Source organism: Oryctolagus cuniculus, chromosome 18, assembly GCF_964237555.1.
Source record: "Oryctolagus cuniculus chromosome 18, mOryCun1.1, whole genome shotgun sequence".
In the NCBI taxonomy this organism is placed as follows: domain Eukaryota; kingdom Metazoa; phylum Chordata; class Mammalia; order Lagomorpha; family Leporidae; genus Oryctolagus; species Oryctolagus cuniculus.
In genome coordinates this window covers 14,186,191-14,258,279 of record NC_091449.1, presented here as the reverse complement: position 1 = coordinate 14,258,279, position 72,089 = coordinate 14,186,191, and the positions used below count along the sequence as shown (strand labels likewise).

Below are 72,089 nucleotides of genomic sequence, written 5' to 3'. Positions count from 1 at the left end.
GGCGGCCCTTGGCTGGCTCCCGCGCTGGGGCTGGGCGGAGCCATCCACCAGGCATAGTCCTGGCCACCTGCTCACACTTGAACTCTTCTGCCCCAAGGCAGCCGCGAGCGCCAGGGGCAGTCTATCTTGTCAAGGGCCCACCCGCAGGGACTTCGGGACCAGCCCCGCGCCAGCCTCTGCCTGCCAGCTTCGCAGGGACTGCAAAGCGCGTGCATTGGCGACTGCCCTGAGCGGCCAGCACAGCGGTGACCGCAAGCGAGTGAGTGCATGGCACGGAGGGCATAGGGCTCGGGACATACCTTGATCACACACTCATCCAAACATAGCTTTGCCGCTAACTCTTGTATCTTCTCCCAGTCAGGACAGGGGGTCGTTTCGAAAACAGCTTTCAACATCCCCAACTGGTCGGGGGTAAAGTCTGTGCGGCTGCGGCGAGCACACCTGGGCGCTGCAGAGGGAACAGGAACAAAGGGCTTTGGTTTGCTTTCAGAAAGAATCCATTGGCCATCCTGATGCCGGCTTTGGCTCCAGCAGCCACTGCATGCATTTCGGGAGCGAGCCGGTAGACAGCAGCGCTCTCGGGGTCTCTCCTCTTTGCCTGGGTCTCCCAAAGGAATTTTGGAAAATGCACCGAGGAAGGCAGAGCCTGATCTCATGGTCATGCATTTTCGCCGTGAGCTTGAGCTTCACGAGGGGAAGATGTCCTGCTGCCACACACACACACACACACACACACATACATACATACATACAAACCCACACACACAGTAAGACACAGACACAGAAAGTCACACACACATACATACTCATACATACACACCCACACACCCACGACATACATACATACATACATACATACATACACACACATACATAAGAACCCACACACTAACACAAAGACAGACACATACAGACACACACAGAAAGATACACACATGTACATACACACATATGCAAACATATATACAAACCCACACACAAACACAAACAAGACACACACAGACAAACACACACATACATACACATACATACATTCATACACACCCACACCCACAGCCTGTGAAGGCAAGTGCCAAGCTCGCAGTTTTCTCCCAGCTCATGGGAAAGACAGAGAGAGAGTCAGAGAGAGAGAAAAACTGCATAGGGCTTTGGAGGAAGCCCTCAGCCATGGAGGGGTTGGAAAGAGATGGAGAAAGAGCCGCAGGCAGAGGAGAAGGAGGCCAGAAGCACATGTGCGTGGTTAGAGTGCAGCCACTGGGGCCGGCCCCTGGGAGGCCTTGCAATGCTGGGTTCCTATCCCAGAGTCCCAGTTGGAGTCCCGGCTGCTCCACTTCCCACCCAGCTCCCTGCAAGTGCACCTGGGAAAGCAGTAGAAGATGGCCCAAGTACTCAGGCCCCCACACCCACATGGGAGACCCAGATGGAGCTCCCGGCTCCTGACTTTGGATTGCACCAGCCCTTGGCCATTGCAGCTACCCAAGCAAATACACATACAAAGGAAATGTTTTTTCATTTTCAGAAGGCGCCTGGCATTGTGGCAGAGTGGGTAAAACCCACCACTGGCAACACTGGCGTCCCATATGGACACTGGGACAAGGCCCAGCTGCTCCGCTGCCTATGCAGCTCCCTGCTCATGTGCCTAGGGAAGCAGCAGACAACAGCCAAAAGATAGCACCCCTGCACCCATGTGGGAGAGCTTATTTTTATTATAAAACTTGCATTCAAGGATATACTTTCTTTTTTTTTAAAAGAAAAAAAAGGTCTATTCATTTATTTGATGGTCAGAGTTACACAGAGAAAGAAGGAGAGACAGAGAGAGAGAGAGAGAGAGACAGAGAGAGAGAGAGTGTTCCATCCACTGGTTCACTCCCCAACTGGCCACAATGACATGAACTGTGCCAATCCAAAGGCAGGAGCCAGGAGCTTCTTCCCGGTCTCCCATGTGGGTGCAGGGGCCCATCTTTTCCTGCTTTCCCAGGCCATGCCAGAGAGCGGGATCAGAAGAGGAGCAGCCTGGACTTGAACCGGAGCCCATATGGGATGCCTGCACTTCCAGCCAGGGCTTTAACCCACTGCACCACAGCGCCGGCCCCATCAACCAACACTTTAAACAAAACTTTTTAAAAGAGAAAGATTGTATCTGTGTCTCCAGACAAGAAAGGCACTCTACACTAGGTTGTTCCAATGCAAAGGAAAACATGAGAAAATACAGAGAGACTAAGAAATGCATGGAAAAAATGAGTCAAAAAATGGGTTCATTCTGGTGCAAAAAACAATTTTTTGAAAGCCATGCATAACTTTTTCTTTTCTTTTTATATTTAGACGGGCAGAGTTGGACAGTGAGAGAGAAACAGAGAGAAAGGTCTTCCTTCCGTTGGTTCACCCCCGCTCCCCTAATGACCAATACAGCCGGCCTTCGCGCTGTGCCGATCTGAAGCCAGGAGCCAGGTGCTTCCTCCTGGTCTCCCATGCGGGTGCAGGGCCCAAGCACCTGGGCCATCTTCCACTGCCTTCCTGGGCCACAGCAGAGAGCTGGACTGGAAGAGGAGCAACCAGGACTAGGACCCAGCACCTATATGGGATGCCAGCGCCACAGGCAGAAGATTCACTGAGTGAGCCACGGCCACTGTCCCCATCACTTTTGCTTCACCCCTAGTTTCCCACACACTTTGTGAAGACCTCTTATCTGCTTAGGTTTCCAAACAGTTGTTCCCCAATCAAATGGTTTAAAATCAATTTCCACCCTGTGTCACATAAACATTTAAAAGATCTGAACAGTGAAACTGCTAAGCAAATGGAAAACACAGTTTTCAAGACTGGAAGGTTTTCTGTGCAACCAACATCAGAGTTTCTGGGAGACAACAAAGATACTCTACAAAACAACCAAAAACGAAACGCACAGTTCTTTAAAATGAGACAGGTCAGAAACAGGCAATGAGCATTCAAGAGGAAGCAGAATGGTGTCTAAAACAGTGATGCAGCCCTGTCCCCTCGATGGCCTGGGAAGTGCGTCACAGACCAGAGATTATGGGAGACCCAACTGGCTGCCGTGTTAACTGTATGCCAGTCACGGGCATCCAAAAGGATGGGAGAGACGACGGACACTCACTCACTGCTGGCGGGAGCCCAGTAGCAAACTGTGCTCCTGTTTGCTCCATTGCTATAAGCCAGCGATCCCGCCAACGGCCAACCTGGTGCCGGCATGGCTTGGCCTACCACCAAGCAAGCCCTGCACAGCCAACCTCTCGCCCACCCGCCTCGGCCACTTGCTCACTCGACATCACGACTCGGACCGGCAGTATTTCCGAAGCTGCTTCTTCTCCAGCGTCTGTGTTTGTCTGCCCCCTGCCACCCGGACGGCTCCTTTCTAGAACAGAGCCAACTCCTGACGGTATTAAGTCACACCCTAGACCAGATTGACAGATTAGCACTTGAAGAGCTTATCAGATACATGGGATTAACAGATGCCAATTTACCTCGGAATCAGCCCTTAAGATGTTCGGATCCGGCTGAAGAGCCCATGAGAGTATTTTAGGCATGGAAAGCCAAGACACTCTGGAAAAAAAAAAAAAAAAAAAAAAACCTAAATGAAAGATCTCTGCGAGTGAGAGAGATCCCAGTGGAAAGAACATGCCATCAAAGGAGGAGGTACCCTTCTCTGAAGGGAATTTCCACTTTGACTATGACCTCGTCTAAATAAGATGGGAGTTGGCAAACTCAAAAGGCTTCCCTAACCTAGGCAACTCAATAGCCTAGGGTGATTACTGACCCCAGAAACAAGAGTGTCAATTTCTTAGTCAACAACAGGAGTCACTGTGCACTTCCTCCTCATGTAGGATCTCTGCCCTTAACGTGTTGTAAAATGTGAATTCTTCCTATAACTAGTACTCAAACAGTACTTGACGCTTTGTGTTTCTGTGTGGGTGCAAACAGTTGAAATCTTTACTTACTATATACTATATTGATCTTCTGTATATAAAGATAATTGAAAATGAATCTTGATGTGAATGGAATGGGAGAGGGAGCGGGAGATGGGAGGATTGGATTGCGGGAAGTAGGCAAGTTATGGGGGGAAAAAGCCACGGTAATCTAGAAGCTGTACTTTGGAAATTTAGATTTGTTAAATAAAAGTTAAAAAAAGAAAGAAAGAAAGATCAGTGCCCATATGGGCTGTTGGCGATGCAGGCTGGGGCTTTAACCCGCTGTGCGAAAGAGCCGTCCCCAATAAATAAAATCTTTAAACACGAAAATACAATCAACTTTCTAAAAAAAAAAAATCCGAAGAAAGCGAGGAGGTGGTATGTTAATTAGCGTGACTGTGGTGGTAACAAGAAAATCAATCCTTTTAAAAAACACTTTTTATTACAGATATGTTGATTGATTTGAAAGGCAGAGTTCCAGAGAGGGAGAGAGAGGTCTTGCACTCGCTGTTTCACTCCCCAAATGGCCACAACAGCCAGAGCTGAGCTGTTCCGAAGCCTGGATCCGGAGCTTCTTCTGGGTCTGGGTCTGGGTCTCCCACACACACAGGCCCAGGGCCCTGCCCGAGGACTTGGGCAAATCCTCTACTGCTTCCCAGCCATAGCAGAAAGCTGGATCGGAAGACCGGGGCCCCTACGGGATGCAGGCACTGCAGGCCTCTCTCTCTCTCTCTCTCTCTCTCTCTCTCTCTCTCTATCACTATGTATCTCTCTCTACCTCTCTATCCCTATCTCTATCTCTCTGTATCTCTCTCTACCTCTATCTCATCACTAACTCTACCGCTCTGAACTCTGCCTTCAAACAAAGAAAAAAGAAAAAAATATCCCTGCCCTGCTGGAGCCCGAAGGAATCCCTCCCTCGCTCCTGATTGGACAGTAAGAGCAAGGGGGCGGGCCTGAGGCGCCTAGCGACCTGCGGGAAGCAGAGGCGAGAACTCTGGGAGAACTTGACCACTGGAAAGCGGGTCCGGGCGCCCGAGTCTCAGGCCCGTCCCCTCGTGCGTGGCCCGGGGAGGCCCGCTGCCCACCCACCGCCCGAGAGCACGCGGAGGACGGCAGCCCACGAACGTGGCCACCACGCCCTTGCGGCCCTGGATTTCGCGTTGTCTACGATGGCGCCCCCTGGCGCTCCACGGTGGCGGCGACCCCGGACTCTGGTGGCGGCTGGGGGCCAAGGCCGCGGCGAGGTCGCCAGGCCCGCCTGACTGCCCTCAGGAACCCCATAAATCGTCTTCTTGTGGCACTTCACAAGTATCTAAGTTCACCATTACAAAACGTCCACACACTACAGAAAACCAGCCTCCAGGCTGTGATGCCTCGGACCAGCCCAGAGAGCCCCCCAAACTCCCAGCACATTTGCTTTTGTAAAGAACAAGGCAGAGGAGTGGTCCCTCCAGGGCTGTCTCCAGGTCGCCGGCAGGGGCTCCTACAGACTGCTTCGTCCTTTTTCTTTTTTCTAGGACTGGAAAAAATTCGGCCCTTGAAGTCTGGGGGTTCAGATATCTGCTAGTCGTCTGGCTCGTCGTCATGGAACAAGCGGTACATGCGCACGAGCTCCCCGATGTCATGAGGCAGCGAAGCCCAGGGCGCAGAGGAGTCCAGATGGCTGTTGTGCAGATCGGCGGGCAGCGGGTCCTCGGCAGCCTCGGGGCCCTGCGCCTGGGAGCCCCCGGGGCCCTGCTCTTCCTCCGCAGGCGCGCTGAGCTCCGAGCATGTTGGCGGCGGCGGCGGCGGCGGCGGCTGCGGCGGCAGTGGCAGCAGCAGCGGTGGTGGCAGCGGAGGCGGAGGAGGAGGCTGAGGTGGCGTGGGCACGCTGGGCTCAAGCCTCTTTCTCAAACGCTGTGCCGGGCCTGGGAGGGAGCCGCAGGCATCAGGTAAAGGGGAGGGGGCCGGACAGCCTCTGCCCTGCTCCCAAGCGATCCTCCGCAGCAGAACCTAGAACTTTGCGCACTAGGCTTTGCACCACAAAGGCTCACGTTCTGGGAGCTCGGTCTCTAAGGACACAGTACTGAGAGGTGCGGAGACCCTCGGAGGGGAGGCCTGGTGGGGTCATTCGGCCATGGGGTCGCGCGCAGCCGCCGTGGGCCCTGGGGGCAGTGAACCGGCCGATGGAAGACACCTCTCTCTGCCTCGAACTCGTTCAAAGAGATAAATACATCTTAAAAAAAAAGTCGGTCTCATTGCGTCTCATCCAATACATTTAAACGCGCACCCTGCACACACGTGTTGGCTCAGCCTGCGCGGGCGGCTCTCGGCTGGCTCCCCGCGCTGGGGCTGGGCGGCGCCATCCACCAGGCGCGGTCCTGGCCGCCACCGCCGGCCGGCTCAGACTTGAACTCTTGCGCCCACAACCGCAACCGCAATGCAGCCGCGAGCGCCCCGTCCGCCCGCCCGGGGGAGTCTTTCTTGTCCAGTGCCCACGCGCAGGAAGTTCGGGACAAGTCCCGGGGCAGCCTCTGCCTGCCAGCCTCGCGGGGACTGCGAAGCGCAGCGCGCGCATTGGCCATTGCCCTGAGCAGCCAGCGCAGCGGTGACCACAGCAAGTGAGTGCACGGCGCGGAGGGCGCGGGGCTCAGGACATACCTTGATCACATACACATCCAGATGAAGCTCGGGCGCTAACTCTTGGACTCGGCTCCAATCTGGGCAGCGGCTGGTTTCTAAAACAGCTTGCAGCATCCCCAGCTGGTCGGGGGTAAAGGCCGTGCGGCTGCGGCGAGAGGACCTGGGCACTGCAGAGGGAACAGCAACACAGGCCTTTGGTTTGCTTTAAGCAAGAATCCATTGGAGTTCCTGATGCAGACATTTGGGGCGTGACCTGGTCCCCGGTTGCTCTGGAGACACCAGCGCTCTCTCTCGGGGTCTCTTCCTCTTTGCCAAGGTCTCGCAAAGGAATTTTGGAAAATGCACCCTGGAAGGCAGAGCCTGATCTCATGGTCATGCATTTTCGACGTGAGCTTGAACTTCACGAGGGGAAGATGTCCTGCTGCCACACACACACACACACACACACACACACACAGACACACAGAAACACACACATACATACACAAACACACACACACATCCACCCACACACACACGCATACATACCTAAATGCACATACATGCATACATACACACCCACACACTCACACCCACACCCACACCCACACCCACACCCACACCTGCACCCACACCCTGTGAAGGCATGTGCCAAGCTCCCAGTTTTCTCCCAGCTCATGGGAAAGACAGAGAGAGAGACAGAGAGAGAGAAAAACTGCATAGGGCTTTGGAGGAAGCCCTCAGCCATGGAGGGGTTGGAAAGAGATGGAGAAAGAGCCGCAGGCAGAGGAGAAGGAGGCCAGAAGCACATGTGCGTGGTTAGAGTGCAGCCACTGGGGCCGGCCCCTGGGAGGCCTTGCAATGCTGGGTTCCTATCCCAGAGTCCCAGTTGGTGTCCCAGCTGCTCCACTTCCCACCCAGCTCCCTACAAATGCACCTGGGAAAGCAGTAGAAGATGGCCCAAGTACTCAGGCCCCCAAACCCACATGGGAGACCCAGATGGAGCTCCCGGCTCCTGGCTTTGGATTGCACCAGCCCTTGGCCATTGCAGCTACCCATGCAAATACACATGCAAAGGAAATGTTTTTTCATTTTCAGAAGGCGCCTGGCATTGTGGCAGAGTGGGTAAAACCCACCACTGGCAACACTGGTGTCCCATATGCACACTGGGGCAAGGCCCAGCTGCTCCACTGCCTATGCAGCTCCCTGCTCATGTGCCTAGGGAAGCAGCAGAGGACGGCGCAAGTGATGGGACCCCTGCACCCATGTGGGAGAGCTCATTTTTATTATAAAACTCACATTCGAGGATAGACTTTCTTTCTTTCTTTGTTCTTTTTTGAAAAAAAAAAAAAAAGATCGATTCATTTCTTTGAAGGTCAGAGTTACTCCCCAACTGGCCACAATGGCTCGAGCTGTGCCAATGCAAAGGCAGGAGCCAGGAGCTTCTTCCGGGTCTGCCATGCAGGTGCAGGGGCCCAAGGACTTGGGCTGGGTTCTACTGCTTTCCCAGGCCATAGCAGAGGGCTGGATCAGAAAAGGAGCAGCCGGGACTCGAAGCGGCGCCCGGACTCGAAGCGGCGCCCGTATGGGATGCCTGCCCTTCAGGCCGGGGCTTTAAGCCGCTGCACCACAGCGCCGGCCCCATCAACTCACTCTTTCAACACATGAATTTCAAAGAGAAAGATTGTGTCTGTGTCTCCAAACAAGAAATGCACTCTACACTAGGGTTTTCCAAGGCAAAGGAAAATAGGAGAAAATACAGAGAGACTAAGAAATGCATGGAAATAGGAGTCAAAAACTGAGCTCATTCTGGGGCAAAAAGAATGTTTTGGAACGCCATGCATAACTTTTTCTTCCTACCTATTTTCCCAGGAACTTTCTGAAGACCTCTCATCTGCATAGGTGGATTGCAAACAGTTTTTGCCCAAGTCAATGTTTTAAAATCCATTTCCATGAACTTTTCTAGTACCCTTGTGTCACATGGACATTTAAAATATCTGAACAGTGCAACTCGGAAGCAAGTGGAAAACACAAGCCAAAGACTGCAAGGTTTTCTGTGCCAGCAACACCAGAGTTTCCGGGAGACCCCACTGGCTGCCGTGTTAACTGTATGACAGTCACGGGCATCCAAAAGGATGGGAGAGACGACGGACACTCGCTCACTGCTGGTGGGAGCCCTGCAGCAAACTGTGCTCCTGTTTGCTCCATTGCCAGAAGCCAGAGATCCCGCAAACGGCCAACCTGGTGCCGGCATGGCTTGGCCTACCACCAAGCAAGCCCTGCACAGCCAGCCTCTCGCCCACCCGCCTCGGCCACTTGCTCACTCGACATCAGGACGCGGACCGGCAGTATTTCCGAAGCTGCTGCTTCTCCAGCGTCTGCGCTTGTCTGCCCCTTGCCGCCCGCCTGCCCGCCGGCCCGCCCGCCCGCCTGGCTAAAGGATGGCTCCTTTAGAGAAGGAAGCCAACTTGGCATGGTATGAAGTCTTTGATGGACCCTCCCTAAGTCACACCCTAGACCTGATTGACAGATGTGCCGCTTGAAGAGGTGAACCCCAGCCCCTGGCTCCCGGCTCCCCATTGGCACAGCTCTGACCCTTGTGGCCATTTGGGGCGTGAAGCAACGGAAGGCAGACCTTTCTCCCTGTCTCTTCTTCTCACTGTCTGCAGCTCTACCTCTCCAAGAATTCAATAACAACATCCTCAAACAACGATTTATGTTATTTTATTTTACTTTATTTTATTGGAAAGACCAGTGCCCATATGGGCTGTTGGCGCTGCAGGCTGGAGGTTGAACCCGCTGTGCTACAGCGCCGGCCCCAATCAATCCAATCTTTAAAAATGAAAAGACAATCATCATTCTGCAAAAACATCCTAAGAAAGCGAGGAGGTGGTATGTTAATTAGCGTGACTGTGGTGGTCACAAGAAAATCAATCTTTTCAAAAAACACTTTTTGGTACAGAGGTGTTGATGGATTGGAAAGGCAGAGTTCCAGCCGCGGCCCTGGCTTGCGCGTTGTCTACGATGGCGCCCCCTGGCGCTCCACGGTGGCGGCGACCCCGGACTCTCTGGTGGCAGCTGGGGGCCAAGGTCGCGGCCAGGTCACCAGGCCCACCTGACTGCCCTCAGGAACCCCATAAATCCTCTTCTTTAAGCACTTCAAAAACATCTAAGTTCACCACTACAAAATGTCCACAATCTACAGAAAACCAACCTCCAGGCTGTGATGCCTCCGACCAGCCCAGAGATCTCCCCAAAATCCCAACACGTTTAGTTTTGCAAAGAATGAGGCAGAGGAGTGGTCCCTTCAGGGCTGTCTCCAGGTCGCCGGCAGGGGCTCCTACATGCTTCATTCTTTTTTTCTTCTTTCTTTTTTCTAGGACTGGGAAAATTTGGCCCTTGAAGTCTGGGGGTTCAGATATCTGCTAGTCGTCGGGCTCGTCGTCATGGAACAAGCCGTACATGCGCACCAGCTCCCCGATGTCATGGGGCAACGAAGCCCAGGGCGCTGAGGAGTCCAGATGGATATTTTGCAGATCGGCGGGCAGCGGGTCTTCGGCAGCCTCGGGGCCATGCGCCTGGGAGCTCTCAGGGCCGTGATCTTCCTGCGAAGGTGCGCTGAGCTCTGAACCTGGTGGTGGTGGGGACTCGCCGGGCTGGCAGGGCTGGCCCTTTCGCTGCAGTTTTCTTTGCTTGGCGCGCTGATTTTTAAACCAGGTCTGGGGAGGAAGGGAGGGAACAGGTTACTCCAGGGGCAAGGACCCCAGGGAGACCCCATGGGCCTCAGAAGCTCGGGGCCCTTGTGGCGTGGGCACGCTGGGCTCAAGCCTCTTTCTCAAACGCTGTGCCGGGCCTGGGAGGGAGCCGCTGGCATCAGGTAAAGGGGAGGGGGCCGGGCAGCCTCTGCCCTGCTCCCAAGCGATCCTCCGCTGCAGAACTTAGAACTTTGCGCGCTAGGCTTTGCACCACAAAGGCTCACGTTCTGGGAGCTCGGTCTCTAAGGACACAGTACTGAGAGGTGCGGAGACCCTCGGAGGGGAGGCCTGGTGGGGTCATTCGGCCATGGGGTCTAAGCAGCCTCAAACTCTTTCAAATAAATAATAAATAAATCTTAAAAAAGAAATTCTGTCTCATTGCCTCTCACACAATACATTGAAAGAAATACACTTTGGAAACGCGCTCCCCGCACACACGTGTTCGCTCCGCCTGGCCTGCGCGGGCGGCCCTTGGCTGGCTCCCGCGCTGGGGCTGGGCGGAGCCATCCACCAGGCATAGTCCTGGCCACCTGCTCACACTTGAACTCTTCTGCCCCAAGGCAGCCGCGAGCGCCAGGGGCAGTCTATCTTGTCAAGGGCCCACCCGCAGGGACTTCGGGACCAGCCCCGCGCCAGCCTCTGCCTGCCAGCTTCGCAGGGACTGCAAAGCGCGTGCATTGGCGACTGCCCTGAGCGGCCAGCACAGCGGTGACCGCAAGCGAGTGAGTGCATGGCACGGAGGGCATAGGGCTCGGGACATACCTTGATCACACACTCATCCAAACATAGCTTTGCCGCTAACTCTTGTATCTTCTCCCAGTCAGGACAGGGGGTCGTTTCGAAAACAGCTTTCAACATCCCCAACTGGTCGGGGGTAAAGTCTGTGCGGCTGCGGCGAGCACACCTGGGCGCTGCAGAGGGAACAGGAACAAAGGGCTTTGGTTTGCTTTCAGAAAGAATCCATTGGCCATCCTGATGCCGGCTTTGGCTCCAGCAGCCACTGCATGCATTTCGGGAGCGAGCCGGTAGACAGCAGCGCTCTCGGGGTCTCTCCTCTTTGCCTGGGTCTCCCAAAGGAATTTTGGAAAATGCACCGAGGAAGGCAGAGCCTGATCTCATGGTCATGCATTTTCGCCGTGAGCTTGAGCTTCACGAGGGGAAGATGTCCTGCTGCCACACACACACACACACACACACACATACATACATACATACAAACCCACACACACAGTAAGACACAGACACAGAAAGTCACACACACATACATACTCATACATACACACCCACACACCCACGACATACATACATACATACATACATACATACACACACATACATAAGAACCCACACACTAACACAAAGACAGACACATACAGACACACACAGAAAGATACACACATGTACATACACACATATGCAAACATATATACAAACCCACACACAAACACAAACAAGACACACACAGACAAACACACACATACATACACATACATACATTCATACACACCCACACCCACAGCCTGTGAAGGCAAGTGCCAAGCTCGCAGTTTTCTCCCAGCTCATGGGAAAGACAGAGAGAGAGTCAGAGAGAGAGAAAAACTGCATAGGGCTTTGGAGGAAGCCCTCAGCCATGGAGGGGTTGGAAAGAGATGGAGAAAGAGCCGCAGGCAGAGGAGAAGGAGGCCAGAAGCACATGTGCGTGGTTAGAGTGCAGCCACTGGGGCCGGCCCCTGGGAGGCCTTGCAATGCTGGGTTCCTATCCCAGAGTCCCAGTTGGAGTCCCGGCTGCTCCACTTCCCACCCAGCTCCCTGCAAGTGCACCTGGGAAAGCAGTAGAAGATGGCCCAAGTACTCAGGCCCCCACACCCACATGGGAGACCCAGATGGAGCTCCCGGCTCCTGACTTTGGATTGCACCAGCCCTTGGCCATTGCAGCTACCCAAGCAAATACACATACAAAGGAAATGTTTTTTCATTTTCAGAAGGCGCCTGGCATTGTGGCAGAGTGGGTAAAACCCACCACTGGCAACACTGGCGTCCCATATGGACACTGGGACAAGGCCCAGCTGCTCCGCTGCCTATGCAGCTCCCTGCTCATGTGCCTAGGGAAGCAGCAGACAACAGCCAAAAGATAGCACCCCTGCACCCATGTGGGAGAGCTTATTTTTATTATAAAACTTGCATTCAAGGATATACTTTCTTTTTTTTTAAAAGAAAAAAAAGGTCTATTCATTTATTTGATGGTCAGAGTTACACAGAGAAAGAAGGAGAGACAGAGAGAGAGAGAGAGAGAGACAGAGAGAGAGAGAGTGTTCCATCCACTGGTTCACTCCCCAACTGGCCACAATGACATGAACTGTGCCAATCCAAAGGCAGGAGCCAGGAGCTTCTTCCCGGTCTCCCATGTGGGTGCAGGGGCCCATCTTTTCCTGCTTTCCCAGGCCATGCCAGAGAGCGGGATCAGAAGAGGAGCAGCCTGGACTTGAACCGGAGCCCATATGGGATGCCTGCACTTCCAGCCAGGGCTTTAACCCACTGCACCACAGCGCCGGCCCCATCAACCAACACTTTAAACAAAACTTTTTAAAAGAGAAAGATTGTATCTGTGTCTCCAGACAAGAAAGGCACTCTACACTAGGTTGTTCCAATGCAAAGGAAAACATGAGAAAATACAGAGAGACTAAGAAATGCATGGAAAAAATGAGTCAAAAAATGGGTTCATTCTGGTGCAAAAAACAATTTTTTGAAAGCCATGCATAACTTTTTCTTTTCTTTTTATATTTAGACGGGCAGAGTTGGACAGTGAGAGAGAAACAGAGAGAAAGGTCTTCCTTCCGTTGGTTCACCCCCGCTCCCCTAATGACCAATACAGCCGGCCTTCGCGCTGTGCCGATCTGAAGCCAGGAGCCAGGTGCTTCCTCCTGGTCTCCCATGCGGGTGCAGGGCCCAAGCACCTGGGCCATCTTCCACTGCCTTCCTGGGCCACAGCAGAGAGCTGGACTGGAAGAGGAGCAACCAGGACTAGGACCCAGCACCTATATGGGATGCCAGCGCCACAGGCAGAAGATTCACTGAGTGAGCCACGGCCACTGTCCCCATCACTTTTGCTTCACCCCTAGTTTCCCACACACTTTGTGAAGACCTCTTATCTGCTTAGGTTTCCAAACAGTTGTTCCCCAATCAAATGGTTTAAAATCAATTTCCACCCTGTGTCACATAAACATTTAAAAGATCTGAACAGTGAAACTGCTAAGCAAATGGAAAACACAGTTTTCAAGACTGGAAGGTTTTCTGTGCAACCAACATCAGAGTTTCTGGGAGACAACAAAGATACTCTACAAAACAACCAAAAACGAAACGCACAGTTCTTTAAAATGAGACAGGTCAGAAACAGGCAATGAGCATTCAAGAGGAAGCAGAATGGTGTCTAAAACAGTGATGCAGCCCTGTCCCCTCGATGGCCTGGGAAGTGCGTCACAGACCAGAGATTATGGGAGACCCAACTGGCTGCCGTGTTAACTGTATGCCAGTCACGGGCATCCAAAAGGATGGGAGAGACGACGGACACTCACTCACTGCTGGCGGGAGCCCAGTAGCAAACTGTGCTCCTGTTTGCTCCATTGCTATAAGCCAGCGATCCCGCCAACGGCCAACCTGGTGCCGGCATGGCTTGGCCTACCACCAAGCAAGCCCTGCACAGCCAACCTCTCGCCCACCCGCCTCGGCCACTTGCTCACTCGACATCACGACTCGGACCGGCAGTATTTCCGAAGCTGCTTCTTCTCCAGCGTCTGTGTTTGTCTGCCCCCTGCCACCCGGACGGCTCCTTTCTAGAACAGAGCCAACTCCTGACGGTATTAAGTCACACCCTAGACCAGATTGACAGATTAGCACTTGAAGAGCTTATCAGATACATGGGATTAACAGATGCCAATTTACCTCGGAATCAGCCCTTAAGATGTTCGGATCCGGCTGAAGAGCCCATGAGAGTATTTTAGGCATGGAAAGCCAAGACACTCTGGAAAAAAAAAAAAAAAAAAAAAACCTAAATGAAAGATCTCTGCGAGTGAGAGAGATCCCAGTGGAAAGAACATGCCATCAAAGGAGGAGGTACCCTTCTCTGAAGGGAATTTCCACTTTGACTATGACCTCGTCTAAATAAGATGGGAGTTGGCAAACTCAAAAGGCTTCCCTAACCTAGGCAACTCAATAGCCTAGGGTGATTACTGACCCCAGAAACAAGAGTGTCAATTTCTTAGTCAACAACAGGAGTCACTGTGCACTTCCTCCTCATGTAGGATCTCTGCCCTTAACGTGTTGTAAAATGTGAATTCTTCCTATAACTAGTACTCAAACAGTACTTGACGCTTTGTGTTTCTGTGTGGGTGCAAACAGTTGAAATCTTTACTTACTATATACTATATTGATCTTCTGTATATAAAGATAATTGAAAATGAATCTTGATGTGAATGGAATGGGAGAGGGAGCGGGAGATGGGAGGATTGGATTGCGGGAAGGAGGCAAGTTATGGGGGGAAAAAGCCACGGTAATCTAGAAGCTGTACTTTGGAAATTTAGATTTGTTAAATAAAAGTTAAAAAAAGAAAGAAAGAAAGATCAGTGCCCATATGGGCTGTTGGCGATGCAGGCTGGGGCTTTAACCCGCTGTGCGAAAGAGCCGTCCCCAATAAATAAAATCTTTAAACACGAAAATACAATCAACTTTCTAAAAAAAAAAAATCCGAAGAAAGCGAGGAGGTGGTATGTTAATTAGCGTGACTGTGGTGGTAACAAGAAAATCAATCCTTTTAAAAAACACTTTTTATTACAGATATGTTGATTGATTTGAAAGGCAGAGTTCCAGAGAGGGAGAGAGAGGTCTTGCACTCGCTGTTTCACTCCCCAAATGGCCACAACAGCCAGAGCTGAGCTGTTCCGAAGCCTGGATCCGGAGCTTCTTCTGGGTCTGGGTCTGGGTCTCCCACACACACAGGCCCAGGGCCCTGCCCGAGGACTTGGGCAAATCCTCTACTGCTTCCCAGCCATAGCAGAAAGCTGGATCGGAAGACCGGGGCCCCTACGGGATGCAGGCACTGCAGGCCTCTCTCTCTCTCTCTCTCTCTCTCTCTCTCTCTATCACTATGTATCTCTCTCTACCTCTCTATCCCTATCTCTATCTCTCTGTATCTCTCTCTACCTCTATCTCATCACTAACTCTACCGCTCTGAACTCTGCCTTCAAACAAAGAAAAAAGAAAAAAATATCCCTGCCCTGCTGGAGCCCGAAGGAATCCCTCCCTCGCTCCTGATTGGACAGTAAGAGCAAGGGGGCGGGCCTGAGGCGCCTAGCGACCTGCGGGAAGCAGAGGCGAGAACTCTGGGAGAACTTGACCACTGGAAAGCGGGTCCGGGCGCCCGAGTCTCAGGCCCGTCCCCTCGTGCGTGGCCCGGGGAGGCCCGCTGCCCACCCACCGCCCGAGAGCACGCGGAGGACGGCAGCCCACGAACGTGGCCACCACGCCCTTGCGGCCCTGGATTTCGCGTTGTCTACGATGGCGCCCCCTGGCGCTCCACGGTGGCGGCGACCCCGGACTCTGGTGGCGGCTGGGGGCCAAGGCCGCGGCGAGGTCGCCAGGCCCGCCTGACTGCCCTCAGGAACCCCATAAATCGTCTTCTTGTGGCACTTCACAAGTATCTAAGTTCACCATTACAAAACGTCCACACACTACAGAAAACCAGCCTCCAGGCTGTGATGCCTCGGACCAGCCCAGAGAGCCCCCCAAACTCCCAGCACATTTGCTTTTGTAAAGAACAAGGCAGAGGAGTGGTCCCTCCAGGGCTGTCTCCAGGTCGCCGGCAGGGGCTCCTACAGACTGCTTCGTCCTTTTTCTTTTTTCTAGGACTGGAAAAAATTCGGCCCTTGAAGTCTGGGGGTTCAGATATCTGCTAGTCGTCTGGCTCGTCGTCATGGAACAAGCGGTACATGCGCACGAGCTCCCCGATGTCATGAGGCAGCGAAGCCCAGGGCGCAGAGGAGTCCAGATGGCTGTTGTGCAGATCGGCGGGCAGCGGGTCCTCGGCAGCCTCGGGGCCCTGCGCCTGGGAGCCCCCGGGGCCCTGCTCTTCCTCCGCAGGCGCGCTGAGCTCCGAGCATGTTGGCGGCGGCGGCGGCGGCGGCGGCTGCGGCGGCAGTGGCAGCAGCAGCGGTGGTGGCAGCGGAGGCGGAGGAGGAGGCTGAGGTGGCGTGGGCACGCTGGGCTCAAGCCTCTTTCTCAAACGCTGTGCCGGGCCCGGGAGGGAGCCGCAGGCATCAGGTAAAGGGGAGGGGGCCGGACAGCCTCTGCCCTGCTCCCAAGCGATCCTCCGCAGCAGAACCTAGAACTTTGCGCACTAGGCTTTGCACCACAAAGGCTCACGTTCTGGGAGCTCGGTCTCTAAGGACACAGTACTGAGAGGTGCGGAGACCCTCGGAGGGGAGGCCTGGTGGGGTCATTCGGCCATGGGGTCGCGCGCAGCCGCCGTGGGCCCTGGGGGCAGTGAACCGGCCGATGGAAGACACCTCTCTCTGCCTCGAACTCGTTCAAAGAGATAAATACATCTTAAAAAAAAAGTCGGTCTCATTGCGTCTCATCCAATACATTTAAACGCGCACCCTGCACACACGTGTTGGCTCAGCCTGCGCGGGCGGCTCTCGGCTGGCTCCCCGCGCTGGGGCTGGGCGGCGCCATCCACCAGGCGCGGTCCTGGCCGCCACCGCCGGCCGGCTCAGACTTGAACTCTTGCGCCCACAACCGCAACCGCAATGCAGCCGCGAGCGCCCCGTCCGCCCGCCCGGGGGAGTCTTTCTTGTCCAGTGCCCACGCGCAGGAAGTTCGGGACAAGTCCCGGGGCAGCCTCTGCCTGCCAGCCTCGCGGGGACTGCGAAGCGCAGCGCGCGCATTGGCCATTGCCCTGAGCAGCCAGCGCAGCGGTGACCACAGCAAGTGAGTGCGCGGCGCGGAGGGCGCGGGGCTCAGGACATACCTTGATCACATACACATCCAGATGAAGCTCGGGCGCTAACTCTTGGACTCGGCTCCAATCTGGGCAGCGGCTGGTTTCTAAAACAGCTTGCAGCATCCCCAGCTGGTCGGGGGTAAAGGCCGTGCGGCTGCGGCGAGAGGACCTGGGCACTGCAGAGGGAACAGCAACACAGGCCTTTGGTTTGCTTTAAGCAAGAATCCATTGGAGTTCCTGATGCAGACATTTGGGGCGTGACCTGGTCCCCGGTTGCTCTGGAGACACCAGCGCTCTCTCTCGGGGTCTCTTCCTCTTTGCCAGGGTCTCGCAAAGGAATTTTGGAAAATGCACCCTGGAAGGCAGAGCCTGATCTCATGGTCATGCATTTTCGACGTGAGCTTGAACTTCACGAGGGGAAGATGTCCTGCTGCCACACACACACACACACACACACACACACAGACACACAGAAACACACACATACATACACAAACACACACACACATCCACCCACACACACACGCATACATACCTAAATGCACATACATGCATACATACACACCCACACACTCACACCCACACCCACACCCACACCCACACCTGCACCCACACCCTGTGAAGGCATGTGCCAAGCTCCCAGTTTTCTCCCAGCTCATGGGAAAGACAGAGAGAGAGACAGAGAGAGAGAAAAACTGCATAGGGCTTTGGAGGAAGCCCTCAGCCATGGAGGGGTTGGAAAGAGATGGAGAAAGAGCCGCAGGCAGAGGAGAAGGAGGCCAGAAGCACATGTGCGTGGTTAGAGTGCAGCCACTGGGGCCGGCCCCTGGGAGGCCTTGCAATGCTGGGTTCCTATCCCAGAGTCCCAGTTGGTGTCCCAGCTGCTCCACTTCCCACCCAGCTCCCTACAAATGCACCTGGGAAAGCAGTAGAAGATGGCCCAAGTACTCAGGCCCCCAAACCCACATGGGAGACCCAGATGGAGCTCCCGGCTCCTGGCTTTGGATTGCACCAGCCCTTGGCCATTGCAGCTACCCATGCAAATACACATGCAAAGGAAATGTTTTTTCATTTTCAGAAGGCGCCTGGCATTGTGGCAGAGTGGGTAAAACCCACCACTGGCAACACTGGTGTCCCATATGCACACTGGGGCAAGGCCCAGCTGCTCCACTGCCTATGCAGCTCCCTGCTCATGTGCCTAGGGAAGCAGCAGAGGACGGCGCAAGTGATGGGACCCCTGCACCCATGTGGGAGAGCTCATTTTTATTATAAAACTCACATTCGAGGATAGACTTTCTTTCTTTCTTTGTTCTTTTTTGAAAAAAAAAAAAAAAAGATCGATTCATTTCTTTGAAGGTCAGAGTTACTCCCCAACTGGCCACAATGGCTCGAGCTGTGCCAATGCAAAGGCAGGAGCCAGGAGCTTCTTCCGGGTCTGCCATGCAGGTGCAGGGGCCCAAGGACTTGGGCTGGGTTCTACTGCTTTCCCAGGCCATAGCAGAGGGCTGGATCAGAAAAGGAGCAGCCGGGACTCGAAGCGGCGCCCGGACTCGAAGCGGCGCCCGTATGGGATGCCTGCCCTTCAGGCCGGGGCTTTAAGCCGCTGCACCACAGCGCCGGCCCCATCAACTCACTCTTTCAACACATGAATTTCAAAGAGAAAGATTGTGTCTGTGTCTCCAAACAAGAAATGCACTCTACACTAGGGTTTTCCAAGGCAAAGGAAAATAGGAGAAAATACAGAGAGACTAAGAAATGCATGGAAATAGGAGTCAAAAACTGAGCTCATTCTGGGGCAAAAAGAATGTTTTGGAACGCCATGCATAACTTTTTCTTCCTACCTATTTTCCCAGGAACTTTCTGAAGACCTCTCATCTGCATAGGTGGATTGCAAACAGTTTTTGCCCAAGTCAATGTTTTAAAATCCATTTCCATGAACTTTTCTAGTACCCTTGTGTCACATGGACATTTAAAATATCTGAACAGTGCAACTCGGAAGCAAGTGGAAAACACAAGCCAAAGACTGCAAGGTTTTCTGTGCCAGCAACACCAGAGTTTCCGGGAGACCCCACTGGCTGCCGTGTTAACTGTATGACAGTCACGGGCATCCAAAAGGATGGGAGAGACGACGGACACTCGCTCACTGCTGGCGGGAGCCCTGCAGCAAACTGTGCTCCTGTTTGCTCCATTGCCAGAAGCCAGCGATCCCGCCAACGGCCAAGCCGGTGCCGGCATGGCTTGGCCTACCACCAAGCAAGCCCTGCACAGCCAACCTCTCGCCCACCCGCCTCGGCCACTTGCTCACTCGACATCAGGACGCGGACCGGCAGTATTTCCGAAGCTGCTGCTTCTCCAGCGTCTGCGCTTGTCTGCCCCTTGCCACCCGCCTGCCCGCCGGCCCGCCCGCCCGCCTGGCTAAAGGATGGCTCCTTTAGAGAAGGAAGCCAACTTGGCATGGTATGAAGTCTTTGATGGACCCTCCCTAAGTCACACCCTAGACCTGATTGACAGATGTGCCGCTTGAAGAGGTGAACCCCAGCCCCTGGCTCCCGGCTCCCCATTGGCACAGCTCTGACCCTTGTGGCCATTTGGGGCGTGAAGCAACGGAAGGCAGACCTTTCTCCCTGTCTCTTCTTCTCACTGTCTGCAGCTCTACCTCTCCAAGAATTCAATAACAACATCCTCAAACAACGATTTATGTTATTTTATTTTACTTTATTTTATTGGAAAGACCAGTGCCCATATGGGCTGTTGGCGCTGCAGGCTGGAGGTTGAACCCGCTGTGCTACAGCGCCGGCCCCAATCAATCCAATCTTTAAAAATGAAAAGACAATCATCATTCTGCAAAAACATCCTAAGAAAGCGAGGAGGTGGTATGTTAATTAGCGTGACTGTGGTGGTCACAAGAAAATCAATCTTTTCAAAAAACACTTTTTGGTACAGATGTGTTGATGGATTGGAAAGGCAGAGTTCCAGCCGCGGCCCTGGCTTGCGCGTTGTCTACGATGGCGCCCCCTGGCGCTCCACGGTGGCGGCGACCCCGGACTCTCTGGTGGCAGCTGGGGGCCAAGGTCGCGGCCAGGTCACCAGGCCCACCTGACTGCCCTCAGGAACCCCATAAATCCTCTTCTTTAAGCACTTCAGAAACATCTAAGTTCACCACTACAAAACGTCCACAATCTACAGAAAACCAACCTCCAGGCTGTGATGCCTCCGACCAGCCCAGAGATCTCCCCAAAATCCCAACACGTTTAGTTTTGCAAAGAATGAGGCAGAGGAGTGGTCCCTTCAGGGCTGTCTCCAGGTCGCCGGCAGGGGCTCCTACATGCTTCATTCTTTTTTTCTTCTTTCTTTTTTCTAGGACTGGGAAAATTTGGCCCTTGAAGTCTGGGGGTTCAGATATCTGCTAGTCGTCGGGCTCGTCGTCATCGAACAAGCCGTACGTGCGCACCAGCTCCCCGATGTCATGGGGCAACGAAGCCCAGGGCGCTGAGGAGTCCAGATGGATATTTTGCAGATCGGCGGGCAGCGGGTCTTCGGCAGCCTCGGGGCCATGCGCCTGGGAGCTCTCAGGGCCGTGATCTTCCTGCGAAGGTGCGCTGAGCTCTGAACCTGGTGGTGGTGGGGACTCGCCGGGCTGGCAGGGCTGGCCCTTTCGCTGCAGTTTTCTTTGCTTGGCGCGCTGATTTTTAAACCAGGTCTGGGGAGGAAGGGAGGGAACAGGTTACTCCAGGGGCAAGGACCCCAGGGAGACCCCATGGGCCTCAGAAGCTCGGGGCCCTTGTGGCGTGGGCACGCTGGGCTCAAGCCTCTTTCTCAAACGCTGTGCCGGGCCTGGGAGGGAGCCGCTGGCATCAGGTAAAGGGGAGGGGGCCGGGCAGCCTCTGCCCTGCTCCCAAGCGATCCTCCGCTGCAGAACTTAGAACTTTGCGCGCTAGGCTTTGCACCACAAAGGCTCACGTTCTGGGAGCTCGGTCTCTAAGGACACAGTACTGAGAGGTGCGGAGACCCTCGGAGGGGAGGCCTGGTGGGGTCATTCGGCCATGGGGTCTAAGCAGCCTCAAACTCTTTCAAATAAATAATAAATAAATCTTAAAAAAGAAATTCTGTCTCATTGCCTCTCACACAATACATTGAAAGAAATACACTTTGGAAACGCGCTCCCCGCACACACGTGTTCGCTCCGCCTGGCCTGCGCGGGCGGCCCTTGGCTGGCTCCCGCGCTGGGGCTGGGCGGAGCCATCCACCAGGCATAGTCCTGGCCACCTGCTCACACTTGAACTCTTCTGCCCCAAGGCAGCCGCGAGCGCCAGGGGCAGTCTATCTTGTCAAGGGCCCACCCGCAGGGACTTCGGGACCAGCCCCGCGCCAGCCTCTGCCTGCCAGCTTCGCAGGGACTGCAAAGCGCGTGCATTGGCGACTGCCCTGAGCGGCCAGCACAGCGGTGACCGCAAGCGAGTGAGTGCATGGCACGGAGGGCATAGGGCTCGGGACATACCTTGATCACACACTCATCCAAACATAGCTTTGCCGCTAACTCTTGTATCTTCTCCCAGTCAGGACAGGGGGTCGTTTCGAAAACAGCTTTCAACATCCCCAACTGGTCGGGGGTAAAGTCTGTGCGGCTGCGGCGAGCACACCTGGGCGCTGCAGAGGGAACAGGAACAAAGGGCTTTGGTTTGCTTTCAGAAAGAATCCATTGGCCATCCTGATGCCGGCTTTGGCTCCAGCAGCCACTGCATGCATTTCGGGAGCGAGCCGGTAGACAGCAGCGCTCTCGGGGTCTCTCCTCTTTGCCTGGGTCTCCCAAAGGAATTTTGGAAAATGCACCGAGGAAGGCAGAGCCTGATCTCATGGTCATGCATTTTCGCCGTGAGCTTGAGCTTCACGAGGGGAAGATGTCCTGCTGCCACACACACACACACACACACACACATACATACATACATACAAACCCACACACACAGTAAGACACAGACACAGAAAGTCACACACACATACATACTCATACATACACACCCACACACCCACGACATACATACATACATACATACATACATACACACACATACATAAGAACCCACACACTAACACAAAGACAGACACATACAGACACACACAGAAAGATACACACATGTACATACACACATATGCAAACATATATACAAACCCACACACAAACACAAACAAGACACACACAGACAAACACACACATACATACACATACATACATTCATACACACCCACACCCACAGCCTGTGAAGGCAAGTGCCAAGCTCGCAGTTTTCTCCCAGCTCATGGGAAAGACAGAGAGAGAGTCAGAGAGAGAGAAAAACTGCATAGGGCTTTGGAGGAAGCCCTCAGCCATGGAGGGGTTGGAAAGAGATGGAGAAAGAGCCGCAGGCAGAGGAGAAGGAGGCCAGAAGCACATGTGCGTGGTTAGAGTGCAGCCACTGGGGCCGGCCCCTGGGAGGCCTTGCAATGCTGGGTTCCTATCCCAGAGTCCCAGTTGGTGTCCCAGCTGCTCCACTTCCCACCCAGCTCCCTACAAATGCACCTGGGAAAGCAGTAGAAGATGGCCCAAGTACTCAGGCCCCCAAACCCACATGGGAGACCCAGATGGAGCTCCCGGCTCCTGGCTTTGGATTGCACCAGCCCTTGGCCATTGCAGCTACCCATGCAAATACACATGCAAAGGAAATGTTTTTTCATTTTCAGAAGGCGCCTGGCATTGTGGCAGAGTGGGTAAAACCCACCACTGGCAACACTGGTGTCCCATATGCACACTGGGGCAAGGCCCAGCTGCTCCACTGCCTATGCAGCTCCCTGCTCATGTGCCTAGGGAAGCAGCAGAGGACGGCGCAAGTGATGGGACCCCTGCACCCATGTGGGAGAGCTCATTTTTATTATAAAACTCACATTCGAGGATAGACTTTCTTTCTTTCTTTGTTCTTTTTTGAAAAAAAAAAAAAAAGATCGATTCATTTCTTTGAAGGTCAGAGTTACTCCCCAACTGGCCACAATGGCTCGAGCTGTGCCAATGCAAAGGCAGGAGCCAGGAGCTTCTTCCGGGTCTGCCATGCAGGTGCAGGGGCCCAAGGACTTGGGCTGGGTTCTACTGCTTTCCCAGGCCATAGCAGAGGGCTGGATCAGAAAAGGAGCAGCCGGGACTCGAAGCGGCGCCCGGACTCGAAGCGGCGCCCGTATGGGATGCCTGCCCTTCAGGCCGGGGCTTTAAGCCGCTGCACCACAGCGCCGGCCCCATCAACTCACTCTTTCAACACATGAATTTCAAAGAGAAAGATTGTGTCTGTGTCTCCAAACAAGAAATGCACTCTACACTAGGGTTTTCCAAGGCAAAGGAAAATAGGAGAAAATACAGAGAGACTAAGAAATGCATGGAAATAGGAGTCAAAAACTGAGCTCATTCTGGGGCAAAAAGAATGTTTTGGAACGCCATGCATAACTTTTTCTTCCTACCTATTTTCCCAGGAACTTTCTGAAGACCTCTCATCTGCATAGGTGGATTGCAAACAGTTTTTGCCCAAGTCAATGTTTTAAAATCCATTTCCATGAACTTTTCTAGTACCCTTGTGTCACATGGACATTTAAAATATCTGAACAGTGCAACTCGGAAGCAAGTGGAAAACACAAGCCAAAGACTGCAAGGTTTTCTGTGCCAGCAACACCAGAGTTTCCGGGAGACCCCACTGGCTGCCGTGTTAACTGTATGACAGTCACGGGCATCCAAAAGGATGGGAGAGACGACGGACACTCGCTCACTGCTGGCGGGAGCCCTGCAGCAAACTGTGCTCCTGTTTGCTCCATTGCCAGAAGCCAGCGATCCCGCCAACGGCCAAGCCGGTGCCGGCATGGCTTGGCCTACCACCAAGCAAGCCCTGCACAGCCAACCTCTCGCCCACCCGCCTCGGCCACTTGCTCACTCGACATCAGGACGCGGACCGGCAGTATTTCCGAAGCTGCTGCTTCTCCAGCGTCTGCGCTTGTCTGCCCCTTGCCACCCGCCTGCCCGCCGGCCCGCCCGCCCGCCTGGCTAAAGGATGGCTCCTTTAGAGAAGGAAGCCAACTTGGCATGGTATGAAGTCTTTGATGGACCCTCCCTAAGTCACACCCTAGACCTGATTGACAGATGTGCCGCTTGAAGAGGTGAACCCCAGCCCCTGGCTCCCGGCTCCCCATTGGCACAGCTCTGACCCTTGTGGCCATTTGGGGCGTGAAGCAACGGAAGGCAGACCTTTCTCCCTGTCTCTTCTTCTCACTGTCTGCAGCTCTACCTCTCCAAGAATTCAATAACAACATCCTCAAACAACGATTTATGTTATTTTATTTTACTTTATTTTATTGGAAAGACCAGTGCCCATATGGGCTGTTGGCGCTGCAGGCTGGAGGTTGAACCCGCTGTGCTACAGCGCCGGCCCCAATCAATCCAATCTTTAAAAATGAAAAGACAATCATCATTCTGCAAAAACATCCTAAGAAAGCGAGGAGGTGGTATGTTAATTAGCGTGACTGTGGTGGTAACAAGAAAATCAATCTTTTCAAAAAACACTTTTTGGTACAGATGTGTTGATGGATTGGAAAGGCAGAGTTCCAGCCGCGGCCCTGGCTTGCGCGTTGTCTACGATGGCGCCCCCTGGCGCTCCACGGTGGCGGCGACCCCGGACTCTCTGGTGGCAGCTGGGGGCCAAGGTCGCGGCCAGGTCACCAGGCCCACCTGACTGCCCTCAGGAACCCCATAAATCCTCTTCTTTAAGCACTTCAGAAACATCTAAGTTCACCACTACAAAACGTCCACAATCTACAGAAAACCAACCTCCAGGCTGTGATGCCTCCGACCAGCCCAGAGATCTCCCCAAAATCCCAACACGTTTAGTTTTGCAAAGAATGAGGCAGAGGAGTGGTCCCTTCAGGGCTGTCTCCAGGTCGCCGGCAGGGGCTCCTACATGCTTCATTCTTTTTTTCTTCTTTCTTTTTTCTAGGACTGGGAAAATTTGGCCCTTGAAGTCTGGGGGTTCAGATATCTGCTAGTCGTCGGGCTCGTCGTCATCGAACAAGCCGTACGTGCGCACCAGCTCCCCGATGTCATGGGGCAACGAAGCCCAGGGCGCTGAGGAGTCCAGATGGATATTTTGCAGATCGGCGGGCAGCGGGTCTTCGGCAGCCTCGGGGCCATGCGCCTGGGAGCTCTCAGGGCCGTGATCTTCCTGCGAAGGTGCGCTGAGCTCTGAACCTGGTGGTGGTGGGGACTCGCCGGGCTGGCAGGGCTGGCCCTTTCGCTGCAGTTTTCTTTGCTTGGCGCGCTGATTTTTAAACCAGGTCTGGGGAGGAAGGGAGGGAACAGGTTACTCCAGGGGCAAGGACCCCAGGGAGACCCCATGGGCCTCAGAAGCTCGGGGCCCTTGTGGCGTGGGCACGCTGGGCTCAAGCCTCTTTCTCAAACGCTGTGCCGGGCCTGGGAGGGAGCCGCTGGCATCAGGTAAAGGGGAGGGGGCCGGGCAGCCTCTGCCCTGCTCCCAAGCGATCCTCCGCTGCAGAACTTAGAACTTTGCGCGCTAGGCTTTGCACCACAAAGGCTCACGTTCTGGGAGCTCGGTCTCTAAGGACACAGTACTGAGAGGTGCGGAGACCCTCGGAGGGGAGGCCTGGTGGGGTCATTCGGCCATGGGGTCTAAGCAGCCTCAAACTCTTTCAAATAAATAATAAATAAATCTTAAAAAAGAAATTCTGTCTCATTGCCTCTCACACAATACATTGAAAGAAATACACTTTGGAAACGCGCTCCCCGCACACACGTGTTCGCTCCGCCTGGCCTGCGCGGGCGGCCCTTGGCTGGCTCCCGCGCTGGGGCTGGGCGGAGCCATCCACCAGGCATAGTCCTGGCCACCTGCTCACACTTGAACTCTTCTGCCCCAAGGCAGCCGCGAGCGCCAGGGGCAGTCTATCTTGTCAAGGGCCCACCCGCAGGGACTTCGGGACCAGCCCCGCGCCAGCCTCTGCCTGCCAGCTTCGCAGGGACTGCAAAGCGCGTGCATTGGCGACTGCCCTGAGCGGCCAGCACAGCGGTGACCGCAAGCGAGTGAGTGCATGGCACGGAGGGCATAGGGCTCGGGACATACCTTGATCACACACTCATCCAAACATAGCTTTGCCGCTAACTCTTGTATCTTCTCCCAGTCAGGACAGGGGGTCGTTTCGAAAACAGCTTTCAACATCCCCAACTGGTCGGGGGTAAAGTCTGTGCGGCTGCGGCGAGCACACCTGGGCGCTGCAGAGGGAACAGGAACAAAGGGCTTTGGTTTGCTTTCAGAAAGAATCCATTGGCCATCCTGATGCCGGCTTTGGCTCCAGCAGCCACTGCATGCATTTCGGGAGCGAGCCGGTAGACAGCAGCGCTCTCGGGGTCTCTCCTCTTTGCCTGGGTCTCCCAAAGGAATTTTGGAAAATGCACCCTGGAAGGCAGAGCCTGATCTCATGGTCATGCATTTTCGCCGTGAGCTTGAGCTTCACGAGGGGAAGATGTCCTGCTGCCACACACACACACACACAGACACATACATACATACATACAAACCCACACACACAGTAAGACACAGACACAGAAAGTCACACACACATACATACTCATACATACACACCCACACACCCACGACATACATACATACATACATACATACATACACACACATACATAAGAACCCACACACTAACACAAAGACAGACACATACAGACACACACAGAAAGATACACACATGTACATACACACATATGCAAACATATATACAAACCCACACACAAACACAAACAAGACACACACAGACAAACACACACATACATACACATACATACATTCATACACACCCACACCCACAGCCTGTGAAGGCAAGTGCCAAGCTCGCAGTTTTCTCCCAGCTCATGGGAAAGACAGAGAGAGAGTCAGAGAGAGAGAAAAACTGCATAGGGCTTTGGAGGAAGCCCTCAGCCATGGAGGGGTTGGAAAGAGATGGAGAAAGAGCCGCAGGCAGAGGAGAAGGAGGCCAGAAGCACATGTGCGTGGTTAGAGTGCAGCCACTGGGGCCGGCCCCTGGGAGGCCTTGCAATGCTGGGTTCCTATCCCAGAGTCCCAGTTGGAGTCCCGGCTGCTCCACTTCCCACCCAGCTCCCTGCAAGTGCACCTGGGAAAGCAGTAGAAGATGGCCCAAGTACTCAGGCCCCCACACCCACATGGGAGACCCAGATGGAGCTCCCGGCTCCTGACTTTGGATTGCACCAGCCCTTGGCCATTGCAGCTACCCAAGCAAATACACATACAAAGTAAATTTTTTTTCATTTTCAGAAGGCGCCTGGCATTGTGGCAGAGTGGGTAAAACCCACCACTGGCAACACTGGCGTCCCATATGGACACTGGGACAAGGCCCAGCTGCTCCGCTGCCTATGCAGCTCCCTGCTCATGTGCCTAGGGAAGCAGCAGACAACAGCCAAAAGATAGCACCCCTGCACCCATGTGGGAGAGCTTATTTTTATTATAAAACTTGCATTCAAGGATATACTTTCTTTTTTTTTAAAAGAAAAAAAAAGGTCTATTCATTTATTTGATGGTCAGAGTTACACAGAGAAAGAAGGAGAGACAGAGAGAGAGAGAGAGAGAGACAGAGAGAGAGAGAGTGTTCCATCCACTGGTTCACTCCCCAACTGGCCACAATGACATGAACTGTGCCAATCCAAAGGCAGGAGCCAGGAGCTTCTTCCCGGTCTCCCATGTGGGTGCAGGGGCCCATCTTTTCCTGCTTTCCCAGGCCATGCCAGAGAGCGGGATCAGAAGAGGAGCAGCCTGGACTTGAACCGGAGCCCATATGGGATGCCTGCACTTCCAGCCAGGGCTTTAACCCACTGCACCACAGCGCCGGCCCCATCAACCAACACTTTAAACAAAACTTTTTAAAAGAGAAAGATTGTATCTGTGTCTCCAGACAAGAAAGGCACTCTACACTAGGTTGTTCCAATGCAAAGGAAAACATGAGAAAATACAGAGAGACTAAGAAATGCATGGAAAAAATGAGTCAAAAAATGGGTTCATTCTGGTGCAAAAAACAATTTTTTGAAAGCCATGCATAACTTTTTCTTTTCTTTTTATATTTAGACGGGCAGAGTTGGACAGTGAGAGAGAAACAGAGAGAAAGGTCTTCCTTCCGTTGGTTCACCCCCGCTCCCCTAATGACCAATACAGCCGGCCTTCGCGCTGTGCCGATCTGAAGCCAGGAGCCAGGTGCTTCCTCCTGGTCTCCCATGCGGGTGCAGGGCCCAAGCACCTGGGCCATCTTCCACTGCCTTCCTGGGCCACAGCAGAGAGCTGGACTGGAAGAGGAGCAACCAGGACTAGGACCCAGCACCTATATGGGATGCCAGCGCCACAGGCAGAAGATTCACTGAGTGAGCCACGGCCACTGTCCCCATCACTTTTGCTTCACCCCTAGTTTCCCACACACTTTGTGAAGACCTCTTATCTGCTTAGGTTTCCAAACAGTTGTTCCCCAATCAAATGGTTTAAAATCAATTTCCACCCTGTGTCACATAAACATTTAAAAGATCTGAACAGTGAAACTGCTAAGCAAATGGAAAACACAGTTTTCAAGACTGGAAGGTTTTCTGTGCAACCAACATCAGAGTTTCTGGGAGACAACAAAGATACTCTACAAAACAACCAAAAACGAAACGCACAGTTCTTTAAAATGAGACAGGTCAGAAACAGGCAATGAGCATTCAAGAGGAAGCAGAATGGTGTCTAAAACAGTGATGCAGCCCTGTCCCCTCGATGGCCTGGGAAGTGCGTCACAGACCAGAGATTATGGGAGACCCAACTGGCTGCCGTGTTAACTGTATGCCAGTCACGGGCATCCAAAAGGATGGGAGAGACGACGGACACTCACTCACTGCTGGCGGGAGCCCAGTAGCAAACTGTGCTCCTGTTTGCTCCATTGCTATAAGCCAGCGATCCCGCCAACGGCCAACCTGGTGCCGGCATGGCTTGGCCTACCACCAAGCAAGCCCTGCACAGCCAACCTCTCGCCCACCCGCCTCGGCCACTTGCTCACTCGACATCACGACTCGGACCGGCAGTATTTCCGAAGCTGCTTCTTCTCCAGCGTCTGTGTTTGTCTGCCCCCTGCCACCCGGACGGCTCCTTTCTAGAACAGAGCCAACTCCTGACGGTATTAAGTCACACCCTAGACCAGATTGACAGATTAGCACTTGAAGAGCTTATCAGATACATGGGATTAACAGATGCCAATTTACCTCGGAATCAGCCCTTAAGATGTTCGGATCCGGCTGAAGAGCCCATGAGAGTATTTTAGGCATGGAAAGCCAAGACACTCTGGAAAAAAAAAAAAAAAAAAAAAACCTAAATGAAAGATCTCTGCGAGTGAGAGAGATCCCAGTGGAAAGAACATGCCATCAAAGGAGGAGGTACCCTTCTCTGAAGGGAATTTCCACTTTGACTATGACCTCGTCTAAATAAGATGGGAGTTGGCAAACTCAAAAGGCTTCCCTAACCTAGGCAACTCAATAGCCTAGGGTGATTACTGACCCCAGAAACAAGAGTGTCAATTTCTTAGTCAACAACAGGAGTCACTGTGCACTTCCTCCTCATGTAGGATCTCTGCCCTTAACGTGTTGTAAAATGTGAATTCTTCCTATAACTAGTACTCAAACAGTACTTGACGCTTTGTGTTTCTGTGTGGGTGCAAACAGTTGAAATCTTTACTTACTATATACTATATTGATCTTCTGTATATAAAGATAATTGAAAATGAATCTTGATGTGAATGGAATGGGAGAGGGAGCGGGAGATGGGAGGATTGGATTGCGGGAAGGAGGCAAGTTATGGGGGGAAAAAGCCACGGTAATCTAGAAGCTGTACTTTGGAAATTTAGATTTGTTAAATAAAAGTTAAAAAAAGAAAGAAAGAAAGATCAGTGCCCATATGGGCTGTTGGCGATGCAGGCTGGGGCTTTAACCCGCTGTGCGAAAGAGCCGTCCCCAATAAATAAAATCTTTAAACACGAAAATACAATCAACTTTCTAAAAAAAAAAAATCCGAAGAAAGCGAGGAGGTGGTATGTTAATTAGCGTGACTGTGGTGGTAACAAGAAAATCAATCCTTTTAAAAAACACTTTTTATTACAGATATGTTGATTGATTTGAAAGGCAGAGTTCCAGAGAGGGAGAGAGAGGTCTTGCACTCGCTGTTTCACTCCCCAAATGGCCACAACAGCCAGAGCTGAGCTGTTCCGAAGCCTGGATCCGGAGCTTCTTCTGGGTCTGGGTCTGGGTCTCCCACACACACAGGCCCAGGGCCCTGCCCGAGGACTTGGGCAAATCCTCTACTGCTTCCCAGCCATAGCAGAAAGCTGGATCGGAAGACCGGGGCCCCTACGGGATGCAGGCACTGCAGGCCTCTCTCTCTCTCTCTCTCTCTCTCTCTCTCTATCACTATGTATCTCTCTCTACCTCTCTATCCCTATCTCTATCTCTCTGTATCTCTCTCTACCTCTATCTCATCACTAACTCTACCGCTCTGAACTCTGCCTTCAAACAAAGAAAAAAGAAAAAAATATCCCTGCCCTGCTGGAGCCCGAAGGAATCCCTCCCTCGCTCCTGATTGGACAGTAAGAGCAAGGGGGCGGGCCTGAGGCGCCTAGCGACCTGCGGGAAGCAGAGGCGAGAACTCTGGGAGAACTTGACCACTGGAAAGCGGGTCCGGGCGCCCGAGTCTCAGGCCCGTCCCCTCGTGCGTGGCCCGGGGAGGCCCGCTGCCCACCCACCGCCCGAGAGCACGCGGAGGACGGCAGCCCACGAACGTGGCCACCACGCCCTTGCGGCCCTGGATTTCGCGTTGTCTACGATGGCGCCCCCTGGCGCTCCACGGTGGCGGCGACCCCGGACTCTGGTGGCGGCTGGGGGCCAAGGCCGCGGCGAGGTCGCCAGGCCCGCCTGACTGCCCTCAGGAACCCCATAAATCGTCTTCTTGTGGCACTTCACAAGTATCTAAGTTCACCATTACAAAACGTCCACACACTACAGAAAACCAGCCTCCAGGCTGTGATGCCTCGGACCAGCCCAGAGAGCCCCCCAAACTCCCAGCACATTTGCTTTTGTAAAGAACAAGGCAGAGGAGTGGTCCCTCCAGGGCTGTCTCCAGGTCGCCGGCAGGGGCTCCTACAGACTGCTTCGTCCTTTTTCTTTTTTCTAGGACTGGAAAAAATTCGGCCCTTGAAGTCTGGGGGTTCAGATATCTGCTAGTCGTCTGGCTCGTCGTCATGGAACAAGCGGTACATGCGCACGAGCTCCCCGATGTCATGAGGCAGCGAAGCCCAGGGCGCAGAGGAGTCCAGATGGCTGTTGTGCAGATCGGCGGGCAGCGGGTCCTCGGCAGCCTCGGGGCCCTGCGCCTGGGAGCCCCCGGGGCCCTGCTCTTCCTCCGCAGGCGCGCTGAGCTCCGAGCATGTTGGCGGCGGCGGCGGCGGCGGCGGCTGCGGCGGCAGTGGCAGCAGCAGCGGTGGTGGCAGCGGAGGCGGAGGAGGAGGCTGAGGTGGCGTGGGCACGCTGGGCTCAAGCCTCTTTCTCAAACGCTGTGCCGGGCCTGGGAGGGAGCCGCAGGCATCAGGTAAAGGGGAGGGGGCCGGACAGCCTCTGCCCTGCTCCCAAGCGATCCTCCGCAGCAGAACCTAGAACTTTGCGCACTAGGCTTTGCACCACAAAGGCTCACGTTCTGGGAGCTCGGTCTCTAAGGACACAGTACTGAGAGGTGCGGAGACCCTCGGAGGGGAGGCCTGGTGGGGTCATTCGGCCATGGGGTCGCGCGCAGCCGCCGTGGGCCCTGGGGGCAGTGAACCGGCCGATGGAAGACACCTCTCTCTGCCTCGAACTCGTTCAAAGAGATAAATACATCTTAAAAAAAAAGTCGGTCTCATTGCGTCTCATCCAATACATTTAAACGCGCACCCTGCACACACGTGTTGGCTCAGCCTGCGCGGGCGGCTCTCGGCTGGCTCCCCGCGCTGGGGCTGGGCGGCGCCATCCACCAGGCGCGGTCCTGGCCGCCACCGCCGGCCGGCTCAGACTTGAACTCTTGCGCCCACAACCGCAACCGCAATGCAGCCGCGAGCGCCCCGTCCGCCCGCCCGGGGGAGTCTTTCTTGTCCAGTGCCCACGCGCAGGAAGTTCGGGACAAGTCCCGGGGCAGCCTCTGCCTGCCAGCCTCGCGGGGACTGCGAAGCGCAGCGCGCGCATTGGCCATTGCCCTGAGCAGCCAGCGCAGCGGTGACCACAGCAAGTGAGTGCGCGGCGCGGAGGGCGCGGGGCTCAGGACATACCTTGATCACATACACATCCAGATGAAGCTCGGGCGCTAACTCTTGGACTCGGCTCCAATCTGGGCAGCGGCTGGTTTCTAAAACAGCTTGCAGCATCCCCAGCTGGTCGGGGGTAAAGGCCGTGCGGCTGCGGCGAGAGGACCTGGGCACTGCAGAGGGAACAGCAACACAGGCCTTTGGTTTGCTTTAAGCAAGAATCCATTGGAGTTCCTGATGCAGACATTTGGGGCGTGACCTGGTCCCCGGTTGCTCTGGAGACACCAGCGCTCTCTCTCGGGGTCTCTTCCTCTTTGCCAGGGTCTCGCAAAGGAATTTTGGAAAATGCACCCTGGAAGGCAGAGCCTGATCTCATGGTCATGCATTTTCGACGTGAGCTTGAACTTCACGAGGGGAAGATGTCCTGCTGCCACACACACACACACACACACACACACACAGACACACAGAAACACACACATACATACACAAACACACACACACATCCACCCACACACACACGCATACATACCTAAATGCACATACATGCATACATACACACCCACACACTCACACCCACACCCACACCCACACCCACACCTGCACCCACACCCTGTGAAGGCATGTGCCAAGCTCCCAGTTTTCTCCCAGCTCATGGGAAAGACAGAGAGAGAGACAGAGAGAGAGAAAAACTGCATAGGGCTTTGGAGGAAGCCCTCAGCCATGGAGGGGTTGGAAAGAGATGGAGAAAGAGCCGCAGGCAGAGGAGAAGGAGGCCAGAAGCACATGTGCGTGGTTAGAGTGCAGCCACTGGGGCCGGCCCCTGGGAGGCCTTGCAATGCTGGGTTCCTATCCCAGAGTCCCAGTTGGTGTCCCAGCTGCTCCACTTCCCACCCAGCTCCCTACAAATGCACCTGGGAAAGCAGTAGAAGATGGCCCAAGTACTCAGGCCCCCAAACCCACATGGGAGACCCAGATGGAGCTCCCGGCTCCTGGCTTTGGATTGCACCAGCCCTTGGCCATTGCAGCTACCCATGCAAATACACATGCAAAGGAAATGTTTTTTCATTTTCAGAAGGCGCCTGGCATTGTGGCAGAGTGGGTAAAACCCACCACTGGCAACACTGGTGTCCCATATGCACACTGGGGCAAGGCCCAGCTGCTCCACTGCCTATGCAGCTCCCTGCTCATGTGCCTAGGGAAGCAGCAGAGGACGGCGCAAGTGATGGGACCCCTGCACCCATGTGGGAGAGCTCATTTTTATTATAAAACTCACATTCGAGGATAGACTTTCTTTCTTTCTTTGTTCTTTTTTGAAAAAAAAAAAAAAAGATCGATTCATTTCTTTGAAGGTCAGAGTTACTCCCCAACTGGCCACAATGGCTCGAGCTGTGCCAATGCAAAGGCAGGAGCCAGGAGCTTCTTCCGGGTCTGCCATGCAGGTGCAGGGGCCCAAGGACTTGGGCTGGGTTCTACTGCTTTCCCAGGCCATAGCAGAGGGCTGGATCAGAAAAGGAGCAGCCGGGACTCGAAGCGGCGCCCGGACTCGAAGCGGCGCCCGTATGGGATGCCTGCCCTTCAGGCCGGGGCTTTAAGCCGCTGCACCACAGCGCCGGCCCCATCAACTCACTCTTTCAACACATGAATTTCAAAGAGAAAGATTGTGTCTGTGTCTCCAAACAAGAAATGCACTCTACACTAGGGTTTTCCAAGGCAAAGGAAAATAGGAGAAAATACAGAGAGACTAAGAAATGCATGGAAATAGGAGTCAAAAACTGAGCTCATTCTGGGGCAAAAAGAATGTTTTGGAACGCCATGCATAACTTTTTCTTCCTACCTATTTTCCCAGGAACTTTCTGAAGACCTCTCATCTGCATAGGTGGATTGCAAACAGTTTTTGCCCAAGTCAATGTTTTAAAATCCATTTCCATGAACTTTTCTAGTACCCTTGTGTCACATGGACATTTAAAATATCTGAACAGTGCAACTCGGAAGCAAGTGGAAAACACAAGCCAAAGACTGCAAGGTTTTCTGTGCCAGCAACACCAGAGTTTCCGGGAGACCCCACTGGCTGCCGTGTTAACTGTATGACAGTCACGGGCATCCAAAAGGATGGGAGAGACGACGGACACTCGCTCACTGCTGGCGGGAGCCCTGCAGCAAACTGTGCTCCTGTTTGCTCCATTGCCAGAAGCCAGCGATCCCGCCAACGGCCAAGCCGGTGCCGGCATGGCTTGGCCTACCACCAAGCAAGCCCTGCACAGCCAACCTCTCGCCCACCCGCCTCGGCCACTTGCTCACTCGACATCAGGACGCGGACCGGCAGTATTTCCGAAGCTGCTGCTTCTCCAGCGTCTGCGCTTGTCTGCCCCTTGCCACCCGCCTGCCCGCCGGCCCGCCCGCCCGCCTGGCTAAAGGATGGCTCCTTTAGAGAAGGAAGCCAACTTGGCATGGTATGAAGTCTTTGATGGACCCTCCCTAAGTCACACCCTAGACCTGATTGACAGATGTGCCGCTTGAAGAGGTGAACCCCAGCCCCTGGCTCCCGGCTCCCCATTGGCACAGCTCTGACCCTTGTGGCCATTTGGGGCGTGAAGCAACGGAAGGCAGACCTTTCTCCCTGTCTCTTCTTCTCACTGTCTGCAGCTCTACCTCTCCAAGAATTCAATAACAACATCCTCAAACAACGATTTATGTTATTTTATTTTACTTTATTTTATTGGAAAGACCAGTGCCCATATGGGCTGTTGGCGATGCAGGCTGGAGGTTGAACCCGCTGTGCTACAGCGCCGGCCCCAATCAATCCAATCTTTAAAAATGAAAAGACAATCATCATTCTGCAAAAACATCCTAAGAAAGCGAGGAGGTGGTATGTTAATTAGCGTGACTGTGGTGGTAACAAGAAAATCAATCTTTTCAAAAAACACTTTTTGGTACAGATGTGTTGATGGATTGGAAAGGCAGAGTTCCAGCCGCGGCCCTGGCTTGCGCGTTGTCTACGATGGCGCCCCCTGGCGCTCCACGGTGGCGGCGACCCCGGACTCTCTGGTGGCAGCTGGGGGCCAAGGTCGCGGCCAGGTCACCAGGCCCACCTGACTGCCCTCAGGAACCCCATAAATCCTCTTCTTTAAGCACTTCAGAAACATCTAAGTTCACCACTACAAAACGTCCACAATCTACAGAAAACCAACCTCCAGGCTGTGATGCCTCCGACCAGCCCAGAGATCTCCCCAAAATCCCAACACGTTTAGTTTTGCAAAGAATGAGGCAGAGGAGTGGTCCCTTCAGGGCTGTCTCCAGGTCGCCGGCAGGGGCTCCTACATGCTTCATTCTTTTTTTCTTCTTTCTTTTTTCTAGGACTGGGAAAATTTGGCCCTTGAAGTCTGGGGGTTCAGATATCTGCTAGTCGTCGGGCTCGTCGTCATCGAACAAGCCGTACGTGCGCACCAGCTCCCCGATGTCATGGGGCAACGAAGCCCAGGGCGCTGAGGAGTCCAGATGGATATTTTGCAGATCGGCGGGCAGCGGGTCTTCGGCAGCCTCGGGGCCATGCGCCTGGGAGCTCTCAGGGCCGTGATCTTCCTGCGAAGGTGCGCTGAGCTCTGAACCTGGTGGTGGTGGGGACTCGCCGGGCTGGCAGGGCTGGCCCTTTCGCTGCAGTTTTCTTTGCTTGGCGCGCTGATTTTTAAACCAGGTCTGGGGAGGAAGGGAGGGAACAGGTTACTCCAGGGGCAAGGACCCCAGGGAGACCCCATGGGCCTCAGAAGCTCGGGGCCCTTGTGGCGTGGGCACGCTGGGCTCAAGCCTCTTTCTCAAACGCTGTGCCGGGCCTGGGAGGGAGCCGCTGGCATCAGGTAAAGGGGAGGGGGCCGGGCAGCCTCTGCCCTGCTCCCAAGCGATCCTCCGCTGCAGAACTTAGAACTTTGCGCGCTAGGCTTTGCACCACAAAGGCTCACGTTCTGGGAGCTCGGTCTCTAAGGACACAGTACTGAGAGGTGCGGAGACCCTCGGAGGGGAGGCCTGGTGGGGTCATTCGGCCATGGGGTCTAAGCAGCCTCAAACTCTTTCAAATAAATAATAAATAAATCTTAAAAAAGAAATTCTGTCTCATTGCCTCTCACACAATACATTTAAAGAAATACACTTTGGAAACGCGCTCCCCGCACACACGTGTTCGCTCCGCCTGGCCTGCGCGGGCGGCCCTTGGCTGGCTCCCGCGCTGGGGCTGGGCGGAGCCATCCACCAGGCATAGTCCTGGCCACCTGCTCACACTTGAACTCTTCTGCCCCAAGGCAGCCTCGAGCGCCAGGGGCAGTCTATCTTGTCAAGGGCCCACCCGCAGGGACTTCGGGACCAGCCCCGCGCCAGCCTCTGCCTGCCAGCTTCGCAGGGACTGCAAAGCGCGTGCATTGGCGACTGCCCTGAGCGGCCAGCACAGCGGTGACCGCAAGCGAGTGAGTGCATGGCACGGAGGGCATAGGGCTCGGGACATACCTTGATCACACACTCATCCAAACATAGCTTTGCCGCTAACTCTTGTATCTTCTCCCAGTCAGGACAGGGGGTCGTTTCGAAAACAGCTTTCAACATCCCCAACTGGTCGGGGGTAAAGTCTGTGCGGCTGCGGCGAGCACACCTGGGCGCTGCAGAGGGAACAGGAACAAAGGGCTTTGGTTTGCTTTCAGAAAGAATCCATTGGCCATCCTGATGCCGGCTTTGGCTCCAGCAGCCACTGCATGCATTTCGGGAGCGAGCCGGTAGACAGCAGCGCTCTCGGGGTCTCTCCTCTTTGCCTGGGTCTCCCAAAGGAATTTTGGAAAATGCACCCTGGAAGGCAGAGCCTGATCTCATGGTCATGCATTTTCGCCGTGAGCTTGAGCTTCACGAGGGGAAGATGTCCTGCTGCCACACACACACACACACACACACACATACATACATACATAAATACAAACCCACACACACAGTAAGACACAGACACAGAAAGTCACACACACATACATACTCATACATACACACCCACACACCCACGACATACATACATACATACATACACACACATACATAAGAACCCACACACTAACACAAAGACAGACACATACAGACACACACAGAAAGATACACACATGTACATACACACATATGCAAACATATATACAAACCCACACACAAAACAAACAAGACACACAGAGACAAACACACACATACATACACATACATACATTCATACACACCCACACCCACACCCTGTGAAGGCAAGTGCCAAGCTCGCAGTTTTCTCCCAGCTCATGGGAAAGACAGAGAGAGAGTCAGAGAGAGAGAAAAACTGCATAGGGCTTTGGAGGAAGCCCTCAGCCATGGAGGGGTTGGAAAGAGATGGAGAAAGAGCCGCAGGCAGAGGAGAAGGAGGCCAGAAGCACATGTGCGTGGTTAGAGTGCAGCCACTGGGGCCGGCCCCTGGGAGGCCTTGCAATGCTGGGTTCCTATCCCAGAGTCCCAGTTGGAGTCCCGGCTGCTCCACTTCCCACCCAGCTCCCTGCAAGTGCACCTGGGAAAGCAGTAGAAGATGGCCCAAGTACTCAGGCCCCCACACCCACATGGGAGACCCAGATGGAGCTCCCGGCTCCTGGCTTTGGATTGCACCAGCCCTTGGCCATTGCAGCTACCCAAGCAAATACACATACAAAGTAAATTTTTTTTCATTTTCAGAAGGCGCCTGGCATTGTGGCAGAGTGGGTAAAACCCACCACTGGCAACACTGGCGTCCCATATGGACACTGGGACAAGGCCCAGCTGCTCCGCTGCCTATGCAGCTCCCTGCTCATGTGCCTAGGGAAGCAGCAGACAACAGCCAAAAGATAGCACCCCTGCACCCATGTGGGAGAGCTTATTTTTATTATAAAACTTGCATTCAAGGATATACTTTCTTTTTTTTTTAAAGAAAAAAAAGGTCTATTCATTTATTTGATGGTCAGAGTTACACAGAGAAAGAAGGAGAGACAGAGAGAGAGAGAGAGAGAGAGACAGAGAGAGAGAGAGTGTTCCATCCACTGGTTCACTCCCCAACTGGCCACAATGACATGAGCTGTGCCAATCCAAAGGCAGGAGCCAGGAGCTTCTTCCCGGTCTCCCATGTGGGTGCAGGGGCCCATCTTTTCCTGCTTTCCCAGGCCATGCCAGAGAGCGGGATCAGAAGAGGAGCAGCCTGGACTTGAACCGGAGCCCATATGGGATGCCTGCACTTCCAGCCAGGGCTTTAACCCACTGCACCACAGCGCCGGCCCCATCAACGAACACTTTAAACAAAACTTTTTAAAAGAGAAAGATTGTATCTGTGTCTCCAGACAAGAAAGGCACTCTACACTAGGTTGTTCCAATGCAAAGGAAAACATGAGAAAATACAGAGAGACTAAGAAATGCATGGAAAAAATGAGTCAAAAAATGGGTTCATTCTGGTGCAAAAAACAATTTTTTGAAAGCCATGCATAACTTTTTCTTTTCTTTTTATATTTAGACGGGCAGAGTTGGACAGTGAGAGAGAAACAGAGAGAAAGGTCTTCCTTCCGTTGGTTCACCCCCGCTCCCCTAATGACCAATACAGCCGGCCTTCGCGCTGTGCCGATCTGAAGCCAGGAGCCAGGTGCTTCCTCCTGGTCTCCCATGCGGGTGCAGGGCCCAAGCACCTGGGCCATCTTCCACTGCCTTCCTGGGCCACAGCAGAGAGCTGGACTGGAAGAGGAGCAACCAGGACTAGGACCCAGCACCTATATGGGATGCCAGCGCCACAGGCAGAAGATTCACTGAGTGAGCCACGGCCACTGTCCCCATCACTTTTGCTTCACCCCTAGTTTCCCACACACTTTGTGAAGACCTCTTATCTGCTTAGGTTTCCAAACAGTTGTTCCCCAATCAAATGGTTTAAAATCAATTTCCACCCTGTGTCACATAAACATTTAAAAGATCTGAACAGTGAAACTGCTAAGCAAATGGAAAACACAGTTTTCAAGACTGGAAGGTTTTCTGTGCAACCAACATCAGAGTTTCTGGGAGACAACAAAGATACTCTACAAAACAACCAAAACCGAAACGCACAGTTCTTTAAAATGAGAAAGGTCAGAAACAGGCAATGAGCATTCAAGAGGAAGCAGAATGGTGTCTAAAACAGTGATGCAGCCCTGTCCCCTCGATGGCTTGGGAAGTGCGTCACAGACCAGAGATTATGGGAGACCCAACTGGCTGCCGTGTTAACTGTATGCCAGTCACGGGCATCCAAAAGGATGGGAGAGACGACGGACACTCACTCACTGCTGGCGGGAGCCCAGTAGCAAACTGTGCTCCTGTTTGCTCCATTGCTATAAGCCAGCGATCCCGCCAACGGCCAACCTGGTGCCGGCATGGCTTGGCCTACCACCAAGCAAGCCCTGCACAGCCAACCTCTCGCCCACCCGCCTCGGCCACTTGCTCACTCGACATCACGACTCGGACCGGCAGTATTTCCGAAGCTGCTTCTTCTCCAGCGTCTGTGTTTGTCTGCCCCCTGCCACCCGGACGGCTCCTTTCTAGAACAGAGCCAACTCCTGAAGGTATTAAGTCACACCCTAGACCAGATTGACAGATTAGCACTTGAAGAGCTTATCAGATACATGGGATTAACAGATGCCAATTTACCTCGGAATCAGCCCTTAAGATGTTCGGATCCGGCTGAAGAGCCCATGAGAGTATTTTAGGCATGGAAAGCCAAGACACTCTGGAAAAAAAAAAAAAAAAAAAAACCTAAATGAAAGATCTCTGCGAGTGAGAGAGATCCCAGTGGAAAGAACATGCCATCAAAGGAGGAGGTACCCTTCTCTGAAGGCAAGAGAGAATTTCCACTTTGACTATGACCTTGTCTAAATAAGATGGGAGTTGGCAAACTCAAAAGGCTTCCCTAACCTAGGCAACTCAATAGCCTAGGGTGATTACTGACCCCAGAAACAAGAGTGTCAATTTCTTAGTCAACAACAGGAGTCACTGTGCACTTCCTCCTCATGTAGGATCTCTGCCCTTAACGTGTTGTAAAATGTGAATTCTTCCTATAACTAGTACTCAAACAGTACTTGACGCTTTGTGTTTCTGTGTGGGTGCAAACAGTTGAAATCTTTACTTACTATATACTATATTGATCTTCTGTATATAAAGATAATTGAAAATGAATCTTGATGTGAATGGAATGGGAGAGGGAGCGGGAGATGGGAGGATTGGATTGCGGGAAGGAGGCAAGTTATGGGGGGAAAAAGCCACGGTAATCTAGAAGCTGTACTTTGGAAATTTAGATTTGTTAAATAAAAGTTAAAAAAAGAAAGAAAGAAAGATCAGTGCCCATATGGGCTGTTGGCGATGCAGGCTGGGGCTTTAACCCGCTGTGCGAAAGAGCCGTCCCCAATAAATAAAATCTTTAAAAACGAAAATACAATCAACTTTCTAAAAAAAAAAATCCGAAGAAAGCGAGGAGGTGGTATGTTAATTAGCGTGACTGTGGTGGTAACAAGAAAATCAATCCTTTTAAAAAACACTTTTTATTACAGATATGTTGATTGATTTGAAAGGCAGAGTTCCAGAGAGGGAGAGAGAGGTCTTGCACTCGCTGTTTCACTCCCCAAATGGCCACAACAGCCAGAGCTGAGCTGTTCCGAAGCCTGGATCCGGAGCTTCTTCTGGGTCTGGGTCTGGGTCTCCCACACACACAGGCCCAGGGCCCTGCCCGAGGACTTGGGCAAATCCTCTACTGCTTCCCAGCCATAGCAGAAAGCTGGATCGGAAGACCGGGGCCCCTACGGGATGCAGGCACTGCAGGCCTCTCTCTCTCTCTCTCTCTCTCTCTCTCTCTCTCTATCACTATCACTATCACTATCACTATCACTATCACTATCTCTCTCTACCTCTCTGTTTCTCTCTCTCTCCTTCTCTTTCTCTATCACTATCACTATCTATCTCTCTCTACCTCTATCTTATCATTAACTATCCCTCTGTAACTCTGCCTTCAAACAAATAAAAAATAAAAAAATATCCCTGCCCAGCGGGAGCCCGAAGGAATCCCTCCCTTGCTCCTGATTGGACAGTAAGAGCAAATGGGCGGACCTGAGGCGCTGAGCGACCTGCGGGAAGCAGAGGCGAGAACTCTGGGAGAACTTGACCTGGAAAGCGGGTCCGGGCGCCCGAGTCTCAGGCCCGTCCCCTCGTGCGTGGCCCAGGGAGGCCTGCTGCCCACCCACCGCCCGAGAGCACGCGGAGGACGGCAGCCCACGAACGTGGCCACCACGCCCTTGCGGCCCTGGATTTCGCGTTGTCTACGATGGCGCCCCCTGGCGCTCCACGGTGGCGGCGACCCCCGACTCTCGGGCAGCGGCTGGGGTCCAAGGTCGCTATGGGGTCCAGGGGCCGCCTAACCGCCATCAGGAACTCCACAAATCCTCTTCTTTAAGCACTTCAGAAGCATATAAGTTCACCGTTACAAAATGTCCACACACTACAGAAAACCAACCTCCAAGCTGTGATAAGCTGTGATGCCCAGAGATCCCCCCAAACTCCCAGCACATTTGCTTTTGTAAAGAACAAGGCAGAGGAGTGGTCCCTCCAGGCCTGTCTCCAGGTCGCCCGCAGGGGCTCCTACAGACTGGTTCATTCCTGCAGGACCAACCAAGCACACACTGCTGTTTAAATGGAAACTTCTTTGTCAAAAAGGCAGAGCGACAGACATAGACAGAGTTGCCAGCATTGGTTCCCTGCCCCCAAGTGCCCACAACTGCCAGGGCCTGGAACTCTCAACCAGGGACCGGGACCCAAGTACTGAGCATCAGCATTGACTCCCAGGGTCCGCCTTAGGTGGCAGCCAGGAATCCAACCCAGGCACTCAGATGGGGAATGCAGGCCCCCTAAGCCGTTTCTGAGGCACTGAGCCAAAGGCCTCCCCCGAAACTTGATTTTACAAATAGTAATATTAATACTAATAACAGACACTACGTTGGAGAGGAGTTTTAGGTTTTCAGGAAATCGAGCAGGTGCACAGTTCTCACACAGCCCTCCTCTGTCACTGATCTCACGTGTGTGACAACGGAAGAACAGAGGAGACACGGGATTGTGCCCCACAGTCCACGGTCAGCATCAGGTGCATGATTTGTGCCGTGCACTTGTGCTGAGGCAGAACGCCAGGTATAGACCCTGACAGCATCCTACAGAACAGCTCCCCCGCTCTGGCAGCTGGCTAGGAGGGGTTGACTGTGTGCAGATGTGCTACCCTAAAGCACAACTCTGGGGCATTGGAGCAAAGACCAGGGCAAGGAGGCCAGTGTTGCCTTCTCCTCTGCAGGTCCTAGGATTCTCACCCAAGAGGTGCCCTCCAGGGCTGGCACTGTGGTGAAGCGGGTAAAGCCACCATCCCACATGGGTGCTACTTTGTGTCCCGGCCGCTGCAGTTCTGATCCAGCTCCCTGCCAATGGCCTGGGAACGCAGCAGAGGACGGCCCAAGTACATAGGCCTCTGAACACCCATGTGGGAGTCCTCAAAGAAGCTCCTGGCTCCTGCTTCTACCTGGGCCAGTGCTGGCCATTGTGGCCATCAGGGAGTGAACCAGCGGATGGAAGACTTCTCCCTTTCTCTCTCTCTCTCTCTCTCTGTAACTCATTCAAATAAGAACGTAAACCTTTTTCTCCCTGGTGAAAGGAGCCCCAGCTCTGTGTGTGATTCCAGCGCCTAGGGGGTTGTGCAGATTGTGCCTCTGTGACCCAGGCCCTGGGCAATCCAGCAGCAGTGGAGAATTTCCCACAGGACCAGTGAGTGAAGTGACTTGGCACAGAGACCCTGGGCCAGTGGCTTCCACAGCAGAGCTGCAGAGCACTCAGAATCAATGAACAGATGCAACGCAGGACAGCCACAGAGGCCTGGGCCACCCCCTCTTGGAGCTCCAGTGGGAGCCGAAAAACTGGTGGAGTAGGTTCCAAAAGTGCTGGGCTCCATGTAGAGCCCCAGGGACTCACCATTCGGGGAGTGACCCACCAGATGGAAGAGCTGTGTCCTCTGTCTCTCCCTTTCTGGAACTACCTTCCAAAGAAATCAATCTGCTAACAGAGAGGAAAGAACTGGCCCACGGCAGTGTTGGGAGATCAGACTGGAAAACCCCTCCAGGGATAGACCTGGGATTTGGGCTTTAGCTCACTCCTTCTCAGGGCTGATCTGGACTCTGAAGCCCTTGCCCAGCGCCAGGCAGCACCAGGAAGCGGCCGCTCAGGGCAGCGGGCAGGGACTGGCAGGAGCGCCTGGTCCCTTGGGCTCCCAGAGCCGGGAAGCCAAGGTGCCAAGCCAGAGCACTGGGGCCGGGGCGTGCTCTGTAGAGCAGGGCTGGGGCCGCAGTGGGGTTCCTGCACAGGAAGAGGGAGCAGCACCCACACTGCCTCGGCCTGCCCCACCGCCTCCTTGGGGATGACTCGGTTGCTCCCAGTACAAGGATCTCCCAGTGGGAGCTGGGGCGAGTGTAGAGGCTGACTCAGTGCTTCTGTGGCTGAGGGAGCCAGGGCCCCTGCCCCACCTCGGGACCCCAGGGTTTCAGTCTGCAGAGGACCACGTGGAGGGGAAGCCGGATGCAGGGCTGCATGCAAAGGAAGCAGGAAGGACAGACATCACAGGCGGGAGGATGAGGGGTCCGGCTTTATTTCTTTATATGTTGGGGGGAGGAGGGTTGTGTTTTTGTAGGGTGTTTTTTGTTTTGTTTTTCTTTTCTTTTTCCTTTTTTGCCATTACTGAGCTTTATTTTCTTATGCTAGAGGACGCACGCCCAAGCTCAGACTGGCCGAGTGTGGGGCACCCTATTCACAGTCAGAGTCTCCTTTAAGCCTGGGGGTACAGGTACTCTGCTAGGTCGTCGGGCTCGTCATCCTCGAACAAGCCGTACATGCGCACGAGCTCCCCGAAGTCATGGGGCAGCGAAGCCCAGGGCGCAGATGAGTCCAGATGGATGTTGTGCAGATCGGCGGGCAGCGGGTCCTCGGCAGCCTCGGGGCCCTGCGCCTGGGAGCCCCCGGGGCCCTGCTCTTCCTGCGCGGGCGCGCTGAGCTCAGAGCATGTTGGCGGCGGCGGCGGCGGCGGAGGAGGCTGAGGTGTGGACTCGCTGGGCTGGTGGGGCTGGCCCGTTGGCTGCAGTTTTCTTTGCTTGGCGCGCTGATTTTTAAACCAGGTCTGGGGAGGAAGGGAAGGAACAGGTTACTCCAGAGGCAACGACCCCAGGGAGACCCCAGGGGCCTCAGAAGCTCGGGGCCCTTGTGGCGTGGGCACGCTGGGCTCAAGCCTCTTTCTCAAACGCTGTGCCGGGCCCGGGAGAGTCATTCGGCCATGGGGTCGTGCGCGGCAGCCGTGGGTCCTGGGGGCAGTGAACCGGCCGATGGAAGACACCTCTCTCTCTGCCTCGAACTTGTTCAAATAAATAAATAAATCTCAAAAAACTTCGGTCTCATTGCGTCTCACCAATACATTTAAAGAAATACAATTTGGAAACGCTTCCTGCACACACATGTTCGCTCCACCTCCGCGGCCGGCTCTCGGCTGGCTCCCGCGTACTGAGTGCCATCCACCAGGCGTGGTCCTCGCCGGCCGGTTGAACTCTTGCGCCCGCAACCACAACGCATCCGCGAGTGCCCCGCCCGGGGGAGTCTATCTTGTCAAGGGCCCACGCGCAGGGAGTTCAGGACAAGCCCCGGGCAGCCTCTGCCTGCCAGCCTCTCGGGGACTGCCCTGAGCAGCCAGCGCCGCGGTGACCACAGGAAGTGAGTGCGAGGCAGGGGGCTCAGGACATACCTTGATCCCATAGGCATCCAGATGAAGCTCGGATGATAACTCTTCTTTTTGGCTCCAATCTGGGCAGCGGCTGGTTTCTAAAACAGCTTGCAGCATCCCCAGCTGGTCGGGGGTAAAGGCCGTGCGGCTGCGGCGAGAGGACCTGGGCGCTGCAGAGGGACCGCAACAAAGGCCTTTGGTTTGCTTTAAGCAAGAATCCATTGGAGTTCCTGATGCAGACATTTGGGGCGTGACCCGGTCCGTTGGTCGGGAGACACCAGCGCTCTCTCTCGGGGTCTCTCCTCTTTGCCAGGGTCTCGCAAAGGAATTTTGGAAAAGGCACCCTGGAAGGCAGAGCCTGATCTCATGGTCATGCATTTTCGACGTGAGCTTGAACTTCACGAGGGGAAGATGTCCTGCTGCCACACATGCCCGCCCACACACACACACACACACACACAAGTACATACACATACTTACATACAAACACACACAAGACAAACACACACACAGAAACACACACATACATACATACACATACATATGTTCATACACACTAACACACCCACACACCCACCAACACAATCATATATAAATACACTTACATACATACCACACACACCCACAGTGCGCCAGCCACGGCAGCCATTGGATGGTGAACAAACGGCAAAAAAGAAGACCTTTCTCTCTCTCTCTCACTATCCACTCTGCCTGTAAAAAAAAAAAAAAAAAAACCTGCATAGGGCTTTGGAGGAAGCACTCAGCCATGGAGGGGATGGAAAGAGATGGAGAAAGAGCCGCAGGCAGAGGAGAAGGAGGCCAGAAGCACATGTGCGTGGCTAGAATGCAGCCCCTGGGGCCGGCCCCTGGGAGGCCTTGCAATGCTGGGTTCCTATCCCAGAGTCCCAGTTGGAGTCCCGGCTGCTCCACTTCCCACCCAGCTCCCTGCAAGTGCACCTGGGAAAGCAGTAGAAGATGGCCCAAGTACTCAGGCCCCCACACCCACATGGAAGACCCAGATGGAGCTCCCGGCTCCTGGCTTTGGATTGCACCAGCCCTTGGCCATTGCAGCTACCCAAGCAAATACACATACAAAGTAAATTTTTTTCCATTTTCAGAAGGCGCCTGGCATTGTGGCAGAGTGGGTAAAACCCACCACTGGCAACACTGGCGTCCCATATGCACACTGGGGCAAGGCCCAGCTGCTCCACTGCCTATGCAGCTCCCTGCTCATGTGCCTAGGGAAGCAGCAGAGGACGGCGCAAATGATGGGACCCCTGCACCCATGTGGGAGAGCTTATTTTTATTATAAAACTTGCATTCAAGAACAGAGTTTTCATTTTTTTAATATCTATTCATTTATTTGAAGGTCAGAGTTACACAGAGAAAGGAGTGGTGCAGAGAGAGAAAGAGAGTCTTCCATCCACTGGTTCACTCCCCAGTTGGGCACAATGGCTCAAGCTGTTCCAGTCCAAAGCCAGGAGCCAGGAGCTTCTTCCCGGTCTCCCATGCAGGAAAGATTGACACTCACTCACTGCTGGCAGGAACCCAGTAGCAAATTTGTGCTCATATTTTCTCCATGGCTATCACCCAGCGATCCCCCAAATGGTCAACCCAGTTTTGGCATCAACTGGTCTACCACCAAGCCCTGCATGGCCTCTTGGCTTCTGCACAGCCAACCTCTCGCCCACCTGCCTCGGCCACTTGCTCACTCGACATCAGGATGCGGACCGGCAGTATTTCTGAAGCTGCTGCTTCTCCAGTGTCTGCGCTTGTCTGCCCCTTGCCGCCCGCCCGCCCGCCCTCCCGTCTAAAGGACAGCTCCTTTAGAGAAGGAAGCCAACTTGGGATGGTATGAAGTCTTTGATGGGCCCTCCCTAAGTTACACCCTAGACCTGATTGACAATTGTGGCACTTGAAGAAGTTACATGTAGATGGAATGAAAAGATGCCAATTTAAAATGCAGACTTTATCACTACATCAGCTCCCTCAAATTCAAGACACTTTTAGGAGCAATGAAACCACCAGTTGGCCCATCTCTAAAGAACCGGGCACCCTGGGAACTTCACGCTGGCGATGCAGGCTTTCTGACATTCTTCTCCGAGTACAGCTATGTGCCCTTCTCTTAGATGCAGAAACAAAGAGAAGTCAGCAGGAGCCGAATCAGGACGGCTGCTGACTGCCTCTCAGAACTTTCCAACTTGGCCTTTGTGGGGAGAGGAAGGCTCAGGGGTGCTGCGCGGAGGACAGGGCTGCTGGTGGGCCTTCCTGGGCTTGTTCTGTTCGCTTCCACTGCTTTCTCGAAATAAGCTGATGTTATTCACTGGCTCGCCAACAAGTCAACAAGCAAACTGCCTTGGGCATCCCAAAGAAAACCCAGCGCACTCTGGGTCTGCCTGGACCACCTCCACCCCTTGGTAGCTGCCCATTGCTCTGTCCGTGGAATCCTATCAGCATAACCATGTTTAATCTCCTGCTAATTCTTCAGACTCCAAGTGGGGGCACCACCCTGGCCAGGCAACAGTGCCCTGGGGCCACGCTTGGAAACCAGGCCCCCAGCCCACTGCCAAGACCTGCCGCCCGAGGAACCCCGTCAATGGCCACGGCCCCAACATCTAACTCCCCGGGCAGAGGAGTCTTGGGGTGTGGAACCTAAAAGTAGATCCATAACACCACGTTGGAGGCCTCCTTTGGCAGGTGGACAAGGGCATTGACAATGGGGCTTAGAAATTGGTTGCCATTAAAAAAAAAAAAAGCACTGAGGGACCTGTGCTGTGGTGCAGAGGTCAATCCTATCTGTGGGCGCCAGCTCTAGTCCTGGCTGCTCCTCTTCCCATCCGGCTTTCTGCTATGACCTGGGAAAGCAGTGGAAGATGGCCCAAGACTTGGGCCTCTGCACCTGTGTGGGAGACCCAGAAGAGGCTCCTGGTTCCTGACTTCAGATCAGCCCACTTCTGACCACTGTGGCCACCTGGAGAATGAACCAGTGGATTGAAGACCTTTCTGTCTCTCCTTACTGTCTGTAACTCTACCTATCAAATCAATAAATAAAACCTTAAAAAAATTGATCTGGGTCCTGTGTTGTGACACAATTGGTAAATCAGCCACCTGTGATGGGCACCAGTCCAAGTCCCCACTGCTCCACTTTGGATCCAGCCCCCTGCTAATGGCCCAAGTGCTTGGACCCCTGCACTCAAGCTCCTGGCTCCTGGTTTGGGCCTGGCCTAGCCCTGGCTGTTGCTGCCATTTGGGGAGTGAAGCAGACGATGGAAGATTCTCTCTCTCGCTCGCTCGCTCGCTCGCTGTCACTCTGCCTTTCAAATACATAAATCTTAAAAACAAAGTTTGTTGCCCTTGAACATTTCAGCTGGAATTGTGTAAGCTGAGCCCCTTGAGAAGTCTGATGCATTGGCTGCTATTTCTGTCCTAGGCGCTCACCAGACGCCTTTCCCCTTGCACACTGGTGGGGCTGGCCGTCCACTGCAGGCTTCGTCTTCCACATCGTCTTGTCCCCTCTGAAAGCAAAGTGTGCATGTGTGCTCTGCTGATATTCCTTTCTTTTTAAAACATATTTTATTATAGGGCTGGTGTTGTGTCACCACCATCTGTGTGTCACCAGCATCCCGTATGAACACAGGTTCTAGTCTCAGCTGCTCCACTTCTGATCCAGGTGCCCACTAATGCACCTGGGAAAGCAGCAGAAGATGGCCCAAGAGTTGGGCCCCTGCACCCATGGAGGAGACCCTGATGGAGCTCCAGGCTCATGGCTTCAGTCTGGCCCAGCTCTGCTGTGGTGGCCTTTTGGGGAGTAAACCAGCAGATGGAAGATTCTCCCTCTCTGTCCCTCGCACCCTTCTCTCCACTTTGCCTTTCAAATAAATATTTTCTAAAATTGTATGAATGTTGTTAATTTTAAATTTACAACATAAACATTGTGAGGAGTTTCCATATACCCCAGCTGGCTGCCCCATTAATATCTCCTATTGGTGTGTCTGTCACACATGAGCCACACCCAGCTGCCCCAGATTTTTAATCCAAACTCCTTTCACCCCTCCAGCCCTCCCACTCTAGTCATCCGCGTCTGTGTTCAGATTCTTAGTCTCGCTCCCACACACAGAGGAGGACAGGTGGGACCTGTCTTTCTACACTGCTGGTCTCTGAGGAATGGTCTCCACAACCTTTCCCCACAGCGTCAATGCTCTTCTCTTCTGCCACCCATGCTTCACCAGAAAATTCTTCCCAGCATTCACATGGCTCTCACAGGGGCTCTCTTCAAGCCGGAGTCGAATCCTTCTTGGGGCCCCAATCCAGATCCTGTTCAGAAAGCGAAGGTGGGGCTCTGTGCGTGCGTGGCTCCTATCCATCCTGGGGCTCAGCCAGAGTTCTCGGGGAGCAGTCTGGGGAATGCTGGGTGATGCTGCTCCCCACCCACACCTCCCAGTGCAACAGCAACTGATGCACATCAAAATCTCTCTCTCTCTCTTTTTAAGATTTATTTATTTATTTATTTGAAAGGTAGAGCTACAGATTAGCAGAGGCAGAGAGAGAGAGAGAGAGAGAGAGAGAGAGAGAGAGAGTCTTCCATCCACTGGTTCACTCCCCTGTGGGTAGCAACGGCCAGAGCTGTGCCGATCCGAAGCCAGGAGCCAGGAGATTCCTCCAGGTCTCCCACGCGGTTGCAGGAGCCCAAGGACTTCATGTGCATTCCAGCACACTTCACTTCAGTTGTGACACTGACTGGCATGAAGGTCACCAGCATGCGGTGTGAGAACAGCAGTCTCCACTTGGCCACGGGGACAGCACCAATGCCACCAATCTGGTAGACATCCTCTAGGGCAAATGCTAAGTTTTCAGAAGTCTAGTTGGTGGGAGGAGGTAATCCAGGGCTCCCAGCAGTGTGAATCACTGGCATTGCCATCATGCACCCACATGGGAGACCTAGGAGAAGCTTCTGTCTCCTGGCTTCAAATCAGCACAGCTCCAGCTGTTGCAGCCATATGGGGAGTGAACCAGCAGATGGAAGACCTCTCTCTCTCTCTCTCACTCTCGCTCTTGCTCTCTGCTCTGCCTCTCTGTAACTCTGCCTTTGAAATAAATAAATGAACCTTTAAAAAAATACAAATTCCTAGAGGTCCATTTCATTTATCTCCATTAAGTTTCTTTGTGCTCTGTACATTAGCTACCACAAATCAGTGAAAGAATATGACTGGCGGAGGGAATCTGACTTATTTCATTACGCACAAGCACTTGGAAATACACGGATGGAGTCACCACATTCAATGCCCCAGGCAGCTGCTGAATCCTGGCACCAGATGCATCTGTCTTATGTGTCTGAAGGAACAGTTCACATCCCGGACTACTGCTGCTCTCTGTACTATTCAGAACCTCTAGCAGTTTTGGCCCAAGACTCAATTCCAGAAACTCCAAAACCAATGAAGGAAACCCATCTTTAACGTTCTGCTCTGGGGCTGGCCTCATGGCAGAGAGCTAAGCCACCACTTCAGATGCCAGCATCACATATTGGAGCACCAGCTAGAGTCCCAGCTGCTCTGCTTCTGGTCCAGCTCCCTGCTCGTACACCTGGGAAAGCAGCAGCAATGGCCCAGGTACTTGGGCCCCTACCACCCCGCCTTGCCCAGCCCAGCCTTTGAGATCATTTGGGGAAGGATTCAGCAGATGGAAGATTTCTCTCGCTCTTCCAAATAGTCGTTTTTAAAAAGTAAACTAAAATTCTTTTGCTTGTGTGTTTGTTTGGCACAGTGATTAAGACGCCGCTTGAGGGCCCAGCGCTTTGGCATAGTGGATAAAGCTGCCACCTGCAGTGCCGGCATCCCATATGGGCGCTGGTTCCAGTCCCAGTTGCTCCACTTCTGATCCAACTCTGTTGCAGCCAACTGGAGAGTGACCCAGTGGATAGAAGACTTCTCTCTCTCTCTCTCTCTCTCTCTCTCTCTCTCTGTAGCTCATTCAAATAGGTGCATACATCCTTTTCTCCCTGGTGAAAGGAGCCCCAGCTCTGTGTGTGATTCCAGCGCCTGGGGGGTTGTGCAGATTGTGCCTCTGTGACCCAGGCCCTGGCAACCCAGCAGCAAGGGAGAATTTCCCACAGGACCACTGAAGATCAAAATTTAGGTTGACTTGGCACAGAGACCCTGGGCCACTGGCTTCCATAGCAGAGCTGCAGAGCACTCAGAGTCAATGAACAGATGGAACCCAGGACAGCCACAGAGGCCTGGGACACCCCCTCCTGGAGCTCCAGTGGGAGCCGAAAAACTGGTGGAGTAGGTTCCAAAAGTGCTGGGCTCCATGTCAGAGCCCCAGGGATTTGCCATTTGGGGAGTGACCCACCAGATGGAAGAGCTGTGTCCTCTGTCTCTCCCTTTCTGGAACTACCTTCCAAAGAAATCAATCTGCTAACAGAAACGAAAGAACTGGCCCATGGCAGTGTTGGGAGATCAGACTGGAAACCCCTCCAGGGAGAGACCTGGGATTTGGGCTTTAGCTCACTCCTTCTTCAGGTATCTGGACTCTGAAGCCCTTGCGCAGTGGGCGGCAGCGCCAGGAAGCGGCTGCTCGGGGCAGCGGGCAGGGACTGGCAGGAGCGCTTGGTTCCTTGGGCTCCCAGAGCCGGGAAGCCGAGGTGCCAAGCCAGAGCACTGGGGCCGGGGCACGCTCTCTGTGGGGTGGGGGCCGTGGTGGGGTTCCTGCACAGGAAGAGGGAGCAGCACCCACACTGCCTCGACCTGCCCAGCCGCCTCCTTGGGGATGACTCGGTTGCCCCCAGTACAGGGATCTCCCAGTGGGAGCTGGGGCGAGTGTAGAGGCTGACTCAGTGCTTCTGTGGGTGAGGGAGCCAGGACCCCCACCCCACCTCGGGACCCCAGGGTTTCAGTCCTCAGTGGACCGACCGCGTGGAGGCTAAGCTAGAGGAGGGGCTGCACGCAAATGAAGGAGTAAGTACAGACGACGCAGGCGGGAGGGTGAGGGCTCCGGGTTTATTTCTTTATTTGTTGGGGGAGGCAGAGTGGTATTTTTAGGGTATTTTTGTTTCTTTTTTCTTTTTTCTTTTGTTTTCTTTCTTTTTTTTTTTTTTTTTGCAGGCTCCATCCGCTTTATTTTTCTTGTGTAAAAACCTCTGTTGTGGCCACAGCTGGAGCCTGGGTGCTCTGCATGGCACCCTGGTGTGAGTTTTCATGAGGTGGTTGGTGAACTCCTGAGAGGGAGACTTGGCGAGCACGGTCTCTTTCCAGAGGTCAGGGGTCAGGTAGCTGTAGGTCTTGGAGATGGCATCGAAGGTGGCCTTGGCAAGGTTGCCGTGGATGGCAGTGCACCGGGCTGAGGTGTAGCAGTCGTCAGTGCCAGCCATCAGCATCAGCTTCTTGGGGACAGGAGCGGGGATGATCCCGGTGCCCCTGGTAGGGGAATACGGTGCCCCAGTACAAAGCCACAGCGGCCAATCACCTTGCACGGCACGTTGTGTGGCTTGCCAATCTTGTTCCCCCAGTAACCTCTACTCACGGGCACGATGGACAGCTTGGCTAGGATGATGGCCCCTCATATGGCAGGGGCACCTCCTTGGAGCACTTCACGCCAAGGCTGATGTGGCCGTTGTAGCCCCGATGGCAACAGACCCCTTGAACCGGGTCCACTGGCCAGCCCGTGTCTGCTTCTGCACCAGTCATGGCTCACTTTGTTAATCCTCTGCCTGGGCGCCAGCATCCCATATGGGCTCTGGGTTCTAGTCCCGGTTGCTCCTCTAACAGTTCAGCTCTCTGCTGTGGCCCGGGAAGGCAGTGATTGATGGCCCAAGTGCTTGGGCCCCTGCACCACATGAGAGACTGGGAGTAAACACCTGGCTCCTGGCTTCGGATCGGTGCAACTTGGGGTGTGAACCAGAGGAAGGAAGACCTTTCTCTCTGTCTCTTTTCTCACTGTCTATAAATTTACCTGTGAAATAAATTAAAAAATATAAAACCCAGAAGAGGGCATTGACTCAGTCATTCAGTGTCTCAGCCCATTTCTTTTGAGTTTGTACTTTCTGTATCACCTGAGGCTCAGAATGAAACACCTGCCAATTTCAACCCCTCTTTGGTTCCTGTGCCTTCCTGGAGCTGTCCTGGGTAGGGTGCATCCTGGGGTGGGGCAGATGTCTCTGATTATCTGGCCTTGTACTTAATTCATGTTGATTCCAAGAAGATATGGCAATACCAGCATTCATTCCCTAAGGTACAAAAACAGAATTTATCATCAACAGACCCTTATTAAAAGGAAATGACAGGGTTGGGGTGGTGCTGTGGCCCAGTGGGTCAAGCTGCCACCTGTGACTCTGGCATCCCATAAGAGCATCCATTTTCAAGTCCTGGCTGCTCCACTTCCAACCCAACTTCCTGCTAATGCTCCTGGATAGGTAGTAGAAGATAGCTCAACTGTTTGGACAGCTGCTTGGGCTCTTGACTTCAGCCTGGCCAGCCCCGCCTGTGGCAGCCATCTGGGGACATCAACCAGCAGATGGAAGATCTCTCTCTGTCTCTCTCTTCCCCCATCTACCTCCATAACTCTGCATTTCAAATAAATAAGTCTTTGGGGACAAAAAAAAAAGAAAGCTTAGGGGGCTGGCATTGTGTAGTGGGTTGAGCTGTTGCCTGCCATGCTGGCATCCCACATCAGAGCACCAGTTCATGTCTTGGCTGTTCTGCTTCTAATACAACATCCTGCTCATTCACCTGGGTAAACAGTGGAGGATGGCCGAAGTACCTAGATCCCTGCATCCCTCATGGGAGACACGGTTGGAGTTCTAGGCTCCTGGCTTTGGCCCGGTGCAGCCCTGACTCTTGTGGGAATCTGGGGAGTGAACCAGTGGATGGAAGATCTCTTCTCTCTCTGTTTCTCCCTCTCTGTCACTCTGCCTTTAAAATAAATGAATAAATCATTTAAAAACATAAGCTTATTAAATGCTTCACATGTAAGAAAAATGATGCCAGATGAAAACCTAGATTTATACAAATGAACACTGAACACTGAAAATGGGTAGCATGTTGATAAATATGATGTGCTTACCTTTAATTGCCTTAAATGATCATTTTTAAAGCAAAAATTGTAACAATAGGTTGTATTGTTTAAAATGTAGGTATAGCCGGCGCCGTGGCTCAATAGGCTAATCCTCCACCTTGCGGCGCCGGCACACCGGGTTCTAGTCCCGGTTGGGGCGCCGGATTCTGTCCCGGTTGCCCCTCTTCCAGGCCAGCTCTCTGCTATGGCCAGGGAGTGCAGTGGAGGATGGCCCAGGTGCTTGGGCCCTGCACCCCATGGGAGACCAGGAAAAGCACCTGGATCCTGGCTCCTGCCATCGGATCAGTGCAGTGCACCGGCTGCAGCGGCGGCCATTGGAGGGTGAACCAACGGCAAAGGAAGACCTTTCTCTCTCTGTCTCTCTCTCTCACTGTCCACTCTGCCTGTCAAAAAAAAAAAAATGTAGGTGTAAGTAAAATTATGAAATTGCAGAAGCATAAGAGGGTGAATGGAAACCTGTTGTTGTGGGGTTACTATATTATAGATGAAGAAGTCCAGTATCACTGGATGGCAGTGTGTGATAAAGAGTAGATGTCGCCTGGCGCCGTGGCTCACTAGGCTAATCCTCTGCCTTGCGGCACCGGCACACTGGGTTCTAGTCCCGGTCGGGGCTCTGGATTCTGTCCCGGTTGCCCCTCTTCTACGCCAGCTCTCTGCTGTGGCCCGGGAGTGCAGTGGAGGATGACCCATGTTCTTGGGCCCTGCACCCCATGGGAGACCGGGATAAGTACCTGGCTCCTGGCTTCAGATCAGCGTGGTGCGCCGGCTGCAGAGCGCCAGACGCGGCAGCCATTGGAGGGTGAACCAACAGCAAAGGAAGACCTTTCTCTCTGTTTCTCTCTCTCACTGTCCACTCTGCCTGTAAAAAATAAATTAATTAATTAATAAATTAAAAAAAGAGAAGATGTCTATTGTAAACTCTAGACCAACAACAAAAACATGAGATAGAGCTAATGTGTATGTACAAGAGGACTTGTCTCCCAAAACTCAGGGAGTTGTTTAAGCTCAAATGTCTTAATGTTGATGTTTGGTGGATTCATGGTGGAGATTTGGTATAATGAGGGCTTATGAGAGATGGGGTCAGTGGTAGGTTTTTGCTTCTTTGAGGGTGTTCCCTCGGAGGGTAGTTCACATGAGAGGTTTGGTTATTTGAGTAGTAGTTGGGTCTAGGTTTTCTCTCTTCCTCCTGGCTCAAGATCTGATTGCTCCCCTGCACCTGCCATGAGCAGCTTCCACAGACACCAGACTATGGGGCTGCCTGACCCCGAAGTGTATCCTCCAAGCTGGAGGCTAAAATAAGCCTTGGATTTCCCAAAGCTCTTTCAGATATGTTAGTTAAAGTCATGAAAATCTGTGAGATCCTGAAAAATTTTTAATCCAGAAGAAGGAAAAATGATGATGGAGGAAGAAAAATAGCAAACTTGTGGCCTTACACTCTATGATACTTATATCACATTTTTCATTACCAGCTTTTCATGGCCCACTATGGCCCTTAGCATACAGTCCAAGCTCTACCGAGTGATCCTTTAGGTGCATTTTCATCTGGATACAATCTGTGTCAATGTTGCTCACACTTCTCCCAGAGCCCCATGCTCTCTACCATACACACACACCTGTGTGGTCAGCCACACACCTGTGGTCACACTTCCCTGTAGAGACCTCTCATATGCTGTACTCAGTCCATAAGTTACCTCGCACCAAACTGACCATCCTCAGAGCTATCGGGTATTAGGGGATGCGACTACAAAGTACATTTCTGCCTGACTTAGTATTTTCCCTCGATGAGTGAATGTGTTGATTTTACTCAGAAATTTTGCAGACAGAAAGCAAGCATAACAAAAAATAAATAATATACCAACCCATGATTCCATAAGAAAGTAATTTATTCTATTAGATACTTCAATAAAGACTAAGCAGATGACTATATAGGATAATGATGAAACTTCAGTTTTCTGTGGTCTTTAGCTTTGATACCAAGAGACTCTGATTGGCAGCTGTCCGACATCTTCCAACAAGATGCCCCGGGCCCTGCTGCCCTTTCTGTAGGTGTTGCTCAGGCCAGAATAAAGCTTCTACACACAAATCTCACGTAATCCATGGCTTTTGTCCAGAAACACCAAAATGAGATTCCATCTGTCCTGAACTGCAATGCAAAGTCCCTGAGCAGGGTGAAGAACAAAAAATGTCCAAGCCCCTGAGCTGCTGGCCTTCTGTTTGGCATTGAGGCCCAGGCCACCACTGGTCAGCACCATGGCCAGCACCACACACACAGCATCAGCACTGTGGACAGCTCAGAGGTTGGCAGGAGCTGCAACACTCTGAGATAAAAACCGCATAAGCCCAGGCCAGACAAGGAATCCAAAGTTGCCATGGAAGGATGGAATTTGTGATTTCCTTGAGGACCATAGACACGATCTAGGATGACATTTGGGACAATGAGCTGCTGCTCTTTGTATGGGGGACCAACTGGGCCCAAGGTGTGAGGCACTTGAATAAGCCTGGTAGTACAGGGAGCTTCCCAGGGGAGTGAAATGTATTTGTGTAATGGGCATGAGCATTAGCTTCAGTGGAAGATACCTTCAGAAGGAGCACTTTCCATATCTTTGTTGAGAATAAGGCACAAAACTAGCCCAGCTTCAGAGAAAATGGAAGCATAAGGGTATGTATTCAGAGGCTGAGAGAAAGGACCAAGATTCCCAGGTGTCGCTCCCCGTCTTCGTGGAGGAATGACACAGGACCCTGCATTGTTCTTTTGTCTGCTCAGCCCTCCCCGGGTTTGCTGCTGGTTCTTCCCGGGTTGGCTACCGACCCTTCCACCTCCGTGGAAGGGCGGTTCCCCCTAGCCACTTTCCCCACTTCCGCAGGGGAGCGGCATACCGCCGGCCGGCTCTCTTGGGGGCTGCACAGGTGTTCCTTCAGATAGATGTTCCCCTTAGATGTTCCTGGTGCATGTTGTCTCTCTCCTCCTTTATAGTCCTCTTCCGCCAATCCCAACTCTGCTACCCACACTCCGAGTACGCTGCTCTCCTCCAATCAGGAGCAAGATCAGCTCCTGCAGCTCAGTCAATCAAATTGGCGAGAGGCAGCTGCGTAGAAGTTGTTACTCCCTTCTCAGCGCCATATTGTGGGAGAGCAGATGCATAGAATAAGTCTTAATTCCAGTAACTTAGTCTAGTCCGAGTTGCTCCCCACACCAGGGAAAGAGGGAAACTGAAATGAGAGAGCCCTGTGTGCACTACAGCCCATTTGCCCTGCCCAAGCCCCACTCCCATCATCCACCAGTGCCATGACACCTGGGAAATGCCCAAAAATGGCCTGCAAGTGGAAGCCCCTCAAACCCTTCCCAAGCCTAACCCTACTTGAATGTTCACTTAAGCCATAGACACTGGCCCATGTGCTTCCAGGACTAGGAAAGGACAGCCCCAAACCCTGCTAGCAGCAGCGTTCTCTCCCTGGAGGTTAACCTGCTCCCGCCTGTGGGCTTTCCCTCTGTCTTGAAGTAGTTTGCTTCTCTGCTCACCTTTATCCACATGTCTTCCTTGATTCTCCCTCACCTGGAGGCAGGAAGCTGGCCCAAGCCTAGCCAGGCCTCACACTCCCGAAACATGGGGGACTTGGTAACGACTGGGGACTGCACTGGTGAGACACGGTAGCACTTGTGCCAATTTCTGTTTGGAATGGTGAAAATATCCTCAGCACTGGGAATGCACCTTTTCCAAGGATGGGAAGACACAGGCATGACTGCAATGCCAGTGATTCACACTGCTGGGAGCCCTGGCTCTCCTCCTCCCACCAACTGGACATCTGACAACTTAGCATCTGCCCTATAGGATGTCTACCAGATTGGCGGCATTGGTGCTGTCCCCGTGGCTGAGTGGAGACTGCTGTTCTCACTCCGCATGCTGGTGACCTTTTCACCAGTCAATCTCATAACTGAAGTGAAGCCTGCTGAAATGCACATGAAGTCCTTGGGACCCTGCACCCATGTGGGAGACCTGGAGGAAGCTCTCTCTCTCTCTCTGCCTCTGCCTCTGTAGCCCTGCCTTTCAAATGAATAAATAAATCTTAAAAAAAAGTGATCGAGAGAGAAAGATTATGATGTCTAGCTGCTGCTGTCTGCATTGGGTGGGTGTGAGTGTGGAGCAGCTTTGCCGCACATTCCCCAAGATCCCCTCAAGGCCTCCGGCTGAGCTCCAGGATGGATGGGAGCCACCCAACCACAGAGCCCCACCTTCACCTTCTGAACCAAATCTGGTTTGGGGCACTAAGAAGGATCCGACACCAGCTTATTCCTTAAAACTAGCAACCAACTACTTTTAATATCCCATTACTTGAGGAAACAACTTTTGCAGGTTTAACCTCAGAATAAACATATTTTTACATTTATCTCTTGGTTAAGTTGCAAATTGCAGTTTTAACATTTATGGTAATAGGCAGTAGCAGACTTTGTGTGTGTATATATTGTGTGTTTTATTTTTAATTGACATATAATAATTATATATATATTTATAGGGTACAGTGTGATGTATTGATACATATATACATAGAGTATTGATCAAGTCAGAGTAATTAGCATATCCCTCACCTCAAAACCATTTCTGTCTTGTGAAACATTCAAAATTTTCTTGTAGCTCATTTGAATTGTACAATATATCATCATTGACTATGGTCACAATGCTGTAAATACAACTCCAGACTTATTGCTTCCATCTAATTGCAACTTTGCACTTCTTAAGCAACCTCTTTCTATGAACCTCTTCCTTTCGCCCCCATCCCCAGCCTCTGGTGACTCCCTCTCTGTTTAAGATTGTGTTCCAGATTCTATGCATGAGTGAGATTTTGTGTTACTTATCTTCCTGTGCCTGGTTTGCTTTGCTTAACATAATGTTCTCCAGATTCTCCATATTTTCATAAATGAGAGGATCTCACTTTTTTTTAAAGCCAAATAGTATTCTATTATGGGAACATACCATATTTTCTTTAGTCATTCATTTGTTGATAAACACCTAGGTTGATTTGATATCTTGGGTTAGTGAGGAATCCTATGATAATATAAATTATTGAAGTTAATTACTAGTTCAAGTAGATAAACCTTCAAAGGGCAAAGAGTTCTTCTGAGTTAGGTAGGTCAATTAATCCTGATTCTTCAGTTACAGTTTCATTTTTCTGCAAATATCTAAATCTAAAAAAATGTTTTATCCCTTATGTTCTCTCTTTTTAAAAAGATTTTTCTATCTATTTGTGTGACAGGTAGAGAGAGAGATGAGATAAAAACTGTGTTGTGCATTATGGGATACAGTTTTATTGGCAGATGTTTACTTATGAATGTTTTTCATTCAACAAGTAACTGTTGAGTACCTACTGAGTGTCAGTACTGGGTTTGCTGATCAGTGAAACTACATTTGTGGAGGCAGAGTGTGGACAGGCAGTTAAAAAAGTGAAGTGACTTTAGATAAGGACAATAAGAAGAAAATAAAACAAGATTGTATAGTGGGAATGGGAGTAGAAGAGGTAGGTATGATGTAGAGTAGATGTTTCATTAGGGAGATCTGATAACATCCACTGGACACAGCCCTTTAGGTAGTCAATGAAAACTCTAGGAAGTTGTTAAAGATTTTAATTCCCAGATCATATTCTTTATAAAAACTTTTCATGTATGACGATTGGAACTAAGCATTATCTGAATTTATTATAGAATTTGGAATAAGTTCTGTGAGATTTTTAGTTACCTAAAAATAGTAACTTTGGAAGTATGCCTTTTGTATTTTGAAACGCAGGGTAATATTTTTATCTTGCAAAATGAAGGAAAAAATTGTATTTTTGTCATGTATCAGGCACTTAGAAATGTTTGCATGGTATTGCTAATGTGTTTTTTTTTTTTTTGGACAGGCAGAGTGGACAGTGAGAGAGAGAGACAGAGAGAGAAAGGTCTTCCTTTGCCGTTGGTTCACCCTCCAATGGCCGCCGCTGCAGCCGGCGCACCGCGCTGATCCGATGGCAGGAGCCAGGATCCAGGTGCTTTTCCTGGTCTCCCATGGGGTGCAGGGCCCAAGCACCTGGGCCATCCTCCACTGCACTCCCTGGCCATAGCAGAGAGCTGGCCTGGAAGAGGGACAACCGGGACAGAATCCGGCGCCCCAACCGGGACTAGAACCCGGTGTGCCGGCGCCGCAAGGTGGAGGATTAGCCTATTGAGCCACGGCGCCGGCGGTATTGCTAATGTTAACAAGTATAGTTCTGAATAAAAAAAGGTAAAATGAGTTAGTTTATAACTGATTGCCCCCACCCACTCCTTTTTAAAGAAACTGATCACCCATGAGAAGTTTGAAAGTGCATGTGAAGAACTCAGTAATGCATTACTTTGGGAACAACAGGCACAAATGCTATTGAAGGAACAGGCACAACAATTATAGGAGTTGAATTATAGACTGGAACTGCACTCCAGTGAGGAAGCTGACAACAAGCAAACTCTTGGAGAAGCTGTTAAGGTAGGAGAACACCTCTTGTGTAATGGCTTGTTTCTTCTATTTTGTGTGACTCTTGGAGAAATTCATGCATGTCTACTAACTCAGGAGTAGACTCCATGATGTGAAATTTAATTCTATGGGAGCTTATTTAGGTGGAATGAAACATGGCTCTGAACCTAACTTACAAGAATGAGTTCTCCTGTACTGCGTATCTCAAAGTAGGCTTTCCTCATTGGTTGAGAACAAAGTGGAGATCTTTCCAGTCATAATTTGTTTTTGTTTTCTCCTTTTTGCTTCATCTCTTTAGTTCTTTTCCTTTTCTTGTTTTGTACTGTTAAGACTTTGGAAAACTCCATGTATCTTCTGGGTTCTGGAAGGTTTTGCGTCTGGTTCTGTCATTCTTATGTAAGTGCGTGTTTAGAGGGAAGGGAGGTTTGGGTAGGAAGTGTTGTGTTCTACCTGTTACAAATTCCTGACAGTGGTGTTTGGAAGGGAAAAGAGAAGTTAGTCTAAGAGCAACACTGCCTCTTGAATTGCTCTCTGGTTTCCTGTCTTGGGATGCAGTGACTCATCCCATGCATTGCCATTCACCATGATGTCCTTATAAGAACTGGCCAATGTTGGTGCCATGCCCTTCAGTTTTCAGAATTGTGAGACAAGAAACCTCTTTTCCTTATAAAGTTACCCAACATCAAATGTTTTGTTAGAGTAGTGAAAAATGAACTAATATAATACTAATGTAGCTAAATCTTTATATAAATACCTGAGATTTTTTCATTAGGATAAATTCCCAGAAGAGGAATTATTAGGTTAAAAGCCGGCGGTGCTGCGGCTCACTAGGCTAATCCTCCGCTGCAGCGCCGGCACCTCGGGTTCTAATCCCGGTCGGGACACCGGATTCTGTCCTGGTTGCCCCTCTTCCAGGCCAACTTTCTGCTGTGGCCCGGGAGGGCAGTGGAGGATGGTCCAAGTCCTTGGGCCCTGCACCCACATGGGAGACCAGGAGAAGCACCTGGCTCCTGGCTTCGGATCAGCACAGTGCACCGGCCGCAGCGGCCACTGTGGGGTGAACCAACATAAAGGAAGACCTTTCTCTCTGTCTGTCTCTCCCTCTGTCCACTCTGCCTGTCAAAAAAAAAAAAAAAAAGAAACTAGGTAAAAAGCCAAAAATGTTTTACATGTGCATGTATCATTTGTTCTTGAGCAAATTTTTATCAATTACATTATCTCCTAACATATATGATCATTTCATTTTTTGTCTAATCTGGTTATTCCTATTTTAAATTTTTTCCAATTTGATAGATATATCATTGTTACTGTAATTTGTTTCTCTGTTAAGTAAATTGAACATGTTTATAAACATATTGGTCAGTAAACAACATTTTTATGCTTTATCCTCTAATAAATAATGTAATTAATCCTGTTTTGTAAAAGCATCATAACTGTGTCACATTGGAGACTTTTTTCTGTAATAGTATGTAATTTGTGTTGAGATACAGTATCTTCTGTTACATAAACAGCTGTTCATATTAATTTCTTTAAAGTGCTGGTAGCTTAAATATTATTGTCAAAAGCAGAGAATTGTTTAATACTATCTCTTGATTAGAACTGGCAGGTGGTAATGTGAAAATGCTCTCGTGTGGGAGTTAGCATAGTTATGTAGAAAAAGCACTGGCCTCGGAATAAGTATTCCTGAATGTAAATCCCAGTTCTTGGACAAATTACTCAACATTTCTGGGCCTCAATATCCAGCAAAAATAAGGATAATGAGGATTTCTATGAGAATGAATTCAGATACTATTTAAAAAGCAGGTATATGCTTGATAAGTGTTCTTTGGTGTTTTCAGAAATACTTCTAAAAAGCTTTTGAACCACGTCCTGTACACAACTTCTTTTTAAAAATTAAATATATTATTTCTTTGTTATAAAATGAACAGATTATAAATAGATGATACGGAAATGCAGAAGAGAAAACAAGTTACCTATGCTGTGTCATCTGAAAAGATTGTTTCCAATGTATTTTCTGTATGTAATAGTTTTTATAAATCACACTTTGGTCTAGAATATCTTTCTATAAAATATAGCAAGATGTGGAATAAGGTACTTTTGGTATCAGAAAAATCTCCAAGGACAAAAATCTAACAAGCAGCAATGTCAATCAGCTCCAGCATTTGGAAATCAAAGTTAGCATGGTGAACAGATGCTGGGTTTATCCTGGAGGCAAGTAGCAACAACAATGCCAGCAGCAGGAGACTAAATGTTGGGTTCCATCACTGGATAGGAGCTTGAACTTGAGATCTTCACATTAAGGAACGGCTGAATCCTCTAAAAGGGATAATCTCAGGTCACTAGGATCCCATTGCTCTTGCAGAAGTGAGCGCAGGATTCTCTGTGGAAGAGGCTTGCTTCATATAGTTCCTTTGGGAGCTCCTAATGAGTAAGATCACCCAAGTAACTGACACATGGATAGACAGATATATTAATCTTATGAACATCTAAACTCTCTTGTCAATCCCAATTATTTGTATTTTCTGAGTTTTTCGGCATAAACAATCATATCATTTGTTCTATAGTGAGAGTGTTGTTTATCCCCACTTCTAAGTGTTATACCATTAGTGCTTTTTGCCTAGTAGAAGTAGGTGTGGTAGGCATCCTTTTCTTGTTCCCCATGTTAAAGAAAATCTTTCTGAGACTGCATTAAGAAGGGAAGTTTGCCATAAATTTCTAGTTGATAATCTTTGTCGGGTTAAGGGAGTTATGTTCTTAGAGTATGCATAATTTTTTAAAAAGCATGAATAGATATTGGATATTATCAGACACATTTTATGTATTTATTGAGATAATGATATGGTTTTGAATTGTAAAGGTTGGACATCCCTAACAGGAAATCTAAAACCTGTAATTATCTAAAATCCAAAACTTCTTGACTGCCTAAATGACACTTTAAATTTTTCAAGTTTCAGAACATTACAAAATGAGATTTTTAGAAGAGAAATGCCCAGCTGATAAAATTTGTGAAATATTCCAAACTCTGAAAAACTCTTTGAAATCTGTAGCACTTCTTGTCCCAGGCCTTTTAGATAAGGAATACTCCACCTATATCTTGTTGGCAAACTGGTCTGCATTTTGGACTGTGAGTTATGAATGGTCTTGTATGTTTAAGGGATTATAAAGCCAAACAGACAAACATAACTAAAGAAGACTGTGTCACACAGGCTGCATGTGGCACACAAAACCTGAAGTATTTTCTATCTTAAGTTTGCTAGCTCCTGGATTATATTATTCACTCTGCTCATGTTAATCCAGCCTTGTGTTACTCAGATAAACCCGCTGTGCTTATTTATATGTAATAAATGCTGTACTCTAATTCTTAATTTTAAATTTATGACGTTTAGGTCTACAGTCTTAATTGAGACTGTGTTGGAACTTTATCTCTCATACTATCATTGAAATGTTTTGTATCAAGTTTGTGCTAACATACAAGCACTTCTTGTAGGTTTGCATTCCAAACATCTGAAGTGGTGTCTGCTATATGCTGTGGTAACTGTGTTTTATAAACTGGATAATTCAAAAACAAGAGGTACTTGTTTCTCATGGAGCTAGAGGCTGGGAAGTCCAGTATCAGAGTGTCAGCATGTGGTGAGAGCCTTCTTGATACATCATTCCATGGCAGAGGGTGGAAAGGCAAGAACCACAAACGCATCTACAAGCAGAAAGAGAGCCAAACTCATCCATTTATTTATTTAATTATTTAAGATTTTTTATTATTTATTTGAGAGGTGGTGTTACAGATAGTGAGAGAGAGAGACACAGAGAAAGAGCTTCTGTCCATTGGTTCACTCCCCAAATAGCCACAACGGCCAGAACTGCGTAGATCTGAAGTCAGGAGCCAGGAGCTAGGAGTTTCTTCCAGTCTCCCACATGGGTGCAGGGCCCTAAGGACTTGGGCCATCTTCTACTGCTTTCCCTGGCCATAGCAGAGAGCTGGATTGGAAGAGGAGCAGCCAGGACTAATACCAGTGCACATATGGGATGCTGGTGCTGCAGGCCGTTTTAATATTTACTTATTTATTGAATTACACAGAGAAAGAGAGAATGAAACATTCACACACAGAGAGAATAAAAGAGTCAATTGGAGAGAACTCTCCTGTCCACTGGTATATTGCACAAATGCCCACAAAGGCTAGGATTAGGACAGGCTGAAGCTGGAAACCAGGAACTCAATCCAGGTCTCGCATGTGGTTGGCAGTGACTTAAGCACTTGAGCCAGGGTGTGCATTAGCAGGAAGGTGGAGTTGGGAGTGGAGCTAGGAGCGGAACCCAGGAACTCCAATATGGAATGAGGGCTTCCCGTGTGGTTTCTTAACCACTGTGCCAAATGTCTGCCCCAAAGTTAGCCATTTATAAGGAATCCACTCCCGTGGCAACTCACTGCTGTCATTAATCCATTCATGAGGGGACAGATCCTTCATGACCTAATGACCTCTTAAAGGTCCTACCTCTCAATAGCTAGATTAGTTATTAAATTTCCAACACTTGAACTTTGTGGGGACATATTTACCTTATAGCAAGTGGAAACTAGATAAAATGAAGTTAGAGGTATATAGCCTCACTTAGAGTGAGCAACATATTCAGGCACTCGAAATGAAGAGGATATCCAAAACCAAATGTGAGAAGGTGCTGAAGTCCAGGCAGCTCACTGACGTATGCAAACCTGGCTGTAGGCTCGAGTTGCTAACATGACATTAGGGAAATCTAGGGCTCCAAGCCTCATGAACAAGAGGAGACCTAGCTGTGTCAAGTGGGGAGTGAAGAAGGGCTGCCCCACTGTGAAATGGGGTCTAGGAAACCCTGCTACCGGCTACATGAGAATTTGACCTCTACTATGGACTGTGGGAAGGAAAAATGTTGCTAAATATATTGGAACCCTAGGCTATGTCACAAATGATGATGGGGTCTCAGTTTACACTAGCTTTCGACTGATTAGCTGAGGAGTGGCCTTTAAAATGGTCCAGTTCCTAAAGAATCAAAGTGATCTTATAAAAGGAATCTTGAAATATTCAGTAGAGTTGCTTCTGTAACTCAGAGAACACAAACAAGACTTTATTGGAAAATTCAGTATTAGCAATCATGTAAAGAACTGCACAAATGAGAAGATGTGTGCTTCCAGAGGTATAAATATTAGAAATGATGCAATCAGGGACTTGAAAACACACTTTGAAAGTGTTTATAAATGTGCTAAGAGATATGAATATCTACCATTTTGATGCATATTTCCTTTATAGACCCTTGTTTCCATTTAGAATCATTTTCCTTCTGCTTGAAGAACTATCTTTCATGTTTCAGATAATGCATTGTTTTAAAAAATATTCCATATACATGTTGTGTCAACATTTTTTTCAGTACGTGGAAAATATTGTTCCTTGTTCTTCTGGCTTGCATAGTTTCTGATAAGAAACAGGTATTTATCTTATCTTGTTAATCTTGGTGTAATGTGTCTTCTTTTCAGCTGCTTTTAAGGTATTCTTTTTGTATTTGGTTTCTGGAAGGTTGATTATGGTGGGTCTTCTGTGATTTCTTTGTGTTTTTCCTACTGGGAGTTTACTGAGTTTTTAAAAAGTTTCTGTGGTTTCTTGTATAAGTTTTTTTTAACTTTTATTTAATAAATATAAATTTCCAAACTACAGCTTACAGATTACTGTGGCTTTTTCCCCCCATAACTTCCCTCCCACCTGCAACTCTCCCATCTCCTGCTCCCTCTCCCATTCCATTCACATCAAGATTCATTTTCAACTATCTTTATATACAGAAGATCAATTTAGTATATATTAAGTAAAGATTTCAACAGTTTGCACCCACACATAAACACAAAGAGTAAAGTATTGTTTGAGGTCAGTGCCATGGCTCAATAGGCTAATCCTCTGCTTTGCGGCGCCGGCACACCGGGTTCTAGTCCCGCTAGCGTGCCGGATTCTGTCCTGGTTGCCCCTCTTCCAGGCCAGCTGTCTGCTGTGGCCTGGGAGTGCAGTGGAGGATGGCCCAGGTGCTTGGGCCCTGCACCCCATGGGAGACCAGGAGAAGCACCTGGCTCCTGCCTTTGGATCAGCGCAGTGCACTGGCCATAGTGCGCCAGCTGCGGTGGCCATTGGAGGGTGAACCAACAGCAAAAGGAAGACTTTTCTCACTGTCTCTCTCTCTCATTGTCCACTCTCCCTGTCAAAAAGAAAGAAAGAAAAAAATAAAAAAGTACTGTTTGAGTACTAGTAATAGCATTAATTCACATTGTACAACACATTAAGGACAGAGATCCTACATGAGGAGTAAGTGCACAGTGACTCCTGTTGTTGGCTTAACAAATTGACACCCTTGTTAATGGCGTCAGTAATCACCCTAGGCTCTTGTCATGAGTTGCCAAGGCTATGGAAGCCTTTTGAGTTCACTGACTCTGAACTTATTTAGACAAAGTCACAGTCAAAGTGGAAGTTCTCTCCTCCCCACTGGTATCTCACTCGCAGAGATCTTTCATTTAGGTCTTTTTTTCTCTTGCCAGATTGTCTTGGCTTTCCATGCCTAAAATACTCTCATGGGCACTTCAGCCAGATCCAAATGCCTTAAGGGCTGATTCTGAGGCCAGAGTGCTGCTTAAGACATCTGCCATTCTATGAGTCTGCTGTGTATCTCTCTTCCCATGTTGGATCGTTCTCTCCTTTTTAATTCTATCAGTTAGTATTAGCAGACACTAGTCTTGTTTATGTGATCCCTTTGACTCTTAGTCCTATCATTATGATCAATTGTGAACTGAAATGGATCACTTTGACTAGTGAGATGGCATTAGTACATGCCACCTTGATGGGATTGAATTGGAATCCCCTGGCATGTTTCCAACTCTACCATTTGGGGCAAGTCAGCTTGAGCATGTCCCAAATTGTTCATCTCCTACCTCTCTTGTTCCCACTCTTATATTTAATAGAGATCACTTTCCAGTTAAATTTAAACACCTAAGAATAATTGTGTGTTAATTAAAGAGTTCAACAAATAATATTAAGTAGAACAAAAAATACTAAAAGGGATAAAGTATTGAGTTGTTCATCAACATTCAGGACAAGGGCTGATCAAGTCACTGTTTCTCATAGTGTCCATTTCACTTCAACAGGTTTCCTTTTTGGTGCTAGGTTAGCTGTCGCCAATCAGGGAGAACATATGACATTTGTCTCTCTGGGACTGGTTTATTTCACTCAGCATGATGTTTTCCAGATTCCTCTATTTTGTTGCAAATGACTGGATTTTATAGTATAATATTCTATAGGGTACATGTCCCATAATTTCTTTATCCAGTCTACCGTTGATGGGCATTTAAGTTGATTCCAGGTCTTAGCTATTGTGAATTGAGCTGCAATAAACATTAAGGTGCAGACAGCTTTTTGTTTGCCAATTTAATATCCTTTGGGTAAATTCCAAGGAGTGGGATGGCTGGGTCGAACGGTAGGGTTATCTTCAGGTTTCTGAGGAATCTCCAAATTGACTTCCACAGTGGCTTGACCAGTTTGCATTCCCACCAACAGTGGGTTAGTGTCCCTTTTTCCCCACATCCTCCCCAGCATCTGTTGTTGGTAGATTTCTGTATGTGAGCCATTCTAACCGGGGTGAGGTAAAACCTCATTGTGGTTTTGATTTGCATTTCCCTGATGGCTAGTGATCTTGAACATTTTTTCTGTTGGCCATTTGGATTTCCTCTTTTGAAAAATGTCTATTGAGGTCCTTGGCCCATCTCTTAAGTGGGTTGTTTGTTTTGCTGCTGTGGAGTTTCTTGATCTCTTTGTAGATTCTGGTTATCAATCCTTTATCTGTTGCATAGTTTGCAAATATCTTTTCCCATTCTATTGGTAACCTCTTCACTTTCCTGACTGTTTCTTTTGCAGTACAGAAACTTCTCAATTTGATGCAATCCCAATTGTTAATTTGGCTTTGATTGCCTATGCCTCTGGGGTCTTTTCCAAGAAGTCTTTGCCTGTGCCTATATCTTGCAGGGTTTCTCCAATGTTCTCTAATAACTTGATGGTGTCGGGTCATAGATTTAGATCTTTAATCCATGTTTGTTGTGGTGGATTCGTTTCTGAGAGGAAGAGCATGGTGTGGAAAGAGGCACAGAGTCACAACACAGACCCCGAGAGTTGGGTGAAAGCAGACTTGTTTATTTCAGTTGCTACAGCTGCTTATATAGCCAGGGCAGCCAAGCCGGTCAAGGGGCGGTCTATGCCCTAACCAATCACAGCCTGTTGCCAGGTAGTTTCCAAAGCCATCCAATCACGACCTGTTGTCAGTCAGGCTCTGTTGTTGTGTGGTTTCTGAAACCATCCAATCACAGCCTGTTGACAGGCAGTTTCTGTTGCCAGTGGCCATCTTGGCATGACATTCTCACCTTCTCATTCCACCACATTTCCCCTTTTTCGTTTTTGAGCAATGGGAGTCATGATTCTTGGTCATAACCTTGTTGACCCCATTTCCATGTGGTCTCCATATACGGCTGTGCCTGTCTTAGGTTGTCCCCCAGGGGATCTTACATGTCATTGACTAACCAGCACTCAAAACAGGAAACCACAGGAGCGCTTGCTCAGATGGGGGTAGGAATGAGGAACAGGATAATCAGGAATGGCATGACCACATGCAAGCTATGGGCCATTTGAGGGGCTGACCAGAGCTAGTGGGGTATAAAGCAGTAATGGATGTGGCTATGGGCAGTTTCTCAGGGTAGGATGATAAGGCAGCTGCATCTGCTAATAAGGCTGACTCTCAGTCTTGTTCAGCTGGTTCTGGTTGGCTGTCAGTTGCAGGCTTGATGCTTCTGGCTGGTACCCAAATGGGCTGTTCTGCATTCTCTGGAAAGACACAAGCATATCCTCAACCCTTGGTTAGCAGAGGGTGTGGTCCCTTCCATTCTCTTGTCAGGGGTCTTTCCTCCTAACCATAGGGGCTGGGGTCTCGGATGGAAAGGATCCTCAGTGTTTATAAGCTGGAATCATCCCTTGGGAATCAAAACTAAGAAACTTGATAGTGAAAAGGACCTCTGTCAAAGCAAGCTGTGGGTCTGGGGGCATATGATTGTTTTTCTGTCTTTGTAAGAAATCTTTAATCATCCTATGAGTTCTTCCTGTCCCTGTGGGTTGTATGGGATACCTGTGGCAGACTGTATGTTCCAGGATGTCAGGAAGGAATTAAATTCCTGTGATGCATACGCTGGCCCATTATCAGTCTTTATGGTCCAGGGAGCACCAAGGACCAGCATGGCTGACTTAACCGCCTTTATCACATTACTAGCCTTTTCTCCAGATTGGGCTGTTGCTAATACAGCCTTTGAATAAGTATCTACCACCACATGGACAAACTTAAGTTTACCAAAGGAGTTCATGTGCATGACGTCCACTTGCCAGAGCTTATTAGGAGCAAGGCCTCACGGGGTCACTACTGCTTGTTGCAGTGGGCCTAATGGGGCGAGGGGTACACAATTCTTGCAAGAGTACACTAGGTGTTTCATTGGCTCATTGTTATCTCTGGGAAAAGCAATTTTATGTTACTTGCTGAAATATGAAATTTTTGGTGTAGAATACAGGTTTGTTCTAAGTGTCCAATGGAAGCCGTGTTGCAGAAGACAAGACGATCAACCTTTTTGTTGCCTTGGAAAATAAAGCCAGGTAACCCAGTATGTGATCTTATGTGTGAGATATACCATGGGTGTTTTCTGTTCTCAGCTCTTTAAGTGTTGTGAACATCTGGTCAATTGGCTTATTGGTCAGGTTAAAGACTGCAAAGGGGATTGTCTTTACTACCTGTACTGAGTATTTGCTGTCTGAAAACATATTTACTGGCCCATCCTGGCTAAGGAGTAGAACCTTGATTATTGCCCTTTTTTCTCCCAATTGTACTGATGCCCCATGGGGACCTACATGGATCTATCTTTTTCTGTTGAGGATTTGATCACTATTCCAAACAGGAACTTGTTGGTATCCATAAATGCACACGGTGCCATGGGTATAGGTTGATTAGCAGGGAAAGCATGTATTGGATAGCCTATTTCTAAGGTTTGTAACGTCTGGAGTAGCCTGTCTGCTGGCAGGTCAACCTGTCCTGGGAAATTTATCATTAACTTTTGAAAGAGTATGCTATTCTGCATCAATGTCAACAGTTCTGATTGTGATAGGGGTAGGGCCACTATGTCTGGCTCTGTGTTAAATATCTAATTGGCATAATATCTTAATTTAAGTCCTATCATAAGGATGGCATCTACTTTGTTAACTATTTTACGACACTCGCTCCTGGCTATGTGCACCCAAAAAAGTGGTCCATTTTGTTGCCAAATAACTCCTAAGGGGGCCTTGAGGGTATATATGGTTATGGCAAATAGAGGCACCTGAGGGTCATATCTAAAGGTTTTTAAACTTGATAACTGGGTGTTGATCTTTTCTATAGTGGATTTGGCTGCTCCTGTCAATGTGATTTTTGAAGAAGGGCTGTTCCCCTTAGTCAGTAAATCACATAGTGGTCTAAGCTCTGCAGGTGTTAGGGGAAGGAAGGGCTTCAGCCAATTGATTTGGCCGCATAGTTGCTGATGTTCGTTAAGTGAGTATTTATACTTGACTTTTAGGTTTGGGCCCATTGGAGATACATGGGAGGAGATGTGATAACCCAAGAATTGAAAGGGAAGAAAATGTTGTACCTTTTCTGTGGCAATAGACAAACCCAGGAATTGTAAATTTCTTACTGTATCACTTAGACAGGCATTCAGAGTTGCTGCATTTTTGTGAGCAAGTAAGATATCATCCACATAATGTATGACCAAGCACTGATCTTTAAGTGTGCTGGTCGCATGAGAAACGTATCTTTGGCAAATGGCAGGGCTATTTTTCATGCCTTGTGGGAGTACTGTCCACTGAAATCTTTTTGCAGGGAGCTGGAAATTGGGCTTCCATGCTGTAAAGGCGAAGTAGGCCTTATCCTGCTCCGCGATAGGAATGGAAAAGAAACAATCTTTGATATCAATGGTAACAATGTGGTATCCATTAGGAATGGCCCCTGGATGGGGAATACCAGCCTGGAATCTGAGTATTTTAACAG

At 50.9% G+C, this 72,089-nt stretch overlaps 1 pseudogene; it reads right to left on the bottom strand.

The window, feature by feature from the left end:
* Positions 1-44,502: 44,502 nt before the first annotated feature.
* On the bottom strand, positions 44,503-69,417 carry LOC103346862 (small ribosomal subunit protein uS5-like; annotated as a pseudogene).
* Positions 69,418-72,089: the final 2,672 nt, after the last annotated feature.